Source organism: Benincasa hispida, chromosome 10 (assembly GCF_009727055.1).
Source record: "Benincasa hispida cultivar B227 chromosome 10, ASM972705v1, whole genome shotgun sequence".
Lineage (NCBI taxonomy): Eukaryota > Viridiplantae > Streptophyta > Magnoliopsida > Cucurbitales > Cucurbitaceae > Benincasa > Benincasa hispida.
This window is the reverse complement of record NC_052358.1, coordinates 396,525-462,906: the sequence shown is the minus strand read 5'-3', so window position 1 is coordinate 462,906 and position 66,382 is coordinate 396,525. Positions and strand designations below refer to the sequence as shown.

At 36.4% G+C, this 66,382-nt stretch overlaps 1 long non-coding RNA gene across 1 annotated transcript; it reads right to left on the bottom strand.

Annotated features, from left to right (window-relative positions):
- Positions 1-27,503: 27,503 nt before the first annotated feature.
- LOC120088729 lies at positions 27,504-29,789 on the bottom strand. The gene is made up of 5 exons (XR_005485012.1): positions 29,498-29,789; positions 29,347-29,416; positions 27,949-28,123; positions 27,776-27,860; positions 27,504-27,693 (listed from the first exon to the last, which is right to left on the bottom strand). It is a non-coding gene; the product is annotated as an uncharacterized LOC120088729 (long non-coding RNA).
- Between the last annotated feature and the right edge of the window lie 36,593 nt (positions 29,790-66,382).

Below are 66,382 nucleotides of genomic sequence, written 5' to 3'. Positions count from 1 at the left end.
TTTTGATTTTAAAAATAAAATATGATTTTAAAATCAATTTTGGATTTTTGGAAATTGAAAAATTACATAAACTTGAAAAATGGGTTTTTCAAAGTTCATCTTCAACTAGCTTACAAGGAACCCACCACCTCTTCTTTGATTTACTCCAAGCATGAGTTGCATCTCATGCAACAAATCTCTTTGCATAATAGTTTGCAATATATTGAAGAGATTGGAGTGAAGAATTGAGTGATGAACTGAAAGATTTTTTTAGAAAAATTCTTGAGAAGAAGATGTTCTTCAATGTGTTGGTTCAGTGATCTTTCTCCATACTTCCTTTGATTCCAACTTATTTTGAGTCCCACAACTCAATCTAGAGCACCAGGAGAATAGTAGAGAAGATCTTGTGGTGGTCTACACAAGGATTTGGAGGATTTTGCAGCTAAAAATCAAGATTTCGATGGTTCGGCCAAGGTATGTTCTTAAAACCTATTATATTTTGTTTTAGCATATTTTTTTTAGCCAAAATTAATGAATTAGAGTGCTTATGAATCTTGAACTCTTCCACTGTGTGATGGTGTCGACCCAACATGAAGAAATTATCGTATTTCTCTGGTCCCTTCTTGGATGAGTCGATGTAGCCTGATAAGACTTTAAGGCTCTTCATCTTTTGAAGAGAACCAGACAGGTCGAATTTGGTATTTTTAATATTAGAAAAGAAAGTTAAAAAGAAAGAATTAAAAGACTCAAGGACTGACTCTTCAGAAAATAAAGACACTGACTCGACTAACTCGTGAGGTGAAGGTGAGAAAAATTAAAAAATAAGAGGAATACTAGTACAGAGAATAGGATGAGGCTTGGGAGCCTTTGACTCTTTTACCTGGAATTCTTCCAAATGAAGCCCATACTCATACTTAACCTCAAAAACTTGTTCTTGGGATGGCAGAGGATAAACATCGTGATTTGAATTGGTCCACACGAATTCCCTAACAAGGTCAGCCTCAATGCCACACTTGTAGGACGACTCTAAACGATTTCCTACACACTCAAATCATTAGCACGATCACACATTAAGTAATCCAACGTCTTACCCTTGTCGGAGATTTGAGGGACCAGCTGCTCTGCGGAATTGGTGATGCTCGTATCTCCACTACTCAACCGGCATCCTCAGAAGATAATTTCTAAGAGTCTCCCTGTCTTCTAAATTATTCAGTAATCTATGCGATGTGGTCACATAGACTCTGAAGCTCAACTCTAACCTCACATTCGAAATAGAGGTCATCTTGTTGGAAATTGATGGGCTCTTGATAATCGTAGGGACACTCCTGCATAAACTCACCAGAGCGATTAGAAAGTTCCATAACTATATCCTCTAAAGAAATACCTGGATTGGCAGACGATATGGCATCGACAACAGCGTTTGGCTAGGCTACTCCCAACGAGCATAATATTCGCATGCAGGACCATGCAAATTTTGCATCTTCATAATAGCCACAACTTGAAAATTAGAGGTTAGTTCAGAAATTTGATCTCTAAACTCACGAATCTCTCTTACCTTTGATGTTTCCTGTTGTTCCACGTATCTGGCTTGAAGCACACAAATGTTTAAATTTTCTACCATTGAAAAACAAGTAGACACAAAAGAAATAAAATATTTTTGGTTTTTCATGTTTAAAAGTCAATTCTAACTAACAGATATTAATTGGCTTGCTTCCCCAACAACGACCCAAAACCTACGTTGTTAATAAGCCTCGAGTTTGGTCAAAAGAAAATTTGTAAAATACTTGAACTACACCTATTACTACTAAAGCGTAGTAACGATGGTAAGTGTGGGGTCGAACCAGCGAAGAATTCATTTCTTTTGGGTTAGATTTGACCATGGAAAAATAGTAAAATCGAGGTTTTGGTTTTTGGTTTTTATATTAAAAACATTCAAGAAAATGTAAAGTGCAATGGATATATGAAACGGTACTGGATTCATGTGGTTCTGGAATCAAGTAGCCATTCAATGTAATTTAAATCATTGTTTTAAGCCAACATATCTATACTCGAATTATGTATGCATAGCTACTCAATTGACATGAATTAACTAATCTCTACAAGCCCAAAAAATAATTAATACGAAATTGAGGCTAGAAAGACTATGCCTCAACTAACCTGCATGTTCCTTGATGCAATTGGGTCCCCAATGGCCATAAAGAACTAGAAACACATGCATTAAGATTCAAGATTCAACTATGTTGATTAAGTGTCAGGACAGCCATGTTCAAACAATCCATTTATTCTTTAAATCTGGATTAAACGTGCAATGCAAATATTCAAGACCGGCCTATAAACCTAAGCATGCTCATCTAATTTGTGTTACAAGGGTAAATTCAAAGCATAGACAATTACAAGGTTGCATGCGAGCTTGAATTTAACTAGCGAAGACATGCGATCATGATAGGCGCGTCAATCCAACACATAAAAGCAAGTATAAATTAAACGAGATTCAAGAAAAACATAATTCTAAATTAAGCCACAAAATTGAATAGAAAACTCATCAAATACAAAGAATGATCGATCCAAGAACTAAATGAAAGATTACTTCATCGATTCATGGATAAATCGATGGGATACAATCCAAAACACGTCCATAATCCAAAAATAAAATAAAAACTAACCTAATGATACTGAAAATTGAAGGAAAAGAAAGAAGGATGAAGTTTTACTTCGGCCTCCATCAATTTGGCCTTCTAAATTCGACATCCACCTCTAAAAATCAACATAATTTGACCTAGGGCTAGGAGAAGTATATATAGAGATCAACGCAGCATTGCAACACTTGGAATAGTGTTGCAACACTGATGCGTGCGCCTCGTTGTTTGTCCGTCAATTGTCGCAGCGTTGCATTCCTCTAAAGAAGCATTGCAACGCTTAGTCCTTTCTATCCTTGTCTTATTCATGAGTTTTTTTGTTAATCTTCCCTCTTCCTTTGATAATCCAAGCAGTGATAAGTACAGGAAGGTGCATGTATGAGATGTTTGCTTTACTATTTCCCCTGCTAGTATCAATGCTTTTTTGAATCGCAAAGATCATGCTGCTCTCAATGAGCCTCACTTGTCTACAGAGGATCTGGTGTCTGAATTGACTAGAGGGACTTGCTCTACTTGGCCGCATGCTGGTCAACTACCCACTGCTGCCTTGAGTGTGAAGTATGATATTCTCTATAAGATTGGTATTACAAATTGATGCCCTTCTACTTATAGATTTAGAGTGTCCCCTTCTCTTGCTAGCTTGCTGTATAGAATTGGGACTGGCTCGCAGTTAATTTTTGAGTGCTTGTCTACAACCAATTGTTGCACCACGTTGATTCCTATGCCTTTAAGCTCCCTATTTGCTTTCCTCATCTCTATGTGGTATAATGTTGTCCCAGTGCCCCACTATTATGTCCATTGGTGAGGCTTCTGGTCCTCATGCTCGCTATACAAGCTCTTTCAAGGGTCGCATGTTCTTGAAATATTCACAACATTTGACCTCCCAAGGCTGTTGACATGCCATTACCCGCTGATCTTCATGTTCCTGAAGGTGGTCTTCTGATTTTGCCTGATCATGAAAATTGCATTCTCCAAGTTCTTTTTTCTGAATCAAGAACCTTAAGTGGAATTATTCGTTCACTTACTAATCATCGTGCCACTATGGACTTTTTGGTGCATTTGTTGAGCTTGCTTTTGCCCACAACCGATGGTGTCTCTATTGGGTTATATGTCCTAAAACTCACAGTTTGTAAATTTTAAGCATACTCAATTTGTAATAAAGATGTTATTGAGATTGTTTCAATAAAATTGTTATTGAACAAATAAATTACATTTATAGATTCCTAAATCCAATAAACTAACGAAATCGTGGCGATAACATGAATACTTAATCTTTATATAGAGACATAAAAGATGATCAAGTTTGAGTATATAACCAAAATGGTCTATAAGTATATGGATAGGTTTGGGTACCTTATACTGAGGACACTATGGATACGGTCTGCTTTGTATATTGATACAAATGAAGTGATCCCAAAGTCATTCATGTGGAAACATGCGAGTGGAGGGCATCCTATGCAAAAGATGTTTGCATAAGATCAAGCCACGAAATAGTCACTTTTCTTTATAACGACCGCTTACTGTCAAAACTAACTATTTCAATTGAACCCTTTAGTAATGCAATTCAATTTTAACTTATGCTAAAAGTAAGGGTTTCTTACCGTAGGGGCATTTTTGTCTTTTAGCAGTGCTCTAGGGTTTTCTACTTTTCTATTTATAAGTGCAACCTCCTTGTATCATTAGTATTACTTCTAATAAGAAATATTCTATATCGTGGTTTTTTCTCCCTATTCTAGGGTTTTCCACATAAACCATTATGTGCCCTTTCTCTTTTATCTTTCTCTTTTCATCATGGTATCATAGCATGGAGACAAAACCCTAGCCACCATTAAGGAAAACCCAACAGGAGAGTCACAATTGCCATTAGTTGACAACAATGGCACCGATCTAGCTACTATCGTATAGAATGCCATAGAATGATATTTTCATACTATTCTTCTGCATCTTCATAGATCAGCCCAACCATCAAACACCAGCAACCAGCCGAGCGGATAACCAGCCGGATGGACTGGGCAACAGTCGACTGAAGTGGATGTTCGCGGCACGACTCAGATGGCTGGGATCCAGTCGATCAACACCTCCCAACCCGATCTATCCTTGCATCAACCAGCTGGCACCATGGGTCTGACCGTCCATGACAGCAGATCGGAGCAGCCCTGTCTGCGCACATTAAATAAAAGTTGATGAACTAGGATAATTGACCTCAAATCCTCAAAAAACACAAAGCTAACTATTACAAAGGACAATGAGTTTCGGTTCAAATATGCGAATCTGGTCTTGAACAGTCCGGCCAAAGAAACGCGTCTTCTTGATCGTGTACCAAATCCTTGTGATCACCGACACGAAAGAGTATACTCTTTACTCAATCATTGACCAACATTGTGTGAGCATAAATGATTGTTTAGCAACGATCGTGTACCTTTGACTATGCGATGAAGCATGAAGGCATGCGATCATGCGGCGCGCATCTTGCAACACAAGCCTTAAACGACTAAGTAGATGACAAAGATGCGGTGAAGCATAATCGTTTAAACAATCGTGGAGCAAGCACCAAGGTATTATATATTGGGTGAATGTGTAGTCAGTGACTATGCGATGAGGCATGCTGAACTACACGATCGTTTAGTGTGCGCGCCTTTTATTAAACGATGAGTGTCAAAAACTCTATGNCGATGAGGCATGCTGAACTACACGATCGTTTAGTGTGCGCGCCTTTTATTAAACGATGAGTGTCAAAAACTCTATGCGATTGTTTACCTCCAACGTCCACGCGATTGAGTAACCAACGCTACGCGATAGAGTAAACGCTTTACCCCATTGTTTAGCATTAGCCAAACGATCGTTTAGTAAATGCTACACAATCGCGTAGAACTTTTCTACACGGTCGTTTAGCCAAATATCAACGATCGTTTACCTTAGGCTACACGATACGACCAACCTTTGGTCTTCTTCCTCGATGAGAACTGCATCTCCATGCTTTGAAACTTCATCACAAAAACGACCCAATAAACAAAAAAAACTTTGAATACAGACTCGATTGCTTGTTAATTATGCCCAAAATCGCAGAAAACTTAAAACCCACCATGACTGTAAAGGAATTTCAATAAAGAAATGTATTTGAAATATCAGGACAATCTGGCTTTGATACCAATTGAAGGAAATCAAACACGAGGATTTCTATGAGCAAGGGAAGGGAATGTTCCAAATTCCATTCGAATTGAACACAAATAATTATAGTCTAAAATGGAAACTAACATGTTATGCGCAAATAGAAATTACAGCATGCTAAACAATGATACAAAGGATAGAGGATGCATGCCTTTGAAGAATCATTCTTTAAGAATCCCTCGATCAATCTACAAGTGTCCTAAAATAGCAGTCAAACGCAACGAACAGAAACACCACAACCACGAACACAACGAAATAGCCAATAACTCCTCGAACCCAATCGAGTCTGACTCGATTCACGAATTAAGTGAAGATACCACCACAATGGTTACCTTGGTATTCTCGGTGTGAGAATCCAGAAGTTATGGGCTCTGTCTGATCTTGGCTTGAGGAAGAGACTGGAGGTCTACGATCGAGTAGACGATCGAGAAAGTGGGAGATAAGAAGCTATCTATCATATAGACGATGTGCTCGATTGTTTAGTAAACGACAGCCTACCGTATAGACTAAACCACTCGATCGTGTAGCAACAATCAGCTGAATGACTATCGTATAGTCAAAGGTAAGAGATTGCTTGGCTGATTGTGTAGTCTCTTAAATGCTATCACTTACTAAAACTCTTTCATTTGATAGATTGTCATCATGAGAACTTTCCGAATGAGGTAACTTCTAAAATTAGGAAAACAATTTCCTTTTATCTCACAGTTACCATAAAACTACCAATAACCTCCCACTCAGTCGATTATTAGAGAAAAAGAAATTAATTATTATATAATTAATATATTGTAAATAAATATGATAAGCAACTTACCATATTATATTTAAAACCTATAGTTTTAATATTTCATCTCATGAAACATACAAACCATAGTTCTTTTTCTATTTTATGGTACTTGATATAAATCATATTTATATCAATTCTTCCAAGTAATGTATCTCATACATCACACCAATTATATCACATATAATTGAATTTCCTCTTGTTAATTTGAACACTCCAAACTGACCTCAAAATCTTATTCTCAACTTGAACCCATTGAGCTACCAAGGCGGCTTTATAGACCTATAGCTTGAAGCTCCAACAATACGTGAATAACTGACTAAACCCTTTAGGCACGGGATCCACCATCCTTTAGCTATCGAACACTTCACTAAAGACCGATAGCTACACTCTTCTCAGTACAGATATATTTCTGTGTCCATATTAACCAATCAACAATGCGATAACCCTTCACAGATCGCTCGTAAGTACAGTTGGGCCAATTTTTAGTTTTGCCCCTGTAGTTACATCTAACTTCTTAAGTACCACTGATTCCTCTAATGAATAATAAGTCATAGTTCTATTATGACTGGGTCCCCTCTTCCAAAGAGAGGATGTGGCACTATGTTCAAGACTCAGAATCAGCCCTTAAGGAAGCAATCTATCTACTTACCCCTGCTTTAGGGAAGGAGTGAATTATGTCTTGTGTAATTGAGTTCTTAGCTCTCCAATCAGACAAATCCCCAAAAAGGTAGGCTTGTTGAGTTGGCAATCTGGCCACTCTCACCCATACTAATCAAAGGACCACCGTCATAGGCAGGAATTCCCAAAACACTCATGATTAAGATCATGTCACCTATGGTCGTTTTAGTGAGATGCAATTCTCAATTATCAATGGTGTTATATAAAGAGAGGAATCATTTTGTGGTCCGGTCTTATACAATCTCTTTGTATAGGACACCCCCGCTAGCATGTCTCCACATGAATGGTCAGAATCAGACCATTTGTAGTAGTTCACAACACTTGTAAACCTTTGCAAAGTGGGTCGCATCCGTAGTGTCACAAGGATAAGGTATCCCTCCTTTATCCTTATACTACATATCATTTAGGTTATTACTTAAGGCATGATCCACTTGTATATCTCATATACATGCTTAAGTTTACACACAATAATCATGGCTATTTGTTTATTGGATATGAGTAAATGCAAATAAAATAACTCTTTTTTTTTATTAATAACAATGTGTATGACTAATTACAAACTAAGAGACTCTTGGAGAATTAGGACATCGATCTTGACAATTGATTGCTTCAATGTTGCAATGCTAGTTCTAGCGTTGTGACACTGCCTCAATTTTCTATAAATATCTCCTTCGATTTTAGATCAAAATATGCTAACTTTTGGGGGTTGAATTGACGAAGGTTGAGGTTAAGCTTCAATCATCTTCTTTTCCCTGTAGATTTTAGTATCTTTAGGTTAGCTTTTATTTTTGTTTTGGGTTGTAATCGACGGATTGGATGTGTATCTCTGATTTGTCTATAAACTAAGAGGTAGATACTATCTAATTTCTTTAAGCAAGAGCCCTATGTCTAATTTCTTGAAGGATTTCTAGTTAATTTATCTTAATTGTTGTGAACTCTTTAGGATAATTTTATTGAATCAATGAAATTTTTATAAATTGATCTGACAAATTAGTTTATTGAAATTCTTGTTTCCAAAATCATCATAGCCTATGTATATATTAATTGATTTAGTTGCGCATATTTGGATCGCATGTGTAAAGTCTAGACTTTTTCTAACCAAATGCATGATGCCTGATAACAGGCAGAAATGGACGTTATCATAGTGCTAAGTTCGTAAACAATGCTGGTTTGTGTTGATAAAATATGTTAGATTGCATCCAAAAAGCATCAAATTCATTATATTGCGGTCACATGCGTTCATCGCATAGGAACAATTGATTTTTGTAATTTTATGCAGGATATGCGTTGACGCAAGGCGAAATTTGCGATCATAAGAAATCATTGGTTGAGCGCAGCATTACTGCAAGGCTTTATAGTGATTGTGTTTGCAAACATTTGCTCAAGAAGGAGTGCTGCAACTTGGTCAATGCAACTTGAATTAATGTAAAAGCCTGGGAAACAAGAGATTGCTACCAGGCTCTTCCTTCTATTCTTGAATTGTTGTCTTTTACTTCATCTTTGTATTTATACAATAGAAGTTCTTATTCTACATCCATTCAAAATATAATCTTGTTCTCGCGAGAGTCGGCCCGCTGTCTACTTCTTCGCCTCATAGTTCTCTCTCGAGTTGCCTTGAGCGATCTTCCGGCATATCAGCTCTTCCCTTGCTCCACCTTAAAGATAAAAGAAAACTATGGACAAGGCTAAATTTTAAAGAAAGTTATCTAAGTATCCGAACTCTTTTTCTGAAGGATGCCTTCTGTATTTATAGAGCTTCGGGGTGAAGCTGGCTTCTTTCTTATGATTGCACAGATGGGATGGCTTTAATTCCTTGACTGATGCACCGAATATTTGTCACCGAAAAGCTGAATGTACTTGTTATCTTTAGTGGCTGTCAACTTAATTCAGATTCAACTGTCATCAGCTTTCTGTCCCATCGCGATTAATTATGCCTTTCACCCAAATGCACCCACCATGTTGCCCTGACCAAGTTGCGACACTCATTCTTGAGTAAATGTTGCGAACACAATCACCGTAAAAGCCTTGCGGTAATGCTGCGCTCGACCAATGATTCCTATGATCGCAATTTCTGCCTTGTGTCAACGCATATTCTGCATAAAAATTCAAAAATCAACTATTCCTATGCAATGAATGCATGTGACCACAATATAATGAATTTGATGCTTTTTGGACGTAATCTAACATATTTTATCAATACAAGCCAGCATTTTTTACGAACTTAGCACTATGATAACGTGCATTTCTGCCCGTTATCACACCCCCAAATTTAAACAATGCTGTTCCTCAGCATAAAGCTAAAGATTTCCTTTAGCAAGTTAATCGCAATGTTCATTTCCTAGATTTCTCAAGGATACTTCGTTCAAATCCTATATACCAAAGTTTTCCTAAGTCTTGTTCAAGTCTCCTCTTAAAATATTTCTAAGACATAGGGACCGCAAGCTTAACCTTCAAAAAGAATTTACTAACTTCTGGAACATCGATGATTTATTTCAAAGCGAAAAAAAAATTCCCTGGGGTGTCAAATGATTTTACCCTTGCATATTTCTTATCATTGTTATTTTTTTTTTGACCTGGCGCTGATTCGAGTGCCTTGCCTTCGTTTTGGCTTGCCTCCACGTGTGTTATGCGAACATCCAACTACGAGCAATGCGCTCTTCTTCAGACTAAACTCATACCTACTTGACAGTAGAGTTGATCCTGGTGACTTACTTTCGTTTTTGCCTTGCCTCCACGTGTGCATGCGGACATCCAACTATGAGTAAGTACCTTTCACATCTTAACTCTTATCAACATGGGTTTCCCATTGCGTTGATAGTGGAGTTGTTATTCTCAAAATTTTTCTCTTTTTATTTTTTTTTTTCAAAATAGCAAGGTCGAAAATAAATACCTCACCCCCAAATTTAAAATGCGACAATGTCCTCATTGCCAAAAGATTGAAATGAGTCATGCGATGTTCTTAGAAAGCTTCGTAAAAACAGTTTGAAAGAAAGCTGGTAAACCCCTAACTTCTAGAAATATTTTATGAGGTGACAATCTTAAAGTTAAGTTGACTCTAGTATTTACGAAAGAAATAGAAGTATGTTTTTCATCATTGAAATCATAATTGACAAAGAGACATTATGCAGTAACGTACTAAATTTATCCATGGAAAATGATTGTGGTAATCAAAGAGGATGCAGTGATAAATCTTTTAAAACTAAAATGCGATGCAATAATGCATTTGAAATATAGATAAGGAAGAATACACCCCCAAATTTGCGCTGTCGCCCGCAGTGTGTATTGACACATCCATCTTTGCGGCGATCTCTCTTCTTTGGATTACGGTGATGGAGTGAGATAATTTGTTCCTTCATGTAACATCTCCACAATCCTGTGCCTTAATCGTTGTAAACAAACGGTGAGAGGGTCAAATGATTTTAAACAAAATAACATGTTTTTTTTTAGAGAAGTAATAATGAGTAAAATGCAGATAGACAAATGATGATTAAAGTGATGAAGGAATGAGAGTTCAAGAACCAAACAAAGGATATTCTGGGTTTTTCAGATTCACGGAGGTCTTTTCTGGCTGGAAATCACCTTTGCAATATGTCTTAACTCGTTGTCCATTAACCTTGAATGTACGGCTTCCATCCTCAGTGATCAGCTCCACCACACCATGTTGGAATATTTCTGAAGGGTCTGGACCAGCATGATTTTAATTTTCCCGGAAAGAGCTGTAGACGTGAGTTGAAGAGTAAGACCTCTTGCCCGACTTGAAGGTTCTTACCACATATGTGTTTGTCGTGCCAGCGCTTGGTGCACTCCTTGTAAATCTTTGCATTCTCATATGCATTAATCCTCCATTCTTTTAGCTCGACCAGTTGCATCTTTCGCACTTCTCCTGCTTTCTTCAAATCAAAGTTCAGCTTCTTTACCGCCCACAGTGTCTTATATTCCAGCTCCAGAAGCAAATGACACGCCTTACCAAATACCAACGCATATGGAGACATACCTATTGGTGTTTTAAAGGCATTCTGGTATGCCCAAAATGCATCATCAAGCTTTGTTGCCCAATATTTTCGTGAAGGTCTTACTACCTTCTCAAGTATCAGCTTAATTTCTCGATTGGACACCTCGGCCTGACCATTCGTTTGCGGGTGGTATGCAGTGGCCACTTTGTGGAGAATGTTGTATTTGCACAGCAGCTCCTTGATATTATGGTTAACAAAGTGGGACCCTTCATCACTTATGATGGCACGGGGAGTGCAAAAACGAGTGAAAATATGTTTCTTCAGGAATTGGGAGACTACTGTTGCATCGCATGTGGTGCATGCCATTGCCTTTACCCACTATACATAATCAACGGCTAATAAAATATAATGTGTACCGTTTGAGGGAGGGAATGGTCCCATGAAATCAATACCCCACATGTCGAACAATTCAAGCTCCAAGATGGTGTTCATCGGCATTACATGTTTCCATGAAATGTTACATGTGCGTTGACACCAATCACACTTCATTACGTAGTCAGCTGCATCCTTAAACAATGTAGGCCAAAAGAATCCACTCTGTCAAACTTTGGCTGCGGTGCGCTGTCCTCAAAAGTGCCCACCATATGATGAGTCATGACATTGCGATAAGATGCATTATTGAGCAGCATTTGGTACGCATAATCGCAAAATCTGGTCTGCCCCTCTTTTGTATAGGTTCAGCTCATTCCAATAATAATGTCTGCATTCATGTTTGAGCTTCCTCTATTGGTGGTAGGTGTAATCTTCAGGGAATTGCTTGCAAACCAGATAATTGACTATATATGCATACCAAGACAATTATTCAATATGGAATAGCTGCTCATCCGGGAATACCGCACTCACCTCAGACTCATTGCGGTCAACCTCAGGATTTTTCAGTCTAGACAAGTGATACACAACCTAGTTCTCTATCCCCTTTCGGTTAATTATTTCTATGTCAAATTCTTGAAGGAGGAGAATCCATCTGATCAACCTCGGCTTTGCATCCTTCTTTTTCATTAAGTTCTTTATTGCCAAGTGATCAGTATGGATGAGTACCTTTGTTCCTAATAGATATGCTCGAAATTTTTCCAGTGCAAAAATTAGCGCGATAAGCTCTTTCTCTATGGTGATGTAATTGGTCTGAGCAGGGTTTAATGTTTTACTCGTATATGGGGGGATGCAAGATTGTTTTTCTCTTCTGTGCCAAAGCTGCTCCCATCGCATACCCGCTTGCATCGCACATTTTTCAAAGGGCAGTGTCCAATCAGGTGCAATTAGTATAGGTGCGGTAATCAGCGCATTCTTCAAAACTCGAAATGCGTTGAGGCAGTTGTTATCAAAATCAAATCTTCTGTCAGTCTCTAACAACGCACTCAGTGGTCGTGCTATTTTGGAAAAGTCTTTAACAAAGCGTTTGTAGAATCCAGCGTGCCCCAAGAAGCTTCGTACAGCCTTCACGCTTGTTGGAGGTGGAAGTTTTTCAATTGCTTCGATTTTGCTTTGTCCACCTCCAACGTATCCCGGGAAACCTTATGTCCCAACATTATGCCATCCTTCACTATGAAATGGCATTTTTCCCAATTAAGCACCAGATTCATCTTTCATCTCTTCAGTATCTTCTCCAAGTTGGCTAGACAGACTTCATAAGTGTTCCCATAAACAGAGAAGTCTTCCATAAAGATTTCGACAGAGTCCTCAAGATAGTCTGAAAAGATGGCCACCATGCACCTTTGGAAAATGCTTGGCACATTGCACAGGCCGAACGTCATGTGGCGAAAGGCAAAGGTCCCAATGGGCAGGTGAATGTGGTCTTGTCCTGGTCTTCTGGACCTATCATAATCTGGTTATACCCGACTTAACCATCCAAAAAGCAGTAAAATTCATTTTCAGCTAGACGGTCTAGCATTTGATCAATGAATGGTAGAGGAAACTAATCTTTCTTTGTGGCCCCGTTCAGCTTGTGGTAATCCATGTAAATGCACAACCCAGTGACGGTCCTTTAAGGTATTAATTTATTGTTTTCATTCGGGACTACCGTCATACTGCCCTTTTTTGGCACACACTGCATGGGACCCAGTGCTATCTGCTATAGGATAGATAATGCCCGCATCTAACCATTTAATGATCTCCTTTTTGACGACCTCTTTCATCGCAGGGTTGAGTCTGCACTGATGTTCAATTGTTGCTTTGTGGTCCTCTTCGAACAAATGTGGTGCATACAGTATGCTAGGCTAATTCCTCTAATGTCAGCGAGCGTCCAGCCAATTGCTCGCACATGTTTCCTTAAAATGCTCATCAACGCATTCTTCTGGTCTTCGTTCAGCTCAGAGGAAATAATAACAGGCAACTTCTCATTCTGCCCCAAAAACGCGTACTTTAAATGATTCGGCAGGGTCTTTAATTCCAGTGTTGGTTGTTGATGACACGCATGTCATCTTAGACCTTTTACTTAGAATTATGAAGGATGTTAGGCAGAATATGCATCAATCATGATAGGAATTCACGAGAAAGTGAGCTTGCGTTGATCAGCATGTTGAATCTCAGCTAACCCGTTATTTTGTTATATTATGCGTTCAATGTTATATTATTGTAGCCAAAACAGGAAATAGATGAAAACGCGGAAACCAGACCATCGTATAGACGGCTGCATGTGGAGAAACACTCCATCAAAATGCATCGATCAACGCATGGATGTTGCGGTAATCAGCCGTATGCATCCATCGTATGGAAGTTGTACTCATCAAGTGATTGCAGTTATCATGTAGAGTTGCGGTATTAAATGAATGCGCTCATTGAATGATTGTGGCTACGTAACAACGCAAACTAATGGATCAATGCAAGGTAGATGGAATGAATGCATTAACGCATCTACCTCGAGAAAATCCAAAGCTGATGCTGACATTTCACCTACAATGCTATTAGTGGCAGAGGTTCAGAAAGGACGAACGCACCGAACATCAAATTCAGAGTAGTTCAATTAATGCTATTGACGATCCAAGCTCTATAAATAGAAGTCGATGAGCATAACTTCAAATCATCGGAGATTATCCCTTTATCCGAGGATTTTACCTGTGATGTCGACAAACTACGTGAGAAGATGACTATGAGTACTTTACCTCCTTCCTCCATTCTGAGTGACGACCGGAGCCTTCGACCGGAGCTAGATCTTGAGAGAGTCAGCTCCTTCGCCCATCCATGTCACCATCGGCAGCCTTGACGCACATCCGTTTGAAGCAAATCTTTGCTTCCAGCCGGTCATTTCCTTTTCCTTTCTTTCTTATATTGTATTGTATAACATCATGGAATTAAGGAATTAATACAATTTATTTTCAATGCATTTCTCTGTTCTTTCGACTCCATCTCCATCTTCTTTTCTTAGCATCTTTACTTTCATTGCAACACTTAGTGGGATTGCTTAGGTATCGTATACTTAGTCATGTGGATTAGGGATATGAAGCATGTAGCAACCCACTGAGAGGTATGCGTTGCACGAGTGTGTGAGTAATCTTATTTTCTTAGTGTGAAGCTACTGCAATGCCTGTCTATAGGCTAACTCATTGCTTGTCTATGAGTAAAGTCAGCAACAATCAATTGCCCGGGAGGGTAAGTGGTTGGTCGCATTAAGCAAGGTATGCATTGTTCACTAGAGATAGTAACAATCTTAGGTCAGCAAAGTTCATGTGGTTACCTTGTCCTATGAGCACTTCATTCATCATTTAGGCATACTTGAGAGAGTAGTCTAAAACACAAATCTAAGACTCGGGAGAGCGGATTGGAAGACATAGGCAAGAATGGAAACCTTAGAGATAAGCTCTGATTGCTTCACACAGCGTATACACCCTACAGAGTGGATTTGCATGCGTCCAGGAAGTAGGATAAGGGGTTATGCGGCGGCCATGCTCATGCGGCAAGAGCTAGTGAGCTGGTTATGGAGGTCTAGGTAGGAATACGCTTCTCGGCAATATCACAAATACACTGCATACGTCCTAGAGTTAGGTTCACGTGTGTGTAGCATGATTGCATGGCTTGCGTTGACTAAGGTTGCCCTTGCGATCACTCTTAAGTATTGCAATGAAAACATCTCCACATCTTATCTATTTTCCCACACATTTATTTCATGTCAAGGTTTGTCGTATCTCTATCTTTCATGCATATTCTTATTGTTGTCTGTTAAATAGGAGTAGGAGTAGGATTAACTTAGCAACATCAACATCCTTTTCAATCTTTTATTTAAACCGCCGCATGCACATCACCGTAAACATATAGCAACAAGTCCCTGTGTTTGACCTCAGATTACCCAAGAAACTTGCATTCGTGTTATACTTGGCGTGAACGTAAGAAAACTTGTGGCAGGATGCATGGTCATCGCATACATTCATTAACGCATTATCAGTCTAACGCATGACCATCGACGCATGACTATCAATGCATATCTTAGGAACATGCATCGCATACCGCGTCCTTGGGAATTTAGTTGTCGAGTAAAATTGACTTCTAAATTCCTGCCATCAAGTTTTTGGCGTCGTTGCCGGGGACTTGGCAGTTAAATAGTTTTGTGTCTCTGTGAGCAAACATTTTATCTTGGGAGTATTATAGCTTGTGCGACCAAGTTGCAAATAATATTGAAGTGTATGCAATGCACTGAAAACCAATGTTGACCCCAAGGTAGAAGGGCAATCAGTCACAAAAAAGCTGAACATGATTCTAAGCACATGACGCTACATGCGCCAACAATTGCCGGAAGTTCCAATGGTCAAGGCAATTTAACCCAAGCAGTTAAGAGCAATCTCTTGCATTGGAAGACTCCTTGCGGTGACAACACTCCTATTTTTTCAGGGACGTCTTCTGCTCTATCTTTACTTTGCTTTCTTAGTATAGGTTATTTTTATCTTCATTGTTATTTTGGATATATGGCTGCTTCCTCGGTTGTGGTACGTTTTCCCTTGTAGGTGCAACAATAAGTCTCCTTGGTTCGTAGTTCAACGAAAGAATTCCTTTCACCCTTCAACGCACGGCTTCAATCGCGTGGATTCCAACACATGAGCGCATGCGTTGTTCCACCTAAGGTCTTTTCTTGTTATCTTGTATACCTTATCCTTTTGAAATTCTTTTTTTTTCCCGATTGCATTATTTTGCGATGTTTCTATGATGGTACGTATAGTTCACCGCATTTTCTAACTAATCAATGCAAGACATTCTTTACTTTTATTAGCTTATTCAAATTTTGAAAGTCTTTAAGTTTTATTTTGTGCAACCCTTTGTTCAAACATTTAGCATCGCATTCTTGTAATTTTGTTTTTAGCTTTGTGGTGAGAATGCTGAAAACCTCTAAGTTTGGGGGTAGCAACGGTTTTGGAGAATTGCGTTCATTATATTGCGATCATTTGCAAAAAAAAAAAAAAAAAAAGTGAAGCAAGCTTTTGAGAATAACAACTCCGCTGTCAACGCAATGGGGAAACCCATGTTGATAAGAGTTAAGTTGAGAAAGACACTTGCTCACAGTTGGATATCCGCATAACACATGTGGGGGCAAGCCAAAACGAAGGCAAGTCGCAAGGATCAACACATTAGTGCAACTCCTCCCAGCACAAGCCAAATCAACAAGACAAGAGTTGAGTTGAGCATGGAACGCAACCGAAGTTGGATGCCCGCATGACACATGTGGGGGTAAGCCAAAACGAAGGGCGTAACCAGGTTCAATGCCGCATATGAATAAGCCATCGCAAAGTTTTGAAGTATTTTTGAATGAACGCATTCTCAAAAGCTAAACACAAAATTGCGGTGAATGAATAAATGTTTTTGAGCAAAGGCTTACTAGATCTAAACTTAGACAAGATCTTTTTGAAGAAGCGGCCAAAGTGGAAGAGAGCATTGCGATGATGGTCAAAGGTATGTGTAAATTATATTCTGAGAAGCTGGTCGCAAAGGAAAGCATGAAGGTGAGTTAGAATTTTTTGAATATAACACATGCTTAAGGACAAGTATGATTTTAAATTTGAGGGTGGTTGTTAGGCAGAATATGCGTGAATCATGATAGGAATTCATGAGAAAGTGAGCTTACGTGGATCGGCATGTTCAATCTCAGTTAACCCATTATTTTGCTATATTATGCGTTCAATGTTATATTTTTGCAGCCAAAAAAGGAAATGGACGCAAACGCGGAAATCGGACCACTGCATAGATGACCGCATGCAAAGAAACACTCCATCGCAAAGGAAAACTCATGGATCAACGCATGGATCTTGCGGTAATCAGTCGTATACGTCCATCGCATGGAAGTTGCGCTCGTCAAGCAATTGCAGTCATCATGTAGAGTTGCGGTATTAAGTGAATGCACTAATTGAATGATTGTGGCTACGCGACAACGTAAACTAATGGATCAATGCAAGGTAGGTGGAATGAATGCATCAATGTATTTACCTCAAGAAAATCCAAAGCTGATGCTGACATTTCACCTACCACGCCATTAGTGGCAGAGGTTTAGAAAGGACGAACACGATGAGCGTCAGATTCAGAGCAGTTCAATTAATGATGTCGGCGATCTAAGCTCTATAAATAGAAGCTGATTAGCATAACTTCAAATCATCTGGAGATTTTCCCTTCATCCGAGGATTTTCCCGTAATCTAGACAAACTACATGAGAAGATGATTGAGAGTTCTTCACCTCCTTCCTCCATTCCGAGTGATGACCGGAGCTAGATCTTGAGAGAGTCAGCTCCTCCACCCATCCATGGCACTATTGACAGCCTTTATGCACATCTGTTGGAAGCAAATCTTTGCTTCCAGCCGGTCATTTCCTTTTCCTTTCTTTCTTATATTGTATTGTATGACATATTGGAATTAAGGAATTAATACATTTCAATGCATTTCTCTGTTCCTTCGACTCCATCTCCATCTCCTTTGCTTAGCATCTTTACTTTCATTGTAACACTTAGTGGGATTGCTTGGGTATTACATACTTAGTCATGTGGATTAGGGATATGAAGCATGTAGCAACTCACCAGGAGGTGTGCGTTGCGCGAGTGTGTGAGGAATCTTATTTGCTTAGTGTGAAGCTACTGCAACGCCTGTCTATAGGCTAACACATTTCTTGTCTATGAGTAAAGTCAGCAAAAATAAATTGCCCGGGAGGGTAAGTGGTTGATCGCATTAAGCAAGGTATGCATTATTCACTAGGGATAGTAACAGCCTTAGGTCAGCAAAGTTCATTTGGTTACCTTGTCCTATGAGCACTTCATTCATCATTTAGGCATACTTGGGAAAGTAGTCTAAAACACAAATCTAAGACTCGGGAAAGTGGATTGGAACGAATAGGCAAGAATGGGGACCTTAGAGATAAGCTCTGTTTGTCAACTTGCATCGCATGCACCCGAGGAATAGGTATGATGATATGTGGTCGCCTTGTTTGTATATTATCACATAGACAAGAATTGGAGGTTTATGTGTAGGCCCTATAGACACCTTTGCATGTACATCGCATGCATTCTAGTATTAGAAGCCGTAACATTCACGTCGAGAGGTGGTTTACTATTGTATGCATGTTGCATGATCGCAAAGCATGAGCATATTCTAGGGTGTTAGCTGAAACCCTTCTCAACCTATTTACTGTATATTCATTGCATCTCCCGTTTACCAACTCTTTTCGAACTCCGCTGCATTTATTTGTTTTTCATCAACGCAAACAACAACCCAACACTTTATTTGTTTAACCGATTACTGCAAGGTCTTCATAAAAATTACCAATGCAATCTATTTTCACAAGTCCCTGTGTTCGACCCTAGACTTACCAGGAAACTCAAAGGAATTTACACTTGGATTCCGCTGGGAAAACTTGAGTGCACAACGCAATTCCATCAACGCATATCATCCATATTTCCACTTCATAAATTTTAAGCATTAATGGTTCTACTAGGGATAATTGCGTTTTTTTTCTTTCTTCTTTTTCTATTGGCTCTTCTTCTTGGTTTGTGATCATTTCTTCTTCCTGTTTGTTTTTGTTATGATCACATTACAAGCAGCAATGGACGCGCTGGCATCCTCTTCTTCATTCTCTTCATCAAAATTTTCTTCCTCAATCAAATTCTAGTCATCATCTAAGTCATGCAGGTCTTCTTCATCCGGAAACTTCATGGCACGAATTATGTTAAACTTGAGCTTCTGTCCGTTGATGCTCAAAGTGATTTCCCCTTTATGCCCATCAATCTGAGCATAACCTGTGGATAAAAATGGTCGCCTCAGAATGATGGACACATCTTTGTCGACTTCATAGTCCAAAATGATGAAGTTGGCTGGTAGGATAAATTTGTCAATGGTTATCACACGTCCTTCACCTTTCCCTCTGGATGAGCCAGAGATCTATCGACTAGTTGGAGAGTCACCGTTGTGGGCATATGTTTCCCCACATTCAGCTGCCTAAAGATTGATAGAGGCATCAAATTTATGTTGGCCTCCCAAGTCACACAGGGCTTGCCCGATGTATAGTCCTCCTATGGAGCAGCAAGAATAGTAAAGCTCCCATGATCACTCATCTTTGGTGGAATGATTGATTTTGAAACTCTGAGTTAGCGCCACCATGGCAAACTTACCAGCTCCCCTTCTTCTAGTTACCATATCCTTCAGAAACTTTGCGTAGGCAGACATTCTCAATCGCTTCACTGAATGGAATATTAATATGTAATTGTTTTAACATAGATAGAAAGTGTTGGTATTTGTACCTCTTCATTCTTTTTCTTACTTAGTCTCTGCGAGAAAAGAGTAACTGCACTTTCACAGTCCCCGTCTCAGTTGGCTTTGAGGTTGACGCAACCTCAGGTTCTATTGCTTCTTCTTCTCTTTCTTTCTTCTTATGTCACTGCAGTTTCAGATTCTACCGCAATGGGAGCTATACCGACTAAGCTTCTTCTTTTCTCCCTCCACAGTCTTCCCACTTCGCAATGTCACAACCTGACATTGCTCTTTATTCTAATCCCCTTGGGTTGCGTGGGGAGTTCTGTTGAAATCGCAAAGCCTCTTACGGTCTACTTTTCAGCTCACTTGCAATTTGGCCCATCTGTAATTCTAGATTGTGGATGGACGTAGCCTGACTTTGAAGCATAGTTTTCATTTTTCTCTATGTATTGCTTCAATAGGCTTTCCAAGGAAGAAGATTGCGTGGTTGTTGAGCGACTTGCTTGATTGTTTACCTGACCGTTGTTGCGTTGGGAAAAAATCCTAGTGGCTCTTCTTTCTGCGCCATGGGTTGAAAATTCTGTTGCTGATTCTTCCAAGCAAAATTGGGGTGGTATTTGAAAAGAGGTTATTTTTTACAAAGTAAACGAACTGTGATTTTGCGGGCAATTTTCCATTGCGTGCCCATCACTGCAAGTCGTACACCTTGCGGTGTTTTTAACTGATTGCATTGATTTACCCATTTTGCGTAGGCTGCTGATCGCAATTCCCCTAAATTAAGTTCATCATTGCGGTCATCTGGTTTTTGTAGTGAAGCAATAGTACCATTACTTGCATAATTGTCTTGAGTCTCAATCTCTAGTCACTCTCTCTCCAATCTTCGTGGTTCTTAGAGATGCGATCCAAGATAATTCTTCGCCTCGTTATACGTTTTATCAAGTAGACCACCTGCGGCTGCTGCATTGGCAGCGGTCTACGAAGAGGGATTCAAACCATGATAAAAAATTTCCATCTGAAGGTAGTCTGGCAACCCAATATGTGGAATTTCCCTGACCAACCACTTAAACCTCGTCCAAGCATCACTGAGCGATTCGTCCATGTCTTGTTCAAAATTTGTAATTAGTTTCCTTCGTCTGGCATTTTCAGTAGGTGGAAAATATTTCTTCATAAACTTCTCCACGACCTATTCCCATGAAGTGATCTCTCCCGGCTCGAGAGAATATGCCCATTTCCTAGCCTGATCACAGAGAGACAATGGGAATAAACTTAGTCAAACTTCTTCGGCAGAGATGTTCGGGAACACAAAAGTATTGCAGATTTCAATAAAGCTTCGGAGGCGGGCGTGCAGGTCCTCGCCACGCCTTCCTCCAAATTGTCATGCAGTCTGGATCATCTGCAGCATCACCAACTTCATTTCGAATCGGCTTCTGTTGAGGCCAGGCCTCATGATTCCTGGAGAGAAATCATAGAGATTTGGCAATGCATAGTCCCTAATGGGTCTATTACGATCGTTTGCCAGCAGGATTAGATTCACCATGACATTGTTTTTGCTTGGTGCTCCATTTTCAGGCTACTCTGTCATCTCTTCTTTATTTGACTGTGGTTATTGTTGGTGGTCTCTCAATCAACGTCCTCTCAATCTCCAGGTCGTAATTTTCTAGAGATTGAGAGTCTGCAAAGAAATCAAAAAAATTACCGTTAGCTCACTATTTTGCTGAAGTCCCCAGCAACGGCGTCAGAAACTTGATGCTTGATTTTATGAAGTGAATTATGGATGATATGTGATGGTGAAATTGCGTTGAACACTCAAGTTTCCTCAACAGAATCCAAGTGTAAACTCCACTGAGTTTCCTGGTAAGTCTAGGGTCGAAATCAGGGACTTGTGAAAACAGATTGCGTTGGTAATTTTTAGGAAAACTTTGCGGTAACCATTGTTGTTGAGGTTGTTGTTTGCGATGATAAAAAAATAACAAATGCGGCAGAGTTTGAAAAGAGTTGATAAATGGAAGATACGATGAATATGCGGTGAACGGGTTGAGAAGGCTTTTGGCTAACATTTCCTAGGATGTGTTCATGCTTTGCGATCATGCAACATGCATACAATAGTAAACCACCTCTCGGTGCGAATGCCACAGCTTCTAATGCTAGAACGCATAAGATATATGCAATAAGTGTATAGGACCTACACATAAGCCTCTATTCTTATTTATGCGATGACAGAATGACACTCACACAAATAAGGCGACCACATAATATCATTCCCATCTCTAGGATGCATATGATGTAGGTTGGAAAACAGAGCTTATCTTTAAGTCCCCATCTCTTGTTTATGCAGTTCTAATTTGACTCTCTCGAGCATAGATTCTAATCTGACCTTCCCAAACCTAGATCCTGTCCTTAGACTACCCTCCTGAGTATTCTTAATAGACGAATGAAGCACACATAAATACAAGATAATCACAAGCAATGAAGATCCTAGGTCATGTTAGCTTAGTTATTCTCAACCCATTCGACTAATTTAGCTACTCATGTGTGCTAAGAGAGTGAATAGATGTAGAATAAGAACTTCCATTATATAAATATAAAGATGAAGTACAAGACAACAATGCAAGAATAGAATAAAGAGCCTGGTAGGAATCTCTTGCTTCCCAGGATTTTACACTGTCTTTTCTACTCATGTTCAAAAGATAATCTCGCTCTCGCGAGAGTCAACACACTCTTTGCTTCTTCGCCTCAGGGTTCTCTCTCGAGTTGCCCTGAGCGATCTTCTGACATATCGGCTCTTCCCTTGCTATGCCTTAAAGATAAAAGAAAACTATGGACAAGGCTAAATTCTAAAGAAATTTATCTAAGTATTCGAACTCCTTTTCTGAAGGATGTCGTCTATATTTATAGAGCTTCGAGGTGAAGGTGGCTTCTTTCTTATGATTGCACAGATGGGATGGCTTTAATTCCCTGACTAATGTGCCGACTATTTGTCACCAAAAAGCTAAATGTACTTGTTATCGTTAGCGGCTGTCAACTTAATTCGGATTCGACTGTCATCAACTTTCTGTCCCATCGTGATTAATCATGACTTTTACCCAGATGCGCCCACCAAGTTGTGCTGACCAAGTTGCAGTACTTTTTCTTAAGCAAATGTTTACGAACACAATCACCGCAAAGCCTTGCGGTAATGCTGTGCTCGACCAATGATTTCTTATGATCACAATTTTTGCCTTGCGTCAACGTATATTTTGCATAAAAATACAAAAATCACTTGTTCCTATGCGATGAATGCATGCGACCGTAATATAATGAATTTGATGCTTTTTGGAGACAATCTAATATATTTTATCGACGCAAGCCAACATTGTTTACGAACTTAGCATTATGATAACGTGCATTTCTGCTCGTTATCAATGCCCTAATATAATATTTTTCAAATAAATCATGCTATAAGATATGGTTTTTCTGGCTTGTAGTATGTCTCAACAATTGAACCCTTTCGTAATTCAATTCAATTTTAACTTGTATGTCGCTAAGAAGGAAGATTTGTAAATTGAATTAGGGCTAATTTGGTCTACTATCAAATTTGGCTATATGGGCTATTAGATTTTTTATATGGGTTATTTCTATGTTTCAGTAGTAATAGGAGTAGTTCCGTATATACAAATTTTCTTTTGATCAAGTTTGAAGCTTATTAACCATGTAAGTTTCGGGCCTGTTAGTGAGGAAAATGTGCAAGTGAAAATGTGTTGTTCGACGAAGAATTACTGATGAACAGAATGTCTCTGATAAAACTCAGTCTCGTCTAGCTATAATGGAGCTCATTGATCAAGCTGGCTTGCTGAAGACTATCACCCAACTTAGTCCTTTCCATCCTCATCTTATTCACAAGTTTTTTTTGTTAATCTTCCTTCTTCGTTTGATAATCTAAGCAGTGATGAGTACAAGAAGGTGCATATACGAGGTGTTTGCTTTATTATTTCCCCTACCATTATCAATGCTTTTCTGAATCGCAAAGATCGTGCTGCTCTCGGTGAGCCTCACTCGTCTACCGAGGATCTAGTGTCAAAATTGACTAGAGGGACTTGCTCTACTTGACCTCAAGTTCATCAACTACCCACTGCTACCTTGAGTGTGAAGTATTATATTCTCCATAAGATTGGTATTGCCAATTGGTTCCCTTCTACTCATAGCTTTGGAGTGTCCCCTTCTCTTCCTAGCTTGCTGTATTGAATTGAGACTGGCTCGCAGTTTAATTTTGGAGTGCTTGTCTACAACCAGTTGTTGCACCACGTTGATTCCTATGCCATTAAGCTCCCTATCTGCTTTCCTCATCTCTATGTGGTATCATATTGTCCCAATGCTCCACTATTCTGTCCATTAATGAGGCTCCTAGTCTTCATGCTTGTTGTATAAGCTCTTTCAAGGGTCGCATGTGCCTGATATTATTCACAACATTTTACCTCCCAAGGCTCCTGACATGCCACTACCTGCTGATCTTAGTGTTCCTGAGGGTGCTCTTCTGATTTTGCCTGATCATGGAAATCGCATTCTCCAAGTTATTTTTTTTGAATTGAGAACCTAAGTGGAATTATTCGTTCACTTACTAATCATTGTGCCACAATGGACTTTTTGGTGCATTTGTTAAGCTTCTCTTTGCCCAAAACTGATGGTGCCTCTATTGGGTTATATGTCCTAAAACTCGCAGTTTGTAAATTTTAAACATATTCTATTTGCGATAAAGATGTTATTGAGATTATTTTAATACAATTTTTATTGAACATATAAATTGCATTTATAGATTCCTAAATCCAATAAACTAACGAACTTGTGGCGATAACATGAATACTTAAACTTTATGTAGAGACATAAAAGATAAACAAGTTTGAGTATATAACCAAAACGATCTATAAGTATATGGATAGGGTTGGATACCTTGTCTTGAGGACACTATTGATGCGGTCTGCTTTGTATATTTATACAAATGAAGTGATCCCAAAGTCATTCATGTGGAATCGTGCGAGTGGGGGGCTTCCTATGCAAAAGATGTTTGCATAAGATCAAACCACGAAATAGTCACTTTTCTTTATAACAATCATTTACTGTCAAAATTGACTATTTCAATTTGATGACCTAAGGTAACATGATCTCAATCTTGAGCTAACTATGAACTTCTGTTTGTTCAAGATTGTGCTTTAATCTGCATGGGTGAGAGTGGCTCAACATCGCCATTCAATCAGCCTCCCATTTTAGGGGTAAGATCGGATATATAGCTGGGGACATAGTCCTGCAAGATGAAATTTGCTTCTACCCATTATAGGGTTAGCAGAGAGGTATTCCCTTAAACACTGATTCCTGGTCTTGAACAATGGGCCCTACCTTCTCTATGGCTGAGAAGGATTTAGTTTATTGGTAGGACCATAAACCAATTGTTCATAGAAGATCAGTGGAGATTTAAAAGTATTATAGGGGTAAATAGTAATTATGGCCTAGCTAAAAATACGAACAAACCTGTGAAGGATCGACTTATTGATTAAGTTAAATCAAGTGGACAAAAATATATCTAGTGAGGAGAGTGCAACTACAAAACTATAATTAAGTGTCTCGGTAGTTAACGAACATTGATTAATTCGGTTTAAAAAGTTTAGCCAATTAATCTCAAATCGTTGGAGCTCATGATTTGTAGGTCTATTAATTTCCTCTACTAGCTCGTAAAATGATGAAACTTTAGAATAGTGTGTTGAGAGAATTTGAAATGTTCAAATTTGGTTTAAGGTCTGGATTATTATATTCGATATAATTAATGTTTAATTATCGAATCAAACGTTACGATTTTAGAGAGTTTAGAATATTTAAAAATGATTTTATTATTTTAATTAGATATTTTATTAATTTAATATTTAATATTAAATTAATCTCAAATTAATTAATTAAATGGTTTAATTGATTATTTATCGTAATTAATTTTATTGAATTTTAATTCAAAATATAAAATTTATTTTTTATCATCTAATATATTTTGGAAATTGTTTTAATTAGTATTAAAAAAATGATTAAATGGAAAGTAGGATAATCTCACATTTTCCATTTAAATAACACCTAATCCACTTATCTAAGTGAGAGATTAAGTAGCAAATTCTTTTTTAATTTGATTTTCATGCTTAAGACCTATAAAATGATTGAATTTAATTTATTTTCGGGTTCGTGCAATCCAAAATTCAGTAGAAAAAAAGTTGTTGTTGAATACTCTCTTAAAACCTTCTAAATTCATCCCAAATCTCATTCAATTTAGGTTCGACCACTCAATTTAAGGCCTGAGAATAGTAGAGAGGGCTCTTATGGTAGTTTACTTCAAAGCTTGAAGAAGAAATTCATGGAGATTTGGAGCAATTTTAGGATTCATCAAAGGTTGTGTTTGACTATAGTTTTCATTTTCATTTTTGTTGAATTTTATTGATTCATGGTTCTTTGTTTGAGTTTGACACTTTACAATCATTCTTGCTGGATTTATTTCTAGTTTGCTTCTCCAATCTCGATTCTGAAATCGTTGCTCATCACCCTATATGTGAGAGATATTTTCATCTTTGTGAGTGAGGGATTCCATTAAAGATTTTAAACTCAAGTGAACCACATCTATCGAGTGAAATATGTGAGGGAGTTAAATTATGATGTCCACTTTTCTTTTACTTGTTTTGATTTGTAGTCATGAACCAATAAAGAAGATGTGTTGAAATAAGTAGGATGCAAGACTTAGAGAGGTTGTACGTGAAGATTTGTAGAACTATACAATTCTACAAGAAAGATTGTTAAATATTCAATCTAATTAGAATAAAATTTGTTTTGCTAAGCCTCACCGCCCAAGAGAAGAATAAGTAGATTGTCCAAAAAACACCAGAAGAATTAAATAGATATTCTTAAGGATGAAGAAAGGAGAGTCACGGAGAGTAAAGAGAGAAAATTTTTAATCAAAATTAGAGAAAGAGAATGAGAAGATAGAGATAATCAAAAAAGAGAACACGAAGGAAGAACTTGAGAGTAGTAAAGTAGAGAGATTAAAGGAGCGAGTGACTTAAGAACCCTTAAATGCCTCTCAAATTCTGAAATCCCTAAAATCAATCAGAAAACTTCAAGGAGAGTTAAATATGGTTATCTTGTAAAAAAAAAAACCAAAGAGGTAAGGAGAATTAGTTAGACTCAAGATCTTGAACACTCTATAACTAAGTCGATCAACTTACCAAGAGCTCAAGCATGCAACTCTAGATCAAGAATTACAAAAAAGATGGTGATGAACTTTTATCATCGCCCTAAAGTAGGGTTGGCAACGGGGCCGGGGCGCGGCGGGGTGGGGGGCGTCCCCCGTCCCCCGTCCCCGACCCCATGGGGGAAATTGTCCCACATCCTCGCCTCCGTCCCCACTGTGGGGATTCCCCATTGTTTTTAAGTTAAAATTTGATTAGTCCACAAAAAATCCATTAAAAAAGTTTATCGAATTTCTCGTTTTTTAATTCAAGTGATTTTATTTGAAATTTGACTAATGCACAACAAATGAACAAAAAATAATAAACTATTCTATGAAATAAACACAATTGACAATTAATTGACAATCAATTGACAATTTAAAAGCTAACAAATCCATTAGATAACTTTACAACTTAAAATTCAATAAAATTTGTATAAGGAAGTCAATTAAAGACAAACGTCTTATATATTCAAATAAGTATACAACTTAAAATTCAATAAAACTCGTCATTCTCTCTTCAACGACTTCACAATCTCCCATCCTTAGTTGTATTCATTCCTACATTTAAAATGTAATAAACAAATAATGTCACAAAAAAAACTAAACTAGACCACGAAATAATATTAATCCTTGAGCATACCTTAGTCACCACGCCATCTTCATCATCAGAATCATCTGCATCTTCTAAAACAGTTGTGTAACCATTTTTTTTCTCGTGCTAATACCTTACATTGTCAAATATTTGTAATAAAAGAAAATATTTATTAATATATTAAATGATAGAAAGATGTAAAATAAAATAAACAAATTAACCTGTCAAAACTTCAGTTGCAATCCAATTTTGAGCGCACATCAAAGCCTCTATCATCTTTGGATTAAGTTCGTTACGATATGGGCTTACAATTCTACCACAGGTACTAAAAGTAGGCTCTGTGCAATCTCCTATCACTACGTACTCTTTCGATCCCCATCTCCTATCACTGCCAACCTATCTTTCACAAAAGTTAAGAATATGAGCACAACACCGCATATGAAATAAACTCCCATCCAATATTAAGTTTCCACACAAATTATCAACAAGCATATTAACCATAGAGTCATTGGTACTACAATTATCTACAATTACTGATGACAATTTTCGATCAATATTCCAATCTAACAGACATTCTATAATATCTTCATGAAGCATATCAGAAGTGTGTGGAGAAGGTACATATATAAACCTGATTATTTTGTTTTGCAAAACCCAACTATCAATGACAGCCATATAACCTTTTGTTTGGTGGTTGGAAGTCTACATGTCTGCTGTCAGGGCGATCTTTCCTTTGATCTCATTCAACAATGCCATGATTTTCAACTTTTCAGTCTCATAAATTTTCAAAATCTCCTTTTTTATTGTGTTTCTTGACACCATCTTAAATAATGGTTGGATGACATTTCAAAATTCCCTAAAACCTTCGTGCTCAACTATTGAGAGAGGATATTCATGTCTTATTATCATCCTAGCTAATGTTTTTTTTTTGCAGTTTCCTGATCGAAGTTATATAAACTCAATGTATCGTTCTTCTCTCTATTAGGATTCAATAGGGTTTGTCATATGTCCTTTTGTCCTTTATATGGGCTTAATATGATCATGCAAATGTTTGGTTCCATTTTTACTTTCACCCCCTAATTTTCGTTTGCAGTAATTACAAATCGCCTTGTCCACTCCATCTATTTTTTGTTTCTTAAAATGGTTCTAAACAACTGATGTCAATCTCTCAATATCCTCATCAAGAATAACATAATTATCAACATTCAAATTATCATCATTCGATGAGCATGGAGTTAAATTTGGGGTTGAATTTGGGATTGGACTTGGAATTGGATTTGAAAAATCTTTATTTGTAGAAGGTGATGAATTCAGACTTGGACTTCATTTTCAAAGCATTCAAACATATTCAAAGCATTCAACAGTTCAACTAAATTGAAAGCATTCAAATTTCAAACATACACAAACATATTTTCCAATCATATTAAGCCTAAAATTCAAAACATTCAAATATCAAATATACACGAACATATTTTTCAAATATATTCAAACCTAAAATTCAAAACATTCAAATATCAAACATACACAAATATATTTCTCAAACATATTATTTACTAATTTCAAGTATACTTTTCAAAAATATCAAATGGCCAAACAAGAGAACTAAAGGAAATTTTTACCGGCACCGGCTTGAACTTTAAAGAGTTGAACAGATAGATCTCGCCTCTCGAAATAGCACAAATCTGTTTTCTTTAAAAGGAAACAACATAGAAGTACAACAGTCAAAATATAATTAAAAAAAAAAAAAAACCGACGGCTTTGAATGTTTACCTGAAATGGCTGAGGCTGAATTGAGAAACCAGAAGTGTTTCGGCTGGACACAAAAATATATAAACAACAACATAAAGTGAAATGGAGCAGTAGGCTGGCTGGACGCTGGAGCTGGAGCAGTAGGCTGGGTCTTCACTCTTCACGACGGAGGCAGTAAGCTGGACGGAAGCAGTAGAAGAAGGCTCGGCTGGACGCTGGAGCAGTGGAGAGGACGGAGCAGAGGCTGCTGGTGCTGGAGGGATTTACGATTTAGGGATTTTGGGGTTGAGTAGCAGTAAAAAGCCAAAAAGGGATTTAATATTTTGGAAAAAGTAAGGAGGAGAGGAAAATAATTTTTGGACTTTTTTTTTTTTTTTAATTTTGGGTTTTTGGATTTTTGAATTTTTTCATTTTGGATCTTTTTATATATATTTATAATAAAATTTATAAAATTTCTTATTTATAAAAATATATATATATAATTCGGGGTCGGGATTAATTGGGGTCGGAGCAGGGATACTGTCCCGTCCCCGCCCCATCCCCGGATGGGGCTCCGAATAAATTTCTCGGTTTGACTCCATCCCCGATTCAAACCGGGAAATCCCGAATCCGAAACTGAAGGTGGGTCCCCGATGGTTTTTTTTTTGACACCCTGCCCTAGAGGAAAAACTTCATTCCCAAAATTCATTATCTAAAAATTGTCTTGTACAAGTTGATGGCAAAGACTTATAAATAGCCTCTCAAAATCCTAATGTATGCCCCAACGTGAATTTTAGAAAAATGACAAAAATACTCTTATTTAACATGTTTTAGAAAGGATAAAATTGGAAACAATAAAACTACATCTAAATTATTAAAAAAAATTATAAATAATAAATTTGAGTCCTTCAAACTTATACTTGATCGTGTTATATCTAAGAATCAAAAGGCTTTTGTCCCTATCCAATAAATAGTTGATAATGTGATCGTTGCTTATTAGTGTCTTACTAATATAAAGGGATTTGTATCTCTAAAAATGGATATGAATAAGGTCTATGGTCGATTGAATTAGAGTTTTGTTGCAGTGGATAATGCATCGAATGGGCTATAGTAATGCTTAGATTGATTAAATTTGCGTGTGCTTGGAATCTGTTGATAGAACCGTAAAAGTACTATTCTACCATTTACACTTGGCTAGTTTTAATTTTTTTTTACGATAAATGCTTATTTGCTGCTTTTCTTTATTATTTTTGGGGGAACCAAGCATTGGGGCAAATATTAGAAGTTTTGAAGTTATGATGAAAAAACGAGGGCCAAAAGACTCAATTTCGGGTCTAAGACATGAAAAGATGAAGATTTTGAGGCTAAAATGTCATCAAGAAACTGTTGTTTGACGCTGCAAATCCCCCAAAGAATGAAAAGACGCTGCGGGGAGTTAAGGCCAACACTACTCATTGCATTTATGACACTATCAATAGAAAGGCTATTAATTGTTCGTTTCGTCTAAGTTATTAAGAGGATGGAACTGGAGAGGATTTTGAGTTACAGAGAGGAGATTCTGAAACTTGAGTTCGTGGTTGAAGGCTATGATGTAGGGATGGTCATTTAAATCGTAAAAATCTAACCGTTTTTAAAAATCGAACCGAACCAAACCAAAAACTCAGTAAAACCGAAAAATGCAGTTCGATCCAGTTTGAAGAATTTTGAAACCGAATTAATTCGATTCGGTTCGGTTTCACTTTCGAAAATTGAATTTGAAACCGAACCGAACTATTTTTAACTAATATATATATTTAAAAAAAAGTAAAACCGAATTTAAAACCGAACCGTTTTTAATTTAAAAAATAAAACCAAATTTAAAACCACAGAACCGAACCATTTTTAACTAAAAAAATATAACATGATTTTTTAAAAAATGCCAAAACCAAATTTGAAACCGAACCGAACCGTCGGTTCGATTCAGTTTGAACCAATATTTGTATTTAATGTATGAAAGTAATCGTGATACATCGAACCAAACCAAACCGTTTCCATCCATAATGGTCAATCAAACTGAATCGTTTCCATCCCTAATGGTCAATCAAACTGAATCGTTTCCACCCATACAATGGTAGAGGACCGTGGTCATACTTTGGAGACGAAGTTAGATCGTTTGGATAATTATTCCCTCCTTTCCCTGTCTTTGATTTCACTAAATTTTTGCAATTTTAATTGTAGTTTCAAGTTTTGAGAACATGTTTGGCTAATTTTTCAATTATTTTGGGTATCTTATTGTTGATGCATAATGTTGTTAAGCGTTTGATTACTGCTTGACTATTGTATGTCTAATTCCTTTCTCGGGAAAAAGGGCTTTGGGCTAGATCAAAATTGTTAGACTATTGTTCAAGAATGCACAAAAGTCGTAATGTGGTTGATGATGCGCAAGTGCACATGTCAAATTATATTATGGTTAAAACAGTCAAGAGATCGAATATTATCCTTGTGGAATTTGATTCACAATTTTTTAGCTATTCAGGGATCGTTTTAAAATTTTATATAGGGACCCACTCGTAATGCAAATTAATTAAACTAAATTAAAAAAGCAATAAAAATGATCGAATATGAAGATTATCAACAAAGAGACGTTTTAGTGAATAGATTTCATCAATGGCATCATTAAACACAATTGTTTTGACTCTTGAATCAATTTACATAACACTTAGATCTAGAAGTCTTTTATCCAGATTTTTCCTCTCAAAATCAATCTTTTCTTTCATTTAATTGCTAATTATAATATCTTGAAACTAGATAGTTAAGCAAAGAAGAATCTTCATCAATAATCTCTATGGTTATCCAACTAATCTAGTGTTTTCAAACAATAGTCTAGCATGCATGATCTAATCTAAAACCTACATTTTAAACCAAGATTTAAATCATGAACTCATTGAAATATTGGCCGAACATTCAAAAGTATTAAGATCAATCATACTAGAAAGTATTGGTGCAAATTATCATTCAAGAAATAAAATGCGTAATAAAAATCCATAAAATCCATCTAACCCTAAAACTATAAGAAATACAGACGAATATGACTTCTATAGATAGAACCATAGCAAGAATACAAAAATATAGAAAAGAATCCAGGATAAAAAAAAGGAAAAGAAAAAATTATCTAGCGTTCTGGTCCGTCTCCATGATATAATTGACCCTCCAATACTCTCCAATCGGCTATCAAGGAACCTCTATATTCTAGCCAAAACTCCCTTTCTTAGCTTCAAAAATTCGATGTGGAGAACTGTTGCAAAGCCTCCTTTATATAGGGAAATATTTTCCAAAACTATATAGGATTTAGATTCCTAAAATGATAAGTAAAAGATAAAAACCTAAACTATTTGACTTGATTATCGAAAGTAGATGAAATAAAATCTAAAATGTAATGCTTTAAATGGATAGAGAACGGGAAAAAAATGGTCATTAGCCTAACGGCCACCCGGATCAAAAGTTATTACAAACTGCAGATTTTAAAGAAGAGGAAAAGCACCTACGCAGTTTTCATGCCTTTTTTTTTTTGCTCTAGTTCTCCACTTTTCATCAACTTTGACCCCATCTCTTGCCTTAGGTCAAGCTTTGACCTATTATAAACGTGTTTTCATCATTTTAATATAAAGATAGCCCATACCGATCTAAATGCTCGATTTCTACAAATTAAACATAAAAGTGTATCGACAAACACAAATTAACAATTTTCTAAACCTAAAAACGTACTTTTTGAATGCATTTAAGTGGCATAGGCTAGCTCATTGCATAAATATTTGGATTAACAAGTCGGTGTGAGAAATGATTGTACTTGAGGGAGGATACCTAGATTTTTAGACTTTTAGACCTATGAAATTAATGTTGGATTGGTCTAAAAAATAATTGATGAAGTCATCATTAAACAAAGTCGTAGCATAAAATGTTTATTTGACTGAATTTTCCCTAGTCACTTGATTTATTTGCTTTTCTCGCTTTAGAATTAAGTTCATCAACATCATGTTCGCAGTCCTAGATAAAATTAGCCAGATTTTCACAATAACTAAGAATTAATTACCCAACTTCCATGAGACAATACTTTGGTGTTAGACCATTATTCCATGAGATAATATTTTGGTGTTAGACCATTTTTTATGTATTATAATTTGACGTGTGCAATTGTGTTCCATCATGGGTCCCTTTTCAAATTATGTTTAATTGAAAGTGAAAAAAAAAAAATTTAATTATCTAAAGTCAAACAAGGATATCCTCTTTTTCCTTTATCTTTTTCTCATTTGTATTGAGGGTTTTTCAAATCTTCTCCGTCAAATAGAAGTTTATGGTAAGCTTTTTGGAATTGAGCAATGATTCTCGAATTCACAATATGAAGAATATGCTAGGTTTGGTTGATGGTACACTTGTTGAATAGATTGATGATTTTGCGTAATTCTTTGATTATTTGCAATAGTGTGGTTACAGCTTGGATTTTAAATGCTCTTTCTAAAGAGATTCTCGTGAGATATGGGTTAAGAGTGTTTAACACGACAACTCGAACAATCCGAACTATCCAATCCAAAATATAAGGGTTGAATTGGGTTAATTTTGTTCTTGAGTTGGGTTGGGTTAAACTTTCTCTATTTTTGTTGGGTTGTGGGTTGGTTAAAAAAAAATTGGGTTGACCCAATCCAACCCGAATTATATATATATTAATAATATATATTTCTCTTTGTTTAAAGTTTGATTACTTTGTATTAATTAATTTGTTAATTTCTAATATTTTAAAAAAAGAATTGTTACGATATTTGTCTTTGTTGAAAGTTTATAATAAATATCATAAATATTTGGTATTTATCATTTAAATTTTATGAGATTTTAGTTATTAGTCATACGTTGTATATAAATTTATATATTTTTATTTTTTTAAAAAATATAATCTGACAACCCAACTCAACTCAACCGGAATTTTAAGAGTTGGGTTGAGTTGGATTGAAGATTTTATTTAGGTTATTTGGATTGTCAATTCAATCAACCCAAATTTTCGGATTGATCTAAAAACACCCTCAACCCAATCCAACTCAATCTATATATGATTGATCTTTATGAGAGATATCAAAGCCAAAATAAGCCTCGCATCTTTTAATTGCATCATGAATGGTCTAATTTGGTGCATCAGTCAATCTTTCGATCGTCTAATCGCATCTTTCAAGCATTTTTTTTTTCTCTCTCTTTTTTGTTCGTGAATTTTTGTCTAATTTTATTTGAAGTGTCACTCTTGTAGTTATTTTATTTTGCTCAATTGTCCAATTGTCCGCCCTTATCTATATCTAAGTCAAACTAATCTTTGAATAAAGTAAGCAGATTTTATTTAGTAGTGAATTTGATTGATATAAGGGTTGGAAAAAAAAAGACCTAAGAAACTACACATTTTGGTCAATATGGCGAGTAGGGTTGGCAACGGGGACGGGACGGAGTAGGGGGACTTCCCATTCTCGTTCCCATCCCCGTCCCCACGGGGATATTTCCCCCATCCCCGCTCCCGTCCCCGCCAATTAAAGGCAAGGACAGGAATGGGGATTCCCCGTCGGGGAAACGTGTCCTCGGGGATCCATCCCCGACCTTTTTTTTTAATATATATAATAATAAATTTAATCGGGACGGGGTGGGGATACCCTCCTCATCCCCAATCGGAGACCCGGTTAGGATCCTCGGTTTGAACCCCATCCCCGGTCAAACTGGAGATTCCCCACCCCAATCGAGACGAGGACCCACGGAGATTTTTGCCAACCCTAATGGCGAGACAAAACTAACCACAAACTGCTATTACTTATGAACAGTCAAACAAGTCTGAAAAAACAACTTTGTCAAGCTAGGACTCGCGGCTAAAAACTTGCCACAAAATTTACTATCATCTAGAAGCCGTTTGGTTTAAGATTTTATAAATGTGATGTTTGTGAATAGGATGTCTACGAATTAGAGATATTTTATTTAGTTGTGCATGAGAAATGCTATCAGAATTTTATAAACAAAAATTATATTTGTATTTAATGTATGAAAGTAATCGTGATACTCTTATATAAATTTAATATATTAATAAATTAAACAATAAATATCATTCAATATATTGATAAAAATAAACTAGTTAACAACAATAATAATTATAATTATATATATTTGAAAATTGATTACTTTATCATTAAAATTATCATTAATATATTTAATGAAATGAATGTCATAAATTATAATCTAATACTTAATCATTTTAAATTAATTGTCAACATTAGTAATTTAAATTTTTATTAAATAATAAAAGAAGATATATTTTAATAAATAATAAATTGTATAAATAAGTGCAAATTTGATAAAAATATGATATGCTAATAAAGATTATTAATAAAGAATACTAAATTTCTTATAAAAATGATATGTTAATAATGAATGAAGTTAAATTAATCACAATAAAAAATTAAACAATTATAAATCATCAATAATAACCATATATTCATAATGAAGGATCAAATTAAAATTAATCTCAATAAATAATTATTTGATTAAAAAAAAAGTAATTCATTGTTATTATTGAAAAATTGAATTTTTTTACCAATTAAATTTAAATAATTCTAGTTTACTAATTAAATATATTTAAGATATTGGTAGCTAATTAATTAATAATTTATGTAAGAAAGTAGTTGCATTCATTTAATAAATTCTTATTGTAATCTTAGTTAAGTAAATATTTTAACAAATTATTGTTTATTTACTAAAATTAATGTAAACATTTATTAATTAATTAACTAACTATATTTAAAATGAAATTATGTATAAAATGAAAAATATAAAAGAGTAAAAAATTCACAATTTTGGAAGGGAAAAGGAAACCATTTTCTGAAAGAAAATGCCTGGAAATTGCTTATACCCAAGCAAGCTATTGAAAATGGTGAAACAAACCTAGATTTTGGATGTCTGTATCAATTCCCATGCAGAAAACCCTCAAATCAAATTATCCCATTAGGCGGCATTGGGGTAAGGAGTTGGGAGAATAGGAGCGACTCCACTCCTTTTTTTGTCCAAGAAGATTGTGGATCCCACTCTAAAAAAATCAATTTTATACCTTAATAACTCCTTGGATCATGGGCAACAAGAGTTCACAACTCTCCAGATTTCATAACTTTATAGAGTTCACAACTCCACTCTATAAACAAATCTTGCAAAATAGTAAATCTGAACATCGGTATGCTGTTGAGCCAAAATGAACAAATCAAGTTAGAATCAGGATTTAGAAATTACTCAATCAATAGAAAATAGATATAGGTTTTTGGCGTACCTTCCTTCAACCACAGCCTAAAGATTATATAGGTCAACCCTCCATTACCGAAGCTTGCATGACCTTTCTATTTATGAGCCACTACTAAAATTCTCCTCATTCATTACCCATCTAAACCATCATTATTTAAGTCATTATACATTCCAACCTCTGATATACTCATCTCTTAAGTAGACCTCTAATGTTCGGTTAATTAACCACTACTTTGAATATAATTATATACCTTTAATATAATTATTATTTAAATAGTTTAGTTATGTAAAGCATAAATTGACATTCTATTATTTTTAAAATTAATTATCTTAAAATGGGTTTACTAATACAAATACATGGCTCATGATGTATGCATGTCTAAACCATACCAAAACTCTCTCACAACACATTCAAATATAGTCTCACATGGCCAAGCCAGGTAAAACTCCACTTTTATATATATATACATGGATGGACCATGTTTGATCCATGCAAAATTTCCTCAAAAATCATATGCATGGGCAAAAAGACCATGCAACTCTCTCTTCTTTTTTATTATTATTTTTTTTACACCTCAAATGGGCTTCATCCCAATTGAGGTTTTATTAAATTGCCGAACCCTTTCTCTTTTTTTTATGTGTGCTAACCTCACATGAGGTTAGCCTTCTATGCATGGGTCGGTAAATTTTTTACCCCTCTAGTTGGGCTCCCACACCGACCCTCGCATGGAGCGGTTCTATTTCTTGGGGTTAGCAAATTTCCGACCTCTCCCTCTTATCATTTACTTTCTTTTTTTATTTTATTCGTATGTGTGTGTATACATTTGCATGGCTAAAAAGACATGCACCATCACTACTCCCAAATGGCTAAAAGCCACCTAAAAGCTTCAACTCTACTATAATCTCGTTTGGGCTCAAAAATACAGGATCCACTTATCAACATGAGTAAGTAAAACGTTTGCTCCTCTTATTGGTAGGAACATGGAATTCTATGTGGATGATATGATGGTAAAGAGCAAGAAAGCGAGCCACCATTTAGACAACCTTGTCGAAGCCTTTGGAGTTCTGCAAAAATATCGAATGAAGTTAAACCTAGAAAAGTGTATTTTCGAAGTAGCTTCTGCCAAGTTTCTATATGTTTCATGGTCAACCAGAGAAGAATTGAAACAAATCCAGATAAGACACAAGCAATGCTAGAGATGGAGTCTCTTAAAACACTGAAACAACTACAATGTTTGAATGGAAAAATAGTTGCCCTTAATCGATTTCTTAGTCGAGCTACCGATAAATGTTTTAAGGTATTAAGAAAGAAAACTAACTTTGAGTCAACAGAGGAATGTGAGTAGGCTTTCGAACAACTCAAGAATTATTTGAGTACAAACCCACTCCTTTCCAAGCTCATGCCCAACGAAGAATTTTTCCTATATCTTGTGTCTGATTCTATAATCAGTTCCATCTTAATCAAAGATGATGAAGGTCGACAGTCACCAGTATACTATACAAGCACGATGGTAGGGGTAGAAACGACATACCCCCAAGTAGAAAAGCTTGCCCTTGCCTTAGTGGTGTTAGACCGAAGGTTACGTTCATATTTACAAGCGCAGAAGGTAATGGTTTTAACCAATTTTCCATTGCAACAGGTGCTGCAAAAGCCAAAAGCATTGAGCAGATTGATGAAATAGGCAATCAAGCTGGGTGTACATGTGAAACCCAGATTTTTATTTTTCCTACTTAAGCAGGTGATTAAGGGATTAACTAGGAGAAAGTTAAATCCTATGTTGAAGAAAAAGGAAATTTCTAAGTGTTGAATAGATTTTCCTTGAGTAGCTTTGAGTTAAGCTTAAATCCCTGAAAATTGATTAAGTGTTGGACTAGGCATTGCTATGTGAGTAACTTTGACTTAAGCTTAAATCACTGAAAATTGACTAAGTGTTGGACTAGGCCTATGCATTTGCTACAAGATCTTGGAAAGAGTACTTGGGCAAAGGAAAAATTTGAAAATTTGGCTAAGTATAGAAAGTTGTGTTGATGCGTTGGAAGGGACCAATGCGTTGGAAGTTGTGTTGATGCGTTGGAAGGGACCAAGTCGTTAGAAGAAGTTGTGTTGATGCATTGGAAGAAGTTGTGTTGATATGTTGGAAGGGACCAATGCATTGGAAGAAGTTGTGTTGATGCATTGGAAGGGTTGTTGGTGATGACATACAGCTGAAGGAAGGAAAATAGAAGTGATGCGTTGAACATCCAAGAGTTTGTGGACGCATATGAAGGATGAACTCATGGAGGACGTTATTTAGACATGTGGCTTGTTAGGAAGAATTCTTAAGCCTTAAGTAAAAGAGGTGGCAGCATAAGAAGACATACAAAGTTAAGGGCCATGCGTTGATGAAATGAGAAGAAGACACCTTGGGTTGTGCTGATGCAAGATTGCGTTGATGGAGTAAGGAAGAGACACTTGGTCATGCGGCCAAGTAGGAGGTGTCGGCCATGGAGCAATCTTGGACGCCTATAAATAGAGCCAAGGACTTCAGATGAAAATTCAAATTCTCTTCAAAAGACATAAAGAAGAGTGTATGGGGAGGAAACCATGCGTTGGTAGCAAGACCATGCATTGGTCAAGAAGTTCCAAAAGGGGAGATGCTGTCGGGCAGAAAAGACAGGAAGTAGCATCAACTTGGAACGAGGAGTTCTTCCAAAATAATCGTGCGTTTGATGTGATTCCAAAACCATCTGAAAGCTAAAAGAGTCTAGTTTTCATGGTGGGGCTACCGGAGAAGAAGCTCCAATAAATTGGGCTGAAGAATGAGGAAAAGGCAGAAGGGTCGAGCTGTCGGGTAAGCTGGGCCAGTCTTAATGTTTTGATGATTCCGACCAAACCACGAGAATTTATGAAATAAGATTTTATGGTAAGCTTCCTGAGACATTTTAGAACATGGGAGGAAGTATCTTAAAATAAGGTCTAGAATTATGAACAATCTAAGCTGATATTTGTATCTAAAATTTAGGATTCAAAAGGGAAACCAAGGAAACCTAAGGAACTTCGGAAAGGAAAGTTCCTAACCAACCAAGGTGAGTGGTTATTGTGTGTTGTATTGTTGATATAATTACTATATATAGGTAAATATATATAGGGGATAATGTTAAATTGGCATGATCAGGGATATATGTTTATCTGATTACTATGCTTGTTAATATATTACATGTATGTTTGTGTTGGAAACTGGAATTGTACCCAGGATATATAGTTAGCATGCTTGAAAAGGTACTTGGCGGAAAAATATAGTCAGCTTCAGTCGGCGGGAAATAATAGTCGGTGACAACCAGCGGAAAATATAGTCAAGTTACCTAAGCATAGCTAGCGGGAAAATAGTTGATGTGCACATTGGCGGGATAATAGAGTATAAGGAAAGTTTCCACAGGAATTGTTGTTATCTTAGTATACGTGTGAAAGTATTGGAGATGTTTATATTATGTGATAACCAGCGGTCAAGTTGGGGTTGGTTGTTTTAACCAGCAATCGAGCTAGGGATTGTCCAGCGGTTTGGCTGGAAAATAATAATGAACTTGTGGTAATGTTCTTGTTGACTATGCATTGCTTTCCCAAAAATATATTTCTGTTGACAAAGTTATTTGTTTATCTAAAGGAGTTCCAGGGTGCTTCTAAGGTCAAGGTCTGCCACGTGCCACAGTTACACTTCTGAAGGGTTTTACGGTTGTTGTTATAAATTTTGTTGTTAAGTCTTTGAGTTGTATAAATGTTACATTGTCGTTGTAATAAGATGGGCCTACTTAATCCATTGTAGTTTTCCTTCTTGACTTAATCAGTTGGTTATTGAATTTGCATATTGGTATCAGAGTTATTCCGCAAGAGTTATTAGGCAGTAAGTGTCAACCAAAGAGTTGATAACTGCTGCAATCACGCCCTTTCCTTAGCTCGGAGGGTGGTCTGGGGCGGGGTGTGACAGTACACAACATCCAATTCCATCCTAGAGTTGCAATGAAAGGTCAGCTTAGCTGACTTTAATAGCTCTCCAAATGAACTATCCTTTTTGGCCTAAATTGTGCTAGTTCTAGTGAATTTAAAGTTTAGTCTAGTTCTTAGGCAAGTTATCAAGCATAAGGAGCCTTCGGAACGGTTTGGATGCATTTCAAGCTTAAACGGAGCATTTAGCAAGCAAAAAGAAACAAACTGGAGAAAGGAGTTGGCACAGTGGTGCCATGCTCGGCACCATGCCTGACGCCATTTCCATGAGGCATTTAATTGGTGCAACGTCACGTCGCTACACTATCGCACCATGGTGCTCCAAAGGATATCAACAAGGACATGCGAGCTTGACGCCGCAGTGCCAACACGATTCAAGATATATATTTTTCATTTTTAAGGCTAAATGATCATCTCTTTACTCTATCTTCTTACAATCGACCTCCAGCTAATTTTCTCCCCTTTCTCCTATCTTCCACTTGTACTTTTCTTCATTTTCTCATGCAAAAAATGTAAGATCTAAGTTTTTCTAATTTAGGGGATTTGGAACCATTGTAATTCTGAGAGTATTATCTTAATGTCATGCAAATTTCTTGGCTATGGATTTTTTTTTTCTAATTAAATTGCTTTATGATTGTATTTTCTCTTGATTATCTGACAAACTACTTGGGAATTTATGATTGAATACCTTTTAGATTAACATATAATATGTCACATGAAATTATAGGTTAATCTCTAAGAAGCTTAGGTTAGATAGGCTTGCAATTTGTAGTTGAGAATGAAAAGTATTGTTCTATTGACCTATGGGATACTATATTTAATGTTTAAATGTTCATCCTAATGTAATCCCTAAAGCGTAATGCAATTAGTTCAATTTTTTTAGAATGGATTCTTCTATTTATGTTGGCTAATTAGATAATTAGGACCATTTGTAAGGTTTATAATCAATTGAGCTAAGCATAAGCAAGAGGCTAAAATTATGTTTTGATAATTCGATGAACAAAATTACATTGAGTTATTCTAATCTCTAAGCTAGAACATCTCGATTGATTGTATTCTATCCTTTACTTTCTTGCACTTTACTTTTATGCACACTAAAATCTCAATCCATATCAAACCCTCCATTTTACCACTTTAACTGAAAATGAGCTTTGGGGAACTAATCTTTGCGCTTCCCTGTGGTTCGACTTTAACTTGCTACTTATGCTACTCAGTAGTATAAGTTGTTAGTTCGTGCCTATAAATTTTATTTGATTTCATAATAAGGATTCGACACCCTTCTGTTGCACTATCAGACTTCATCGTTGAATTCACTCAACATGCCTTCTTTGGTGATAACATGGAAGTTGCATGACAGAAACACCACCTAAAATCAAAAGTTACGATGACCATCCATGAAAACTTTATGTGGACGGGTCATCCAATAGAAAAGGCTGTGGAGCTGTTTTGTTGTTATTGTCACGAAAGGAGGATGACTTAAGTATTCTTTGAGGTTCAAGTTTCAGGTCTCTAATAATGAAATTGAATATGAAGCACTCTTGGCTAGAATATGACTAGTTGTTTGAGTTGAGGTCACCAACCTAATTATTTTAAGTGATTCTTAGTTGATTGTCAATCAAGTAGCTGAGACGTACCAAGCCAAAGAACACATAATGATTATTTATCTGACAAAGATCAGAAAGATATTGAGCTCATTTAAAAAATTTGAGATTAAACAAATACGATCTCAGAATGTCAATGTTGACTCCTTAGCCCGGTTGGTGGTAGCCTATGATATTGAGTTTAGTAAAATGGTACTTATAGATGTTCTAAATGCACCCAACATATTGAGAAAGGAAGCCATGGAGATAGAGGACCAAACCCATGTCGAGTATCACAACTGGATGACCTGCTTAGTCAAATATCTTGAATGAGGGATATTTTCGGACGACAAAGTTGAAGCTTGACGGTTGAGATGCGAGTCACTCACTATATGATAAACAATGGTAGGTTGTCAAATAGGGGTTATTCTCTCCTTCTTTTAATGTGTGTTGATTCAGGCGAGGCAGATTACATCATGCAGAAAATTCACGAGGAAATATGTGGCAAACACTCTGGAGCTCGATCCCTCGCAAAAAAGATAATTTGGCAGGGTTATTATTGGCCTACCCTAGCTCAAGATGCTCATAAATTCACCACGTCTTGTAATCAATGTTAGAGATTTGAAATTGTACCTAAGCAGCCCCTTGAACCTATCACGAACATTATGAGGCCTTGGTCATTCACACAATGAGGGGTTGACCTAATTGGACTTGTCCCTCTGGGCAAGGGACAGACCAAATTTTTGTTGTTGTCGTTGAGTATTTCACTAAATAGGCAGAGGCTAAAGCCCTAGCAACAATTACCAAATAAAAAAATGACTAACTTTATATGGAAGAATATCGCATGTCGATTCGATATACCACATGTCTGGATTACCGACAATGGTCATTAGATTAATAATGCAGTATTTTGCAAACTTTGTATCGACCTCATAATTAAGCATTACTTTTCATATCCAACCTATCCACAAGTTAATAGACAGGTGAGGTTGTCAATAAAATCATAAAGAAATCTTAAAGCCAGGCTGAAATGACTAAAAGGGTTATGGTCTAAAAAGCTATCGAATGTTTTGTGGGCCTATCGAACGACATCACAAACTTCTACAATTGAGACTCCTTCTCACTTGCATTCAGGGCAGAAGTCGTACTACGATATCAAAATTCTCTCCCCTATGGTCGAAAATTTAATCTAACTGAGAATGATCAGGCACTTTGATCTAGATCTTTTGGAAGAACACCATGATACTATGCATCTTTGGGCTGTAAAGTATTTAATCAAGTTACTCGGTATTACAACTCCCATGTGCGTGAGCAGAGCTTTAGAGTAGGTGACTTAGTTTTTGGGCGAGTAATGCCTAACACTAAGGACTCTAGCAACAGAGCCTTAGAACCAAATTGGTAGGGCCTTTATTCAATGGCAAAGGTTACTCGACATGGAATATATAACTTAACTAACTTGAGTGGGAAAAGTTTACCTCTCCCAATGGAATGCTAAACATTTGAAATTTTATTTTCAGTGGATTTCTTTTTATATTTTTATAATGAATGTTCATTATTTTTCAGCTTTGCTTCAAATTTGCAAAGAGAATTTCATAATTTCTTTTTACTCAAGAAATGAGAATCATCTTTTTCAAATTTTCAATGAGAATTTTGAGTCTTCTAAATTACTCAAGCAACGAGATTTTTCTCACATGAATAAAATTACTCGTGCATGAGTAGGGAAGGGGTAAAGAGTATTTATTTTGTCAAAGCAAAGGCTGAAACTGCAAATTTAAATAGGTCGAGCTACAAGCAATGGCAAGCTATAAGTTCGAATAGGCAAAAGCTAAATTTGCAAGTTTCAATAGGTTAAGCTGCAAGCTCGAGTTGCAAGTAAAAGCTATATACAAAATTCAACGGACAAAAACTGAAATTGCAAGCTTCATTAGATAAAGTTGTAAGCTTGAGTTGCTAGCACAAGCTACGAACAAGTGTTACATGCTCTAATAATGAGTTTGAAAAAAAAAAAACAACTAACAAAATTATGAGCTAAGGAATTTTAAAAATTATTCATCTACATGCCCAATATTACCAAATTTGGCCAAGGTTCTTGAGTCAGAAAAGTCAAGGACGCCTTGAAGGAATGTGTCATTAAAGTATAGGATGTCATGTTGAGGGCAGTTTGCAGAGGTTAGCTCATAAAATCACCCACGCTATCAAGACTTTGATTTTTGCCAACTCGCCAAACGTTATCGTCAGATTGATGAAGTTGAGATCGATATTGGTCTATTTCATTCAAGTAATGCCTACGGCCAATGTGACTCCATACTAGAGACAGTCATCCTCCATCTGGTTGTACCTTCTATTTTTTGGAAGCTCTCAGCCAAATATTTGGCATCTAATAACTTACCCCGAGCATCTTGCAGTTCGGCCTCAGCAACTGACAACTTCTTCAACTACTTACCGAATGGGAGGCATCAAAGAGAGATTGAAGAGTTACCAGAGATTGTTGGGAATTAGCAAGCATGATAGACGTCTCAACATATAGAGTTGAATCTCGATCAAAATCCTTTTGAAGGACTGAATTTTGCCTGATAAATTCTATCTCCCTATGCAATCTCCCATGGTTTTGCTTATAATATTCTACCTCATCACTTAATTTCTGATAGGATATCAACATCTCATAGGACGTCTGAAGAAAAAAAACAGAAAAGATGAAAATACATATATAGTTGGAAAATGCAAATATGTAATATGATAGAGTCTCTAACCATGCAAAGGTTTTGTTGGGCATATGCAATACCTAACCTTGGGTGAGCACTTTTTCGTTCAAACACAACCATTGGGCCATAGACTGAGGCAAGAATGCAGATCCGTCACTCTCAAATTCATATGGACTATTGAAATAGAAAGAATATAGGGCGGACAAGTTGAATCCTTCAACAGATAAAGAGGTTGGAATTATCACGATTTGGTTAGAAAAATTGTGAGGGGCAATACAGATACATGGGCATTGGGAGATGGTCTACCATATGGAACCTGAATGGGATTAGACCCAATTGGAATGCTCGTGGAAGTTACACATGATGGAAAAATAGGCATGCGCAGAGGAATTGAGGACCAATTTTACTTTAATTGTACAAAAATAACATACAACCCTAAATTAATTAATTAGGGTTTTTTTTGAAATATTATCTTTGAAGCTTCTGAAAAGCTTCTATCTCCGTCCGAACACGAACCAGACAACCACGAGAGCTGACCTACTATCCTCTGGACTCAGAATCGGGTTGTAGGACCCGATGGATGAAGAAATCGAGAGAGAGAAAGAGATGAAAATAGGAGATGGATTTTTTTGGGTTGGATCTTTTTTTTCAGCCCAATTTAGAAATCAATTTTTGGCAAAATGTCAAAAGTTCTCTATCCAAATTGAAAGCCTAAATTTATAGAAAAAACCATGCAAAAATTGCATGAAACAAAATCATAAAAACCTAACACCTCAAAATCCACTATTTAAGTGGGCTTGATGTCTCCATTATAAGCCAACACCTAGCTCACTATCATCTTAGTGGAATTATCCAACAAAAGTTTGAATTTTTCCACTAACTTTAGTCAAAGGGCAAAATGGTCATTTTGTCATAGTCAAATTTTGACCAAAAAGTCAACATTTTGATTTCTTATGATTTTTTTGTGTTGACTAATTTTGATCTCCCGAGCATGAATCCGTATTTATTTTCTCGAAATTCAAATCACATTTGAATATAAGGCTGGTCAAAGTTTGACTTTTCAAAGTAAAAAGTCAATTTTTTGACTTTTTACATCTTTGACCATTTCCATTATTTTCGAGCTCCCGAATATGAACGTATTCATATTCTTGATATTTAAATCACATTTAATCATTAAAGTTGTTTCTCTCTCTTCACCTAATTCGAATAATTCGAATCATTCTATCATACTGTTCTAAGCTTATTCCATATGAGCTAGTAGGGGAACCTAATGGACCTATAGATCATGGGCTCCAACGATCCGAGATTAGTTGGCTAAACTCTTTTAGACGGAGCTAATCAACATTCATTAACTAATGGGTCATTCCACTATAGTCCCGTAGTTGCACTCCCCTCAGTATAGATATATTTGTGTCCATATGATATAACCATGAATAGTAAGCTAATCCTTCACAGGTTGTTCGTAATCTCGGCTGAGTCATAAAAACCATTTTATCCCCAAGACTACATCTTATTCCTTAAGTTTCACTGATCCTCTAATGAATAATTGGTTATCGTTAAGAGTGAACACTGATCCAGATGTAGACTTCCTAGCATCTTTATCAGTTTGGAAATCAAAGTCAGTGTATCCAATAAGGATTAGATCCTTAGCACTATACACGAGCATGTAGTCCCTAGTTCTCTTGAGATACTTTAAGATGTTCTCAACGGTAGTCCAATGATCACGTCCAAGATTAGATTAGTACCTACTAATGATCCCTACTAAGTAGCATATGTCAAGTCTAGTACATAGCATTACATACATCAAGCTTCCAACAGTGGAAGCATAGGGAATATTTTTCATATCCTCAACTTCTTGAGGTGTCTTAGGACATTGTTCATTTGACAGATGAATTCCATGTCTGAAAGGCAACAGACCTTTTTTGGAATTTTGCATTTTATATCTAGACAACATTTTATCTATATAAAATGCTTGAGACATGGCTAGTGTCCTGTTCTTGTGATTCCGAACAATTTGGATCCCAAGAATATACTGCGCATTTCCTAAATCTTTCATTTGGAATTGTGTATCTAGCCATTACTTGAAGTTAGTAAGATATCCTACATCATTCCCAATGAGTAGAATATCATCAACATATAAAACCAAGAACACTACAACAGAATTAATGATCTTTTTGTAAACACAAGGCTCGTCAACATTCTGTTCAAAGCTATAAGATTTGATTGCAGTATCAAACCTTATATTCCAAGATCTAGAAGGTTGTTTTAATCCATAAATGAATTTCTCAAGCTTACAAACCTTTTGTTCTTGACCCTGAACTATAAACCCTTCTAGTTGAACCATATAGATACTCTCTTCAAGATTGTCATTCAAAAAGGCTGTCTTGACATCCATTTGCCAAATTTCATAGTCATAAAAAGTTGCAATGGATAAGAGTATTCTTATCGACTTTAACATGGCAATGGGAGAAAGAGTTTCTTCATAGTCCACTCCTTCTCTCTGGGTATAACCTTTTGCCACAAGTCAAGCCTTAAAAGTTTGTACTTTACCGGCTTGATCTAGTTTTCTCTTGTAGATCCATTTGTAACTAATTGGTTTCACATCATTTGGTTTATCTACAAGAGTCCAGACTGAATTAAAGTACATTGACTCCATTTCGAGGTCCATAGCTTTTATCCACTAGTCACGGTCTACATCATTCATTGCCTGTTTATAGGTCAATGGATCATTGACGCCCTCATCAGGTATGATGATTTGAGTTTCAGCTAAACCCAAATAACGATCAGGCTGATGAACAACTCTCCCACTACGTCGAGGCACTCTCAACTCTTGAGAAGGATGTGACTGACTAGAAATACTAGCTTTATCTACTACTTTAGTAGATGAACTAGGTATATTTGTAGCGTCTTTTGAAATTTCTTTCAACATTATTTTACTACGTGGTTGATGATTTCTAATGAGGTCTTCTTCTAAGAATGTGGCATTTATTGATACAAATACCTTGTTTTCTTGAGAATGATAAAACAAACTACCCTTTATTTCCTTTGAATAACCTACAGAGGCATAACTTTGAATGATGTTCCAATTTCTTGGGATTTTGTACCAACAAATGTGTTGGGTAACCCCAAATTCTAAAGTGACGTAAACTACTTTTACGCCCTTTCCATAGCTCATAAGGTGTTTCTGAAACACTTTTAGAGGGAACGTTATTCAAAATATGGACAGCAGATTCAAGTGCATATCCCCAAAAGGAATCAGGCAATTGAGCATAGTTCATCGTAGAGCGAACCATATCTAATAAGGTTTGGTTTCTTCTTTTTTGATACATCGTTCTGCTAAGGCGTACTAGATGCAAAGAGTTGTTACTAGATCCCGTTTTCTATCAAATAGTCTTGGAATTGTATGTGCACATACTCTCCACCTCGATTTGATCGAAGTGTCGTTATTGTTTTGCCTAATTCATTCTCAACTTCAGCCTTATATTCTTTGAACTTTTCAAGAGAATTAGACTTGTGATGAAGCAGGTAGAAATGACCATACCTTGAATAATCATCAATAAAACTGATGAAATATTCATACCCACCTCGAGCCTTGACATTCATTGGTCCACAAAGGTCCGAATGTACGAGTTCTAAAGGTACTTTGGCTCTGAGACCTTTTCTTGAAAAATATCTCTTGGTCATCTTTCCTTTAAGACAGGATTCATATAGAGGTAAAGAGTTATCTTTTAACTGACTTAAAAGTCCACTCTTGACCAATCTCCCAATTCTATTGAGATTTATATGACCAAGTCTTCGGTGCCATAGATAGGCGTTGGAAGAAACCTTTTGTTTTTTATTCTGAGTTTCTATTGTTCTAAACATTTCAGTATTTAAAAAAAATTTCTCTAGTTGGTCTTAACTTATATAAGTTGTCTTCAAGTGTAGCAGAACAAATTTGAATACCTTTACAAAAAATGAACACTTCATTTATATTAAAAGATACTGTATATAATTGTTCTATAATACAAGTGATAGATATCAAATTCCTCTTCATAAGAGGTACATACAAAACATTTTTAAGTACTAGATATCTATCTTCATAAAACAACTTCAGATCTCCCACTGTTTGAGCTCCCACTACTTCAGCTGAGACAACCTCTCCTGTTCCAACTTTGAGGGTTATCTCACCTTCTTCAAGCTTTTTCCAAAAACTAGTTTCCTGAAACGAGAAACAAATATAATTAGTGGCTTCTGAATCTAGTATCTAGGTTGAAGTATCATATTCCACTAAACATATTTCAACAACCAGTAAATCATATTTACCTTGTATCGTTTTCTCAGTTTTCTTCTCTGTAAGGTACTTCGGGTAATTTCTCTTCCAATGCCCGTTTTGGTTACCGTGGAAATATTTTTCTTTATTTGCATCCTTCTTTCCCTTTCTTATCTTGGGAGTCTGTTCTTTCCCCTTCTTTTTTATTTGAGCTTTAGAGGGTCCAGCTTTGTTTTTAGAGGACGATCCTCTTATAATTTTGTTTTTAATGGTAGCAACATTTGCTTCCACTTCCTTCCCCTTACCTAAAGTAAGGTTTTGGAATCACTAGAGCTTATTAAGAAAGGTAGTGAGGTTAAATTTTATCTTATTTAAAGACGCATTTGTCTCAAAAGGTATAAAACTCTTCGAAAGAGATTCTAAGATAAAGCTAACCTGATTAGCCTCATCAATGGGTTCGCCATTTACTTCAACGATATTGAAGTGCATCATCATGTCTAGGACATGTTCTCTAACAGAGGTCCCCTCCTTCATCCGCTTTGTGTAAATGTGCTTAATTGCCTCGTGTCTAAGGGACCATGATGGTTGCCCAAACATTTCTATTAATGAATCTATTATCTCTTTAGTTGTAGCTAAGGATTCATGTTTCTTTGCCAAAACATTAGAGATGCTGGCAAGAATGTAAACACGAGCCTTTTCATTGGCTTTGACCCATCGATCGTATGCTTCCCGAACAGTTCGGTTAGCATTTGAGGCTGGGGCTTGAGGACATTCCTCAGTTAAGACAAATCTTAGATCGTCAACTACCAGTATTGTGTTTAGATTTGATTTCCATGTCAAATAATTATCACCGTTTAATTTCTCAAAGTTAAGAGTTGAATTATCGAGCTATTCATTCTGAAAAAGATAAACATATTATTTTAGAAAACTATAATCACAAAGAAACCAATTTAATTTAGCAAAAAATAATAATAATGTACCCTTCATTATTATATTTTGCAACGATATTTCAAAAGTTTAGAGTAACTTCCACCGAAGGGCAGTCGATTATTCCTCTTTTAAACCAAGACAATCTTGACTAGATGCTAACCCCAGAATAACTCTTTATTCTTATAGCACTTTAGTTATCGCTACTTTGGTCGAGAATATACTAACAACTTAGTAATTCTTATAAGTGCAACCTTCCATTTTTGGATTTCAGAGACCAAAATCAACATGCTCCCAAAAGTATAAAGTCAATATGAAAACTGATCTAAGAGAACCTATCCAGATTTGGAGTTCGCGGTGTTCCGAATCCTATAATACAACCCTCTGAAAGGAAAGGTCGCTCCAGGGCAGACATGCAGGCGCATTATAGGAATCTCACGGTGTGACCTAATGGAAGAGACCGTGGGATATGTTGTTACATACCCCTCACCCACTTACTATGAACTACATCCCCTATTCACCTTGATATTGATTTATGCAAACACTCTCCGAAGGGAGTTTGCTCCTAAGCACAGCCCAAAGCCTTGCATGGACCTTACGATGTGAATTCTTAGGGACGCTAGAGCTAAAAGTACACTACTTCTCTCTAGTTGAAGTGTTCTATAACGGTTTAGGGTATAAAAAAAAACTTAGAGATATATTTCGGCTAAATTAAATATATCCTAAGTCTAGGTGATAGATCCATATATAACTCTTATACTGGATTTTAACTATGATGTCTAGGTGATAAACAAATTTTATTACCCCATATCTCTCACGCATGCTCATTAAAACTAGGGTTACTTGACTTAGACGCCAGTATGATCTCCGGGTAGGAGGTGTTCCATAAACCGTCATCTTAAGAACCCCCAACCTTAGACAAGATCTCCCCGGGTAAGTAAATAACTCCTTGTTTAACAAGTAATCGATCTATTCTAACTCTTTTAGAAAAGCCGATTAAAATTGCACCAATTTAATCCTAGATGGGCATGCAACTTTTACCTTTTGTTATAGATTTTAAAGTCTAGGTAATGTCTCCACTATAAGCCAATACCTAGTTCACTATCTTGTTAGTGGAATTATCCAACAAAAGTTTGGATTTTCCCACTAACTTTAGTCAAAGGGCAAAATGGTCATTTTGTCAAAGTCAAATTTTGACCAAAAAGTCAACATTTTGACTTTTTATGATTTTTTCTGTGTTGACTAATTTTGACCTCCAAGCATGAATCCGTATTCATTTTCTCGAAATTCAAACATATTTGAATATAAGGTCGGTCAAAGTTTGACTTTTCAAAGTCAAAAGTCAATTCTTTGACTTTTTATATCTTTGACCATTTCCATTATTTCCGAGCTTCCGAATATGAATGTATTCATATTCTTGATATTTAAATCACATTTAATCATTAAAACTGTATCTCTAAACTGAAAACTGACCACTATATCACATATACTTGTCAATTTCTCTCTCTTCACCTAATTCGAACAATTTGAATCATTCTATCATATTGTTCTAAGCTTATTCCATATGAGCTAGTAGGGGAACCTAATGGACCTATAGATCATGGGCTCCAACGATCCAAGATTAGCTGGCTAAACTCTTTTAGACGGAGCTAATCAACATTCGTTAACTAACGGGCCATTCCACTATAATCACGTAGTTGCACTCCCCTCACTATAGATATATTTGTATCCATATGATATAACCATGATTAGTAAGCTAATCCTTCACAGGTTATTTGTAATCTCGACTGGATCATAAAAACTGTTTTACCCCTAAGACTACATCTTATTTCTTAGGTTCCACCAATCCTTTAATGAACAATTGGTTTAAGGTCCAAACTATAAACCGAACCCCTCTCGGGCCAAGGAGAGGGTGGGGCCCCTTGTTCAAGACCTGGATTTAGTACTAAAAGGAACAACCTAGATGGGTAGGAGTGAATTCCATCATGCACCCTATGTTCCCAGCTCTCCACCTGATCTTACCCTTGAAATGGGAAGTTTATTGGGCCATTGATAACGAGCTACCCTCACCTATGCAGATCTAAAGATAATTCCGAGTGAACAGGAGTTCATAGTTAACTTAGGATTAAGATTAAGTTACCTAGGTCATCAATTAACGAAATAGTCAGTTTATAACGTAAAAAGTGACTATTTCATGGTTCAGTCTTATGTAAACTCTTTACATAGGATGCCCCACTTTCATGTCTCCACATGAATGGTTTAGGATCACATCGTTTGTACTAACTACAAAATGGGCAGCATCCATAGTGTCCCTAGAATAAGGCGCTCAACCTTATTCATATATTATAAACCATTTTGGCTATATATTTAAACTTGATCCATATTTATGTCACTACATAAAGTTCAAACTTAAACTTAATAGCCTTGGATCCTTAGTTTATTGGACTCATGAATATAGAATTTAATTTTATTAAAGATTTTCAATAACAGCTTTATTGAACAAGAATATGATGTTACAAACTACGAGTTTTAGGACATAAAATCTCATGAATAAGGTTAGGCGCCTTATTCTTGAGACATTATAGATGTGGCCCATTTTGTAGTTGGTACAAACGATGTGATCATAAATCGTTCATGTGGAGACATAAAAATGGGGGCACCCTATGTAAAGATTGTCTTGGTTCAAAAGAGGAATAATCGACTGCCTTTCGGTGGAGGTTACTCTAAACTTTTGAAATATCGTTGCAAAATATAATAATGAAGGGTCATTATTAGTTTTTTTTTTTTTTTCTTTTGCTAAATTAAATTGGTTTCTTTGTGATTATAGTTTCTCTAAAAGAATATTTTTATCTTTTTAATTATGAATGCTCAATAATTCAACTCTTAGCTTCCAGAAACTAAACACGATAATTATTCGGCATGAAAATCAAATCTAAACACAATACTGGTAGTTAACGGTCTAAGATTTGTCTTAACTGAGGAATGTCTCAAGCCCCAGTCTCAAATGCTAACCAAACTGTTCGGGAAGCATATGATCGATGGGTCAAAGCCAATGAAAAGACTCGTGTTTACATTCTTGCCAGCATGTCTGATGTTTTGGCAAAGAAACATGAATCCTTAGTTACGGCTAAAGAGATAATAGATTTATTAAAAGAAATGTTTGGCAACCATCATGGTCCCTTAGACACGAGGCAATTAAGCACATTTACACAAAGCGGATGAAGGAGGGAACCTCTGTTAGATCCTCTAATGAACATAAATTATAGTCTTAACACTAATGCTGAGTCATTTCTTCCAAAGAGAAGTTGTGGCCACTATGTTCAAGCCTCGGAATCAGCCCTTAAGGGAACAATCTCTCTACTTATTCCTGTTTCGGGAAAGGAGTGAATTCCATATTGTGGATTGAGTTCCCAGCACCCAGATCAGATAAGTCCCCAAAAAGGTACGCATATTGAGTTGACAATCTGGCCACTCTCACCCATATTAATCAAAGGATCGCTCTCAAAGGCAAGAGATTACAAAACACTCAGGATGGTCTGGATCAACCATCTGTAGTAGTTTACAACACTTGCAAACCTCTACAAAGAGGGTCGTATCCGTAGTGTCACCAGGATCAAGTATCCCACCTTAATCCTTATACTATAGACCGATTTAAGTTATCACTTAAGGCATGATCCACTCATATATCACATATACATGCTTAAGTTCACATAAGATAACTAAGGAGCTTTATTTATTGGATATGAGTAAATGCCGGAATTAAATAACACTTATTTTATTCATTGATCAATGTGTATCTTTAAAAAACAAGGAGACTCTGGGAGAATTAGGACACCAATCCCAACAATCTCCCACTTGTCTTAATGACTCGGGAGACTAATTTACAATACAATATAAAATAAACTAGGGCATACCCCAGTATCATCTCCCACTTGATCTAGACAAGATGTCGCATGTCCCGCAGACCCAGACTCTCTAGGTGACCCTCGAATACTTTAGCCGTGAGGGCCTTTGTAAAGGGATCAACAACGTTGTGCTCCGATGTGATCCGCTCGACTATCATATCACCACGACGCACAATCTCCCTAATCAAGTGATATTTCCGTTCAATGTGTTTACCTTGACGATGACTCCAAGGCTCCTTCGAATTTGCCACAGCCCCACTATTATCACATGTGCCGGATAGCCCCAAATCTTAAAGTGGCATAAACTACCTTTACGGCCTCTCCATAACACAATAGTTGTTTCAGAAACACTTTTCGAGGGAACGTTGTTCAGGATATAACATGTAGTTTATACTGCATAAACCCAATACGAGTCTGGAAGATGAGCATAACTCACCAGAGACCGAACCATGTCCAATAAGATCCTGTTTCTCCTTTCTGATACACCATTCTGCTGAGGTGTACCAGGGGCTAAGAGTTGGGACACAATCCCATGTTCTACCAAATAGTTCTGGAATTGGAGGTCCACATACTCTCCACCATGATCAGATCGTAGTGTTTTTATCTTCTTACCTAATAAGTTTTCAACTTCAGGCTTATACTCCTTGAACTTATTAAGGGCTTCAGACTTATGTTGCATTAGGAAAAGATACCCAAACCTTGAATAATCATCTATGAAAAAGATGAAATATTCACACCCACCTCGAGCTTTAACATTCATCAGACCATAGAGGTCTGAATGTACAAGCTCTATGGCTTCCCTGGCTTTATAACCTTTTCCAGTAAAAGGTCGTTTGGTCATCTTGCCTTCGAGGCATGATTCACATACCAGCAAGAAGTTTTCTTCTAAACTCTTTAGAAGTCCACTTTTCACCAACTTCTCAATCCTATTGAGATTAATGTGACCTAACCTTAGGTGCCAAAGATGGGCGTTTTCCTTTGGAGAAACCTTTGGTCTTTTAGTTGTTGTTGCCATACTGAACATTTTAGTGTTAAACAAGGCTTTTATGACTAACGGCCTTAGTACATATAAGTTATTTTCCATTGAACTAGAACCAATCTCCATTCCATTCTTGAAAATAAACACTTTATTCTCAGAAAATGAGATGGTATAGCCTTGTTCAATGAGACAAGAAACCGAGATTAAGTTCCTCTTAATACGAGAAACTACAAAAACATTATCCTGTAATAGATAACGTTTCTTGTCAACAAATAACTTCAGCCTACCTATAACAACAGCTGAAACAATCTCACCATTACCAACTCGAAGAGTCATCTCTCATTGTGGCAACATTTTCCAGGAACTAAATCCTTGGTAAGAGGAACTGACATGATTGTTAGCACTTGAATCGAGGATCCAGGCAGAATCATCATTCTCTACTAGACATGACTCCAAGACCAATAAATCATATTTACTGTCTTGTCTCCTTTTTTAAAAAGTAGTGGGATGGAGGTTGTTTTCCACGAAATTCATTTCACATGATTCTTTCCACTGTAAATAATTGGTCATTGTTAAAAGCTTTAAATGGAAATACTAACGAGTTGCTGAAAAGAAAAAAAACATTGACCAACGTTAAGTTTTAAGCAAATACCCGTGTAAAATAAAAACCACATCCAATAAGGTTTTAGCAAAACTAACATGAATCCCATGTGACATCTAGTTTCGCAATGACGCTTCAAAAGTTTAGGACAAAAGCCGCCAAAGGAAGGTTAGTTATCCTTCCTCTAAATTGAGAAGATCTCAACCAGTCATTAATACCAGAACAACTCTTGCTCCTATAACGACAAGCCATCATTGATTTGGCCAAAAGATCATTAACTTACTTAACAATCTCTCGTAAGTGTGACCCGTCATTTTAAGCCCTAGAGGTCCATCCCAAAAGGCCAATCCGAAGGGAAAAATCCGATTGGGGCAAAACTTAAAGCGACCCTATCCATTTCTGGAGTTCACCTTGATATTGACCAACTGCACAAAACCCATCCGAAGGGGGCCGCACCGAAGGTGACACGAGGGCGTACAGAATGATCTCACGGTGTGAACCAATGACAGAGACCATAGGACGTGTTGGCACATACCCTTCACCCACTTACTATAAATACTCTCTCCGTCCACCTTGATATTGACTCATGCAAATACCATCCGAAGGAGGATGCAACCTGGGGCATCTTGAGGCCAAGCATGAATCTCACGGTGTGAACATACAGGGAGAAACGTGAGTGGAATCATAGACATATCTGATACGCCTCCTCCTCCCACTAAGTATTTTATAACCTAGGGTTTAATTTACTTAGAAAAAACACGGCTAAGGATTTTAACTAAGTGACTTTTAGGTTTTCCCAAGAGTAACTTTTACCTTGGATAATTGAACAACTTTTTATCATCATCCATTAAACTCTTTAACGAAGTCTTTGACCAAAACGTCGCATGCTTGTTGAAAATCTATCTAATTCATCTTTCCAGGTAGGTTCTAAGGTATGGGTGTTACGTTTCCGTCAACTTAAGAACCCCAGCCTAGCCAAAACCCGCCTTAGACAAAAGGTCCCTTATAGATAGATTTACAACAAATTTAAATATTTTATGCCAACCAATTTAATCCTATTAAATCGATTTTAAAAGATTAATCTAGGTTACTAAACTCTTTAGAACCCTTGAACTTATATCTATCTCAATCCAATTTTAAAACCCTTTTAAAAAATGAGTTCACCCTAAGTCTATATGTAACTCTAAATTATCGATTTTAGATCTAATTTCTTTTATAACACTTATAAATGGAAATAACCACAACGTGAAGCTAACACATGTAAGGCATTCATAACGCTTATAAATGGCCTAAGTGTCATGCTCAATGCATTGTCCATTCATTGCTACTTCTTTTATATAACACTTATACAAAATAGCAATGAAACAAGCAAAACATGCTTCCATTCACCCTTAGACTATAACATTTATAATGAAAGGATGATGCACGATAATGCTCATTGCATGAAAAATATAACTCTTATATTTCATGACGCATGCGCATGCTTTTAAGTAATTTCTTCATGCTCGATTATAACATTTATAATACATGATTCATGAATAATTGCACAACCTAAGGTGGGTTTTGAATTATATGACAAACACTTTGACATATAAGAACCATATATCACATGTATAAGCAATAAAAGTTGATGAACCGGGTTAAATTGCCTTAAAACACAAAAGGAAAAACTAACTATTACAAAGACAAGGAGTCTCCAGTTCAAACAGTCAAACCGGGTCTTGAACCACTCGACAAAGCATCGCTTCTTCAACCATCCATCGTGTACTAAGCACCCCGCGATTGTCTACACGATAAAACAAATTCTTTGCTTTATCGCATACCAGCGCTCCCAGAGTTAAAACGATTGTTTAATATGTACTATATGATCGTCTAGAAAAATCCAAACGATCGTTTAGTTATTACTGCACGATCATGTACCTTTACTAAGCGATGAAGCCTGAAGTACACGATCGCTTAGCGCACTCCACACGACACCCGCCTTCCGCGATCGTCTAAACAACTATAATGCTGCGAAGCACCATCGCCTAAGCAATTGCATAGCCAGTGCCTCCATATCGCATACACGAGATCGCATAGGTAGTAACTAAGCGATGAAGCTTATTAACTATGCGATTGTCTAGTGCGCGCCTTCTACTAAACGATGAGCATCGCATGCTCCCACTACGATCACCTATCTCCAGCGCCTACGCGATCACACAACCAATGCTACACGATATGGTAAACGATTTACCCCATCGCTTAGCATTAGTTAAACGATCGATTAGAAAATACTATACGATCGTCTAGAACGAAAAATCTAAATGATCGCTTAGTGAAATCCTAACGATCGTTTACCTGAGGCTACATGATCCGATCAACGCTTGATCTTCTTCTTCATTGAGAGTTGCATTGCCATGCGCCGAAGCTTCATCACGAACGACTCGATGAACTCGAACTTTTTGAATTACAGACTCGATTGCAAAGTTAATTTTGCCCAAAAACGTAGGGGCCCTTACAATTAACACTTTGTAATTATGAAAGCTTTAACAAAGAGGCAATTTAAACCCGAAACATTCATCAATTCATCCATAAATGCAGAAAACGGTTAACTACAAATGTAAAAACCCACCGCGACTGTAAAAACTGTTTGATTCAGATCTGTAATTTGGAATATCAGAGAACCTGGCTCTGATACCAATTGAAGGAAATCGACACTCGAGATTTCCATGAGTAGCGGAAGTAAGACAATTCCAAATTACAATCAAATAATCAAGAAAACATTTACAGTCTATTTGAACACAAGCGGTTATGCAAATATACAGAGAAATTACAGTATGAACAATAAATGTACAAAGAGACAAACTCTATAGAACATCGGCAGAAGCATCTCCACGCTCTGATGCGCACTCTGATCGATCACAACAACCATGAGCACTCGATCTACACGACCGCAACACCGCAAGAACACTTCGCGCTCCTCCTCAACGATCTCCTCGGTCACGATCTCCTCTGCAACACCACGAATGGACTCATCCAAAGAACCACGAACGACCTCTGAAAAACCTCGACGATGTTGAGTTGAGTCTGACACCACCAACAAGGCGACTTTGGTATTCTCAGTGTGAGAATCCAGAGGGTGGGCTCTATTTGGACTTGGTGTGAGGCAGACAAACGGAGGAAAGACAAATCGTGTACACGATTGGGCAAGTGGGAGAAGTCGGAGACCTATCGTATAGGTCGATGCCCAATCATTTAGATAAAGCTATGCGATCGTCTAGCAAAAGCTATGCGATCGTCTAGCAAAAGCTATATGATCGTTTAGCTTGGTCGATTCTACACGATCGTTTACCTTAGGCCAACGATCGTTTATTAAACATTGCATGATCGTTTAGCTAGCACATGCACGATCATTTACCTAGCCCAGTTTTCGTTTAGTAAATCTGTATTTACTTGATGACTTCCGTGAGTTTCTTTTCATCGAAGAAAAAACTCAAAATCTTTTCAAATCTTTTGTGAAAAAATCTTTTTCAAAATAGGAAACCGATTTTCTTTTAAACTCATGGTTACCATGATCAATAACCATCCACTACATTTGGTTATTTAAAAGAAAAAAATACTAATTATCTAATAATTAATATTATTATAGATATAAATGATAACCAACTTATCATATTATATTTATAACTTATAGTTTTAATATTTCATCTCATGAAACATATAAATCATAGTTCTTTTTCTATTCCATGGTACTTAATGTAAATCTCATTTACATGAATCTTCCACTAGATGTATCTTATACATCATACCGATTATATCATATATAATCAAAATACCTCTTGTCAATTCGAACATTTCAAATCAACGCCAAGAACCTGATCCTTCAACATGAATCCAAGCTACCAAGGGGACCTCATGGACTTGTAGATCCAAAGCTCCAACGGTACGTGAATAATTGACTAAACTCTTTAGTCACGAGATCCACCATCCATTAACTGCCAGGCACTCCACTAAAGACCGACAACTGAACTTTCCTCACTACAGATATATTATGTGTCCATCTTAACCAATTAGCAGTGCGACAACCCTTCACAGATCGTTTGTAGGTACAGCTGGGCCAATAACCGTTATGCCTATGTAGTTACATCTGTCTCCTTAAGTACCACTGATTCCTCTAATGAACATAAATCATAGTCCTACTATGACTGAGTCTTCTTTTCCAAAGAAAAGCTGTGGCTACTATGTTCAAGCCCCGGAATCAGCCCTTAAGGGAGCAATCTCTCTACTTATCCCTGCTTCGGGAAAGAAGTGAATTCCATATTGTGGATTGAGTTCCCAGCTCCCAAATCAGACAAGTCCCCAAAAAGGTACGCATGTTGAGTTGGCAATCTGGCCACTCTCACCCATACTAATCAAAGGACCGCCCTCAAAGGTAGGAGATTACAAAACACTCAGGATTGATGTCGTGTCACCTATGGTCGTTTAGGTGAGGTGCAAGTCTCTAGTATCAACGACATTATATACAGAGTTCAAATCTCTACAAAGCGGGTCGTATTCGTAGTGTCATCAGGATCAGGTATCCCACCTTAATCCTTATACTACTGACCGATTTAAGTTATCACTTAAGGCATGATCCAATCACATATACATGCTTAAGTTCACATAAGATAACCAAGAAGCTTTGTTTATTGGATATGAGTAAATACCAGAATTAAATAACACTTATTTTATTCATTGAACAATGTATATCTTTACAAAACAACGAGACACTGGGAGAATTAGGACACCAATCCCAACAATTATTTAAGGCATGATCCACTTGTATGTCTCACATACATGCTTAAGTTACATGAAATAACCACGGATTATTCATTATGAATTATCATTATTGATTATTTATACTAATTAAATTATTTATTGTGATTAATTTTTATTACTCCATTCATTATTAGCATATCATATTTACAAAACACTTAGTATTTTGTATTAATATATCATATTTTATCTCCTTTTCTTCCCATGCACAACCAAATACAGTCATATTTGATTTTCAAACATCCTATTACCAAACATCTTATTCCCATACATCTTTTATTCCCAGACATCAATAAAATCTTAAACCAAACGACCCCTTAGGATTGAAATCGAGTTACATGTGGTAATTCTGTGAAATATTAATCTCTTCAATCAACGGTGTTATAAAGAGAGATTAATTATTTCGCAGTCCAGTTTCACTGTATGTCTCTGCATGAACGATTTAGATCACATCGTTTGTAAAAATTACAAAGTGGATCAAATCTATAGTATCACCAAGATAAGGCACCCAACCTTATTCACATACTATAGACCCTTTAGGTTTTTATTTGAACATTATCCACGTGTATGTCAACTATGTACTATTCAAGTTTCATGAAATAACCTTAATTTTTATCGTAACAGATAATTAATTATTGCACATTTAGTAATTAATTTAAATATTATATTAAATAATCAATTAACTATAAGGCTTTAGGCATAAATCCCAGTAAAAATAATATATATAAATTGAATACACTAAAAAATTGATTATTCTTCAAGTAGGTACAATATACACATTGTATACAATAATAATGTTCAAACCTAAAAGTAAGCTAAATAATATAACAAGACTTATAGATTGAAATTAACTAAGAACCTCCAGATATTGTGGAGGCATCAATAGGTAGTTGATGCACGTTTCTGATAAGAATTGTCCTGAAAACAATTGCTCGCCCAAACATACTACAATGATCGTCTACGTAGGATACAATGACTGACTTCGATAGAACTACAGCCTCTAACTATTTGGATTTGGTAGAACTCTTTGATACTTACTTCTACTGAACTCAATATCAAAAGAAAGAAAAAAAGAAAGAAAGAAAGGAAAGAACTCTTCAATTTAGAATGAGATGCAACAAATGAAGAAACAAGTTGCTATTCATAGGCTAGCAACTTAATAACTCTCCAAAATATAAAATAAAATAAAATAAATACAAAAATTGAAATATTTGTCAAATTTAACTCAATTGATCAGTTGTTACACCACAAAAATTATAAATAACTCATTCAAATTGAAGAAACAACAAATTTAACTTTCATATATTTTAAATTTGTACATAAAACATCATCTACTTTAAAGTTTCAATGATCCAATTTGAAAGTTTATAACTATGAATTTAATCTACATACTTAAATCCATTTTTTTTAATGTTTCAATATTCAAATGTTTCACTTTCTTTCACTATTAATATCTAACAATCTTCCACATGAAAGAATGTGAGAAAAATCAAACAAAAACTGTTGAGAGCAAACAAACATCTATGCATCAGGAGAGTGTAGGATTGTATCAGCAATAATAGAAGCATAAGGATCATCTAAGCACTCAAATTCACTAATTTTGGCAAAATATAAAGCATGCTTTTGCAGAAACAAGTGAGTTTCAAGTTATACCTCTTGTAGAACTTTTTCAAAGCTCCTTCACTAGTTGCTATCTTCTTCAAATCTTGTTATAGACCACCTCAAGATCTTCCCCTATTCTCTTGGTGCTCTAGATTGAGTTGTGTGACTCAAAACAAGCTTGAATCAATGGAAGAAGGAGAAATGCTCACTGCAGAAAACTAGTTGAAGAAATCTTTCTTCAAACCAAATTTCTCTCAAAATCTCTATAGATTGCATGCCCAATTTTCACCCCAATCTCTTCATTATATTGCATATCAACATGCAAAGAAAAGAGTTGCATGAGTTGCAACTCATGCTTGGAAAAGACAAGGCCAAGATAATGTCATTTGTGTGAGCTACTTCAAAATATGGATAATGGAAAATCTCTTTTTTCCAATTTAGTGTTTTGTTTTCTAATTTTGGAAGATAGAGAACAATCTTCTATTAAAACTCTTTTGGTGTAACTAACCGCTAGTAATTTGTTTGTTGATTTGATTTTACTGTTATGTACATCAGAAGCGAGTATTCTAGAATTCAACATGCTGATAAAATTCAAACAAATTCTAATTAGCAAATTGTAACTAAATCCAAAATTAAGTTTTAGCAAAAAGTAATAATGTACCCATAACCATTATTTATTTGCAACGATATTTTAGTGAGTCAGAATATGTGCTACCGAGAGGCAGTCATATACTCCTTCACTAAAACAAACAATTTTGATCAAATACTATCTCTGGAATAACTTTTATTCCTATAGTCGTTTCGTTATCGTTTTCAGTCAAGATCCTTACTAACAACTTAGTAATTCTTGTAAGTGTGACCTTCCATTTTCAAATCCTATAGGATGGTACGAATTTGCCTCCGAAATAGAAGACAACATCCAAGATGGAACTATAAGATCCTATTCATTTTACTGAAGCATGTGTTGTTTTGAATCCTATGTTACAACCCTCCGAGGGGATAGCCGTCGCTAAATGACTAGCAAAGGGCCGCCTAAAGAAAACCAACAGGCACAACATAGGAATTTCACGGTTCAGACTAATGATGGAGACCGTAGGATATATTGACACATATCCTTCACCCACTTACTATGAACTACTTCCTCCATTTACCTTGATATTGACTCATACAAAACACTTTCCAAATGGAGGCCACTTCCAGGGTGACACGAAGCGTCATATGAATCTCACGGTGTAAACTATGTGGAGACGTGGCAGTTGAAATCTATATATTGAATAATAGACTTTTGTTTGAACAACTTCCCCTTATTCACCAAAATCTAGTTTAAGCTAAAAAATACTTTCCGAATGGAGGCCACTTCCAGGGTGACACGAAGTACTGCTTAAATCTAGATTGTGAACTCTTAGAGACGTGAGAGCTAAAAATAACATATCGTATATGTTACTAATCTCCCACTGAAGTTTTCTAATAACTTTATCATATAGAAGTTATTAAACTGCCATTGAAGTGTTCTATTTTGGGTAGATTTATACTTAGGTTCTTTTCGGCTAATAAAATAACCCTAAGTCTATGTGGCTTTATCCAAGTATAACTTTTATAATTAGATTTTAACCTACGAAGTCTAGGTGATAAACCATTTTATTACCTCGCATCACTCACGTATGCTCATAAAACTAGTTATCAACACTCAATTATTCGGCCATAATCCCCAAGTAGGAGGTGTTCTGTAAACTGTCAACTTAAGTACCTCCAACTTTAGACAGGATTATATACAGGTTGAGTTTGTAACCTAGGTTTTATAAGTTTTAACAATTTAAAACAGGTGGTTAACCTACGTGAGCATGTAGCTGTTAATTATGGATTTTAAATATCTAACCCAATTTTATAACAACTTATAAAACTTTAGACATGCTAAACATTCATAACATACGTGAGACATTCAACATTTAATATAACATTTATATTAAATACAAGAAACTTTAACATGCATACTATATATTATTATAACAATTATAACATACTTTTAATGCATGTAACATGCTTCCTATGGTGGGATTTTAAATCTAAATGACATACTATATGCACATACAAGATTTATTTAACTATAACATACATCAAATGCATAAATAATTAAACATCGACTGATATGGTTTTAGTTTTGGCAAAAAAAAAAGCAAATAGAAGCTTAACTATTACAATCAGCTTCAAAATCGTCTTTGAACCGCTTGAACCGCTCCAAACCAAACCCAAAAAAACTTGAACCGGGTTGGATGAGTCTGAACTGGACCAACAAAGTCTAAACCAGACCAACCAAAACCATTTGAGGCTAAACCAGATTGGACCTTGAGAAAACCGATCGAACTGGCTGCTCTCAGTCCAACCTCAAAATGCTACTAAGGCCGATTGTGTAACACTGAAGGTAATTGTCTAGTGTCATCGCCTTAGGTTGAGAGGAAGTACACGATCGCTTAGTATTTGCTGAAAACTAAACGATCGTTTAGCTGTATCACATGAGACTAGACAATCACTTAGTTCCATCGCAGTGATATCGCTTAGCTCCATCACATAGTACTAAGTGATCGCTTAACACCATCGCCTAGCGCTTCATGTCATCGTTTAGTATCCGTCGTAGCTAAACGATCGCTTAGCTCCATCGTATAGAACATCATCGCATCACTTAGCATTTCGTCTACACAATCGCTTAGCTCCGCATCTAAATGATCGCTCAGTGCTATCGCGTAGCACTTCATCGCATCTCTTAGCATGCATCGTAGCTAAACGATCGTGTAGTACCACAGAATAGTAAATCCAACGCATCTTTTAGTTCCCATGCCAAAACTAAACGATCACTTAACGTTATCGTATAGCAAATTGAACGCATCGTTTAGCTCCCACAAGTACACGATCGTTTAGCGTTCAACATCACAACGACTAGCGTCCATTGCTATATGATCGTTTAGCTTTTCTTCACATCGTGTAGCGTTTGGAACTAGATGATCACTTAGCAACTGGAACCTCAACAACGATTTTGAGTAAAAGCTGAAAAACTAGAACAGCAGCTTGGCCTCCTTCACTTGTTTCTTCAATTACATTTTAATTTCGACTCTAATGACTCCAAATAAATTACAGACTCTTACTAACACATAAAAACTCATCAAACAAGAGCCAATTATAAATTTAAATGAGAGAAGAGAATTAAAATGCCAAAACTCAAAAAATCATACTAGTGCATCAGTTTCATATTTCTCATATAAAACACCGACCAAATCATAATGAAATCGAATTGAATGCTTATTTGATGCTCTGATACTAATTGTAGGATTGTACCAGCAATAGCGAAAGCACAAGGATCATCTAAGCATTCAAATTCACTAATTTTGGTAAAATATAAAACATGCTTTTGCAGAAACAAGTAAGTTTCAAGACATACTTCTTGTAGAACTTCTTCAAAGCTCCTTCACCAGCTGCTATCTTCTTCAAATCTTGTTATAGACCACCTCAAGATCTTCCACACTATTCTCTTGGTGCTCTAGGTTGAGTTGTGGGACTCTAAACAAGCTTGAATCAATGGAAGAAAGAGAAATGCTCATTGCAGAAAACTAGTTGAAGAACTCTTTCTTCAAACCAAAATTTCTCTCAAAATCTCTATAGATTTCATGTCCAATTTTCACTCCAATCTCTTCATTATATTGTAGATCAACATGCAAAGAAAAGAGTTGCATGAGTTGTAGCTCATGCTTGGAGAAGATAAGTAATGCCATTTGTGTGAGCTGCTTCAAAAGATGGATACTGGAAAATCTCTTTTTTCCAATTTAGTGTCTTGTTTTTTTTTTTTTAATTTTTCAATTTTATCTAAAAATCAAAATTTTATTTTATAAAATCTATTTTGATTTTAAAAATGAAAATTTTAATTAATTTCATAAATTAATTATTAAATAAAACTTAATTAATTTATATCAAAATATTAAATTAATTTTAACACATATCCATCTTTATATATTTAAATCATATTTAAAAATATATAAATTCTTCTATTCCCTTTAATACTCAAATTAAACATGTAATTATATCTCATATAATTACTAATTTCCTTAATTCTAATTTGAACGATTCAAATTAACTTATCACGTTATTCTAGAGCTAGTCTGTTACGAGCTAGTAGGGGGATCTCACGGACCTACAGATCATGGGCTCCAATGATCCGAGATTAATTGGCTAAAGTCATTAGACCAAATTAATTTCTATTCGTTAACTAATGGGTCACTCCACTAAAGTGCATAGTTGCACTCCCCTTACTGTAGATATATTATGTCCACATGATT